The sequence below is a fragment of the Scyliorhinus torazame genome, chromosome 31 (genome assembly GCF_047496885.1).
Source record: "Scyliorhinus torazame isolate Kashiwa2021f chromosome 31, sScyTor2.1, whole genome shotgun sequence".
In the NCBI taxonomy this organism is placed as follows: Eukaryota; Metazoa; Chordata; class Chondrichthyes; order Carcharhiniformes; family Scyliorhinidae; genus Scyliorhinus; species Scyliorhinus torazame.
In genome coordinates, this window is record NC_092737.1 from 6075517 (window position 1) to 6146878 (window position 71362).

General features: G+C 54.6%; 2 protein-coding genes and 1 long non-coding RNA gene across 3 annotated transcripts in view; 1 reads left to right on the plus strand and 2 right to left on the minus strand.

Moving 5' to 3' along the window:
• Positions 1-30199: 30199 nt before the first annotated feature.
• On the minus strand, positions 30200-32295 carry LOC140404628 (probable G-protein coupled receptor 148). The gene has a single exon (XM_072493235.1). The coding sequence runs from the start codon at positions 32193-32195 to the stop codon at positions 31158-31160; it is 1038 nt and encodes a 345-aa protein (XP_072349336.1). The 5' UTR covers positions 32196-32295; the 3' UTR covers positions 30200-31157.
• On the plus strand, positions 30306-39392 carry LOC140404629 (uncharacterized). Its single transcript, XR_011938542.1, has 3 exons — positions 30306-30891; positions 36350-36620; positions 37844-39392. It is a non-coding gene; the product is annotated as an uncharacterized lncRNA (long non-coding RNA).
• Positions 39393-65266: 25874 nt separating this feature from the next.
• The window catches only part of LOC140404630 (aurora kinase A- and ninein-interacting protein), a 10662-nt gene continuing 4566 nt past the window's right edge, over positions 65267-71362 (minus strand). Inside the window, exons 2-3 of the mRNA XM_072493237.1 lie at positions 70168-70312; positions 65267-66296 (exon numbers count right to left, since the gene is read on the minus strand). Coding sequence (XP_072349338.1) covers positions 65383-66296; positions 70168-70312 — 1059 coding nt within the window. The 3' untranslated portion in view covers positions 65267-65382. The remainder of the gene's footprint in view (positions 66297-70167; positions 70313-71362) is intronic.

Genomic DNA, 71362 nt, shown 5'->3' on the forward strand with positions numbered 1-71362 from the left:
GGTACCAGGAGCAATGCCGGTCCCCAGCAACCCGGCCACAATTAACCAATCCCACCTCCGCCTGCCCCTGTATTCGATCTTGTTTTAATAGGTATCAAGAAGACAAGAGAGAGATCCAAGTAGAGGAAGCCTCGAGCTCGGGGGTGAGACGGAACCCAGGGCCATCGAAGGACAAAGGCACTCATTCTTAAATGTATACCCTGTAAAATTTAAAGAAAGATTTGAATCCTCTGACAGTGCGGCACTCCCTCAGTACTGACCCTCTGACAGTGCGGCACTCCCTCAGTACTGACCCTCTGACAGTGCAGCACTCCCTCAGTACTGACCCTCTGACAGTGTGGCACTCCCTCAGTACTGACCCTCTGACAGTGCGGCACTCCCTCAGTACTGACCCTCTGACAGTGCGGCACTCCCTCAGTACTGACCCTCTGACAGTGCGGCACTCCCTCAGTACTGACCCTCTGACAGTGCGGCACTCCCTCAGTACTGACCCTCTGACAGTGCGGCACTCCCTCAGTACTGACCCTCTGACAGTGCGGCGCTCCCTCAGTACTGACCCTCTGACAGTGCGGTACTCCCTCAGTACTCACCCTCTGACAGTGCGGCACTCCCTCAGTACTGACCCTCTGACAGTGCGGCACTCCCTCAGTACTGACCCTCTGACAGTGCGGCACTCCCTCAGTACTGACCCTCTGACAGTGCGGCACTCCCTCAGTACTGACCCTCTGACAGTGCGGTACTCCCTCAGTACTGACCCTCTGACAGTGCGGCACTCCCTCAGTACTGACCCTCTGACAGTGCGGCACTCCCTCAGTACTGACCCTCTGACAGTGCGGCACTCCCTCAGTACTGACCCTCTGACAGTGCGGCACTCCCTCAGTACTGACCCTCTGACAGTGCGGCACTCCCTCAGTACTGACCCTCTGACAGTGCGGCACTCCCTCAGTACTGACCCTCTGACAGTGCGGCACTCCCTCAGTACTGACCCTCTGACAGTGCGGCACTCCCTCAGTACTGACCCTCTGACAGTGCGGCACTCCCTCAGTACTGACCCTCTGACAGTGCGGCACTCCTTCAGTACTGACCCTCTGACAGTGTGGCACTCCCTCAGTACTGACTCTCTGACAGTGCGGCACTCTCTCAGTACTGACCCTCTGACAGTGCGGCACTCCCTCAGTACTGACCCTCTGACAGTGCGGCACTCCCTCAGTACTGACCCTCTGACAGTGCGGCACTCCCTCAGTACTGACCCTCTGACAGTGCGGCACTCCCTCAGTACTGACCCTCTGACAGTGCGGCACTCCCTCAGTACTGACCCTCTGACAGTGCAGCACTCCCTCAGTACTGACCCTCTGACAGTGCAGCACTCCCTCAGTACTGACCCTCTGACAGTGCGGCACTCCCTCAGTACTGACCCTCTGACAGTGCAGCGCTCCCTCAGTACTGACCCTCTGACAGTGCAGCGCTCCCTCAGTACTGACCCTCTGACAGTGCGGCACTCCTTCAGTACTGACCCTCTGACAGTGCGGCACTCCCTCAGTACTGACTCTCTGACAGTGCGGCACTCTCTCAGTACTGACCCTCTGACAGTGCGGCACTCCCTCAGTACTGACCCTCTGACAGTGCGGCACTCCCTCAGTACTGACCCTCTGACAGTGCGGCACTCCCTCTGTACTGACCCTCTGACAGTGCGGCACTCCCTCAGTACTGACCCTCTGACAGTGCGGCACTCCCTCAGTACTGACCCTCTGACAGTGCGGCACTCCCTCAGTACTGACCCTCTGACAGTGCGGCACTCCCTCAGTACTGACCCTCTGACAGTGCGGCAGTCCCCGAGTACTGACCCTCTGACAGTGCGACACTCCCTCAGTACTGACTCTCTGACAGTGTGGCACTCCCTCAGTACTGACCCTCCGACAGTGCGGCACTCCCTCAGTACTGACCCTCTGACAGTGCAACACTCCCTCAGTACTGACCCTCTGACAGTGCAGCACTCCCTCAGTACTGACCCTCTGACAGTGCGGCACTCCCTCAGTACTGACTCTCTGACAGTGCGGCACTCCCTCAGTACTGACCCTCTGACAGTGCGGCACTCCCTCAGTACTGACCCTCTGACAGTGCAGCACTCCCTCAGTACTGACCCTCTGACAGTGCGGCACTCCCTCAGCACTGACCCTCTGACAGTGCTGCACTCCCTCAGTACTGACCCTCTGACAGTGCGGCACTCCCTCAGTACTGACCCTCTGACAGTGCGGCACTCCCTCTGTACTGACCCTCTGACAGTGCGGCACTCCCTCAGTACTGACCCTCTGACAGTGCGGCACTCCCTCAGTACTGACCCTCTGACAGTGCGGCACTCCCTCAGTACTGACCCTCTGACAGTGCAGCAGTCCCCGAGTACTGACCCTCTGACAGTGCGACACTCCCTCAGTACTGACTCTCTGACAGTGTGGCACTCCCTCAGTACTGACCCTCCGACAGTGCGGCACTCCCTCAATACTGACCCTCTTGACAGTGCGGCACTCCCTCAGTACTGACCCTCTGACAGTGCGGCACTCCCTCAGTACTGACCCTCTGACAGTGCAGCACTCCCTCAGTACTGACCCTCTGACAGTGCAGCACTCCCTCGGTACTGACCCTCTGACAGTGCGACACTCCCTCAGTACTGACCCTCTGACAGTGCAGCACTCCCTCAGTACTGACCCTCTGACAGTGCAGCACTCCCTCAGTACTGACCCTCTGACAGTGCAGCACTCCCTCAGTACTGACCCTCTGACAGTGCAGCACTCCCTCAGTACTGACCCTCTGACAGTGCGACACTCCCTCAGCACTGACCCTCTGACAGTGCAGCACTCCCTCAGTACTGACCCTCTGACAGTGCGGCACTCCCTCAGTACTGACCCTCTGACAGTGCGGCACTCCCTCAGTACTGACCCTCTGACAGTGCGGCACTCCCTCAGTACTGACCCTCTGACAGTGCGGCACTCCCTCAGTACTGACCCTCTGACAGTGCGGCACTCCCTCAGTACTGACCCTCTGACAGTGCGGCAGTCCCCGAGTACTGACCCTCTGACAGTGCGACACTCCCTCAGTACTGACTCTCTGACAGTGTGGCACTCCCTCAGTACTGACCCTCCGACAGTGCGGCACTCCCTCAGTACTGACCCTCTGACAGTGCGACACTCCCTCAGTACTGACCCTCTGACAGTGCAGCACTCCCTCAGTACTGACCCTCTGACAGTGCGGCACTCCCTCAGTACTGACTCTCTGACAGTGCGGCACTCCCTCAGTACTGACCCTCTGACAATGCGGCACTCCCTCAGTACTGACCCTCTGACAGTGCAGCACTCCCTCAGTACTGACCCTCTGACAGTGCGGCACTCCCTCAGCACTGACCCTCTGACAGTGCTGCACTCCCTCAGTACTGACCCTCTGACAGTGCGGCACTCCCTCAGTACTGACCCTCTGACAGTGCGGCACTCCCTCTGTACTGACCCTCTGACAGTGCGGCACTCCCTCAGTACTGACCCTCTGACAGTGCGGCACTCCCTCAGTACTGACCCTCTGACAGTGCAGCAGTCCCCGAGTACTGACCCTCTGACAGTGCGACACTCCCTCAGTACTGACTCTCTGACAGTGTGGCACTCCCTCAGTACTGACCCTCCGACAGTGCGGCGCTCCCTCAGTACTGACCCTCTTGACAGTGCGGCACTCCCTCAGTACTGACCCTCTGACAGTGCGGCACTCCCTCAGTACTGACCCTCTGACAGTGCAGCACTCCCTCAGTACTGACCCTCTGACAGTGCAGCACTCCCTCAGTACTGACCCTCTGACAGTGCGACACTCCCTCAGTACTGACCCTCTGACAGTGCAGCACTCCCTCAGTACTGACCCTCTGACAGTGCAGCACTCCCTCAGTACTGACCCTCTGACAGTGCAGCACTCCCTCAGTACTGACCCTCTGACAGTGCGGCGCTCCCTCAGTACTGACCCTCTGACTGTGCGGCCTCCCTCAGTACTGACCCTCTGACAGTGCGGCACTCCCTCAGTACTGACCCTCTGACAGGGCGGCACTCCCTCAGTACTGACCCTCTGACAGTGCGGCACTCCCTCAGTACTGACCCTCTGACAGTGCGGCGCTCCCTCAGTACTGCACTGGGAGAGTTGATCAGATTATTGGATTATGGGCTGGAGTGGGGCTGAAGCTGCCAATTTCCTGCCTCTTTCCCTATATTCCAGCAGTGACTGCCCATCGGATAGAAATCCCAGTCAGTGCGGCGTTTCGGGAATAGCTGAGGTACTGAAAGGTGCTACACAGAGGCAAGCGCTCTTATTTATTGATTACACTGAACCCATTTTCGCTCCCATTCGATAAGAATGTGAAGCACAACCTTAGAGGGTCCAGAATGTGGATCTTGGTGACAGTGACAGACTGGACACGTCAGAATTAGTGGGCAGTGTCAAGGAAAGAACATGGAGAGGCCCGCAGACTCTTTGAAGTGGCTTGCTCGGTATTTCTGTGCTCGTACTAAGTATGGAAGTTTGCTGACGATACGACCATAGTGGGCCGGATCTCGAATAACGATGAGTCCGAATACAGGAAGGAGATAGAGAACCTAGTAGAGTGGTGTAGCGACAACAATCTCTCCCTCAATGCCTGCAAAACTAAAGAGCTGGTCATTGACTTCAGGAAGCAAAGTACTGTCCACACCCCTGTCAGCATCAACGGGGCCGAGGTGGAGATGGTTAGCAGTTTCAAATTCCATGGGGTGCACATCTCTACCACCAAGAAAGCACAACAGCGCCTATACTTCCTCAGGAAACTAAGGAAATTCGGCATGTCCACATTAACCCTTACCAACTTTTACAGATGCACCATAGAAAGCATCCTATCTGGCTGCATCACAGCCTGGTATGGCAACTGCTCGGCCCAGGACCGCAAGAAACTTCAGAGAGTCGTGAACACCGCCCAGTCCATCACACAAACCTGCCTCCCATCCATTGACTCCATCTACACCTCCCGCTGCCTGGGGAAAGCGGGCAGCATAATCAAAGATCCCTCCCACCCGGCTTACTCACTCTTCCAACTTCTTCCATCGGGCAGGAGATACAGAAGTCTGAGAACACGCACGAACAGATTCAAAAACAGCTTCTTCCCCACTGTTACCAGACTCCTAAATGACCCTCTTATGGACTGACCTCATTAACACTACACCCTGTATGCTTCATCCGATGCCAGTGCTTATGTAGTTACATTGTATATGTTGTGTTGCCCTACTATGTATTTTCTTTTATTCCCTTTTCTTCCCATGTACTTAATGATCTGTTGAGCTGCTCGCAGAAAAATACTTTTCACTGTACCTCGGTACACGTGACAATAAACAAATCCAATCCAAGAAGGAGGCAGTTGCAACCGCCTCGACCACCAGTGGGAACTGTAACCGCCCACGCAGATACACGAGTGATGTTTATGTCCGATAGGTGCTCGGCCTTGAACGCAGAATACTGGGTTCCGCAATGGCCCTGTTATCTCCCAGGGCCTCTCGTGATCCAACTCAATTGAACACATTGCCCCATCTACGTACGTAATCTTAATTTATTTTATCTGTTAACTTTTGTTGACCTACAAACGTTTGAAATGCAGTTCAATCTGCCCAGAGACCATATCTAGGAAGTGCGTGGGGCCGTGGAAGATATGATACCGATTAACATCTCGGCAAGAGTTTGAAATCATTATCGACCTGCTACCTCTTGTATTTTATTCGATATGTATCTAACTTCCTGTTGCCTCGCACAAGTCTGAAACTGCACACACCACAAGGGAACAGCACACGGGATGATTGCGCCAGGGCGAGCACATTATGTTTAAATTTCGCGTGTCAGCATTTTGAATGGGATTTGTCTATGTAAACACGTCACGCTGTCATTACGTCCTCCTCCCTGGGGCGGCGCTATGGTTTCCATTGTACGGGGAGGAGGTGCAAACTCCAGTCTTCCAGAGGCCAGAATCGAACCCGGGTCACTGGCGCCGTGAGGCAGCAGTGCTAACCCACCGTCAGATCAGAGGCAAGAGCGCTTGTGCCGACAGACATTAAACCGAGGGTCTGGTGACTTGCCTGAATGGATGCTGGAAGATCCTAACGGCACTGCTCAAAGAGCAGCGAATTACCCTGCTGCGATTTAACAAATTCATCCCAACGTTGCCCATTATGGTCACCCCGACGGGAACTCTGCGGATGTGAGTGCCCTTCCAGGATGGGGCTGAAGGGGAGGCCTTTTTGCTGCTGTACACACGTCTGCTCCTGACCAGACGCCGTATCTGACGGATGGAGGTCAGAGTGCACTGGGAGGGAGGAACGGATCCGAGTGGCTCTCCCGGTGCGGAGCGCCGCCAATTTATCTTTGCAATCATCTGAGTTTAGTTTCTCTCGCTCGACGCTTGCACTCCCCAGCTTCCCTTTTCGTTGTCAGTCAGCCGTTGTGTGGCCAGCGATTGGCCCCTTTCACTTCCCTCTTTCAGCCTCAGGCGGCAGGCCGGACTAAGCTGCAAGGATGGATGAACAGGCACCCGACGGGCAGGGTTGAGGTTCCAACAACAAAGCATTGCATTTACATAGCGCCCATCGCGAACGGAGGTTCTCTCCCACCCCCCCCCCCACACCCAAGCAGCTGCAGGCACGGCCGCCAATAGCGGAGCGATAGGAATCGGGGGATGCTCGAGAGGCCGGGATTGGAGGAGAGCAGAGATCTCGGAGGGTTGTAGAGGCTGGAGGAGGTTACAGAGATAGGGAGGGTTGTAGAGGCTGGAGGAGGTTACAGATAAAGGGAGGGGTGTAGGGGCTGGAGGAGGTTACAGAGATAGGGAGGGTTGTCGGGGCTGGAGGAGGTTACAGAGATAGGGAGGGTGTCGGGGCTGGAGGAGGTTACAGGGATAGGGAGGGTTGTAGGGTCTGGAGGAGGTTACAGAGCTAGGGAGGGCTGTAGGGGGCTGGAGGAGGTTACAGAGATAGGGAGGGTTGTAGGGGGCTGGAGGAGGTTACAGAGATAGGGAGGGTTGTAGGGGGCTGGAGGTGGTTACAGAGATAGGGAGGGTTGTGGGGGAGGTTGCAGAGATAGGGAGGGTTGTAGGGGCTGGAGGAGGTTACAGAGATTAGGAGGGTTGGGGCTGGAGGAGGTTACAGAGATTAGGAGGGTTGGGGCTGGAGGAGGTTACAGAGATGAGGGTTTTAGGGGCTGGAGGAGGTTACAGAGATAGGGAGCGTTGTAGGGACTGGAGGAGGTTCCAGAGATAGGGAGCTGGAGGAGGTTACAGAGATAGGGAGGGTTGTAGGGGCTGGAGGAGGTTACAGAGATAGGGAGGGTTGTAGGGGCTGGAGGAGGTTACAGAGATAGGGGGGGTGTAGGGGCTGGAGGAGGTTACAGAGATAGGAGGGTTGTAGGGGCTGGAGGAGGTTACAGAGATAGGGAGGGTTGTAGGGGCTGGAGGAGGTTATAGAGATAGGGGGGGTTGTAGGGGCTGGAGGAGGTTACAGAGATAGGGAGGGTTATCGGGCTGGAGGAGATTACAGAGATAGGGAGGGTTGTAGAGGCTGGAGGAGGTTACAGAGATAGGGAGGGTTGTAGGGGCTGGAGGAGGTTACAGAGATAGGGAGCGTTGTAGGGACGGGAGGAGGTTACAGAGATAGGGAGGGGTGTAGGGGCTGGAGGAGGTTACAGAGATAGGGGGGGGGGGGTGTAGGGGCTAGAGGAGGTTACAGAGATAGGGAGGGTTGTAGGGGCTGGAGGAGGTTACAGAGATAGGGTTGTAGGGGCTGGAGGAGGTTACAGAGATAGGGAGAGTTGTGGGGGAGGTTGCAGAGATAGGGAGGGTTGTAGGGGCTGGAGGAGGTTACAGAGATAAGGAGGGTTGGGGCTGGAGGAGGTTACAGAGATAGGGAGAGTTGTAGGGGCTGGAGGAGGTTACAGAGATTGGGAGGGGTGTAGGGGCTGGAGGATGTTACAGAGATAGAGAGGGTTGTAGGGGCTGGAGGAAGTTACAGAGATCGGGAGGGTTGTAGGGGCTGGAGGAGGTTACAGATATAGGGAGGGTTGTAGGGGCTGGAGGAAGTTACAGAGATAGGGAGGGTTGTAGGGGAAGGAGGAGGTTACAGAGATAGGGAGGGTTGTAGGGGGCTGGAGGTGGTTACAGAGATAGGGAGGGTTGTGGGGGAGGTTGCAGAGATAGGGAGGGTTGTAGGGGCTGGAGGAGGTTACAGATGATTAGGAGGGTTGGGGCTGGAGGAGGTTACAGAGATTAGGAGGGTTGGGGCTGGAGGAGGTTACAGAGATGAGGGTTTTAGGGGCTGGAGGAGGTTACAGAGATAGGGAGCGTTGTAGGGACTGGAGGAGGTTCCAGAGATAGGGAGCTGGAGGAGGTTACAGAGATAGGGAGGGTTGTAGGGGCTGGAGGAGGTTACAGAGATAGGGAGGGTTGTAGGGGCTGGAGGAGGTTACAGAGATAGTGGGGGTGTAGGGGCTGGAGGAGGTTACAGAGATAGGAGGGTTGTAGGGGCTGGAGGAGGTTACAGAGATAGGGAGGGTTGTAGGGGCTGGAGGAGGTTATAGAGATAGGGGGGGTTGTAGGGGCTGGAGGAGGTTACAGAGATAGGGAGGGTTATCGGGCTGGAGGAGATTACAGAGATAGGGAGGGTTGTAGAGGCTGGAGGAGGTTACAGAGATAGGGAGGGTTGTAGGGGCTGGAGGAGGTTACAGAGATAGGGAGCGTTGTAGGGACGGGAGGAGGTTACAGAGATAGGGAGGGGTGTAGGGGCTGGAGGAGGTTACAGAGATAGGGGGGGGTGTAGGGGCTAGAGGAGGTTACAGAGATAGGGAGGGTTGTAGGGGCTGGAGGAGGTTACAGAGATAGGGTTGTAGGGGCTGGAGGAGGTTACAGAGATAGGGAGAGTTGTGGGGGAGGTTGCAGAGATAGGGAGGGTTGTAGGGGCTGGAGGAGGTTACAGAGATGAGGGTTGGGGCTGGAGGAGGTTACAGAGATAGGGAGAGTTGTAGGGGCTGGAGGAGGTTACAGAGATTGGGAGGGGTGTAGGGGCTGGAGGATGTTACAGAGATAGAGAGGGTTGTAGGGGCTGGAGGAAGTTACAGAGATCGGGAGGGTTGTAGGGGCTGGAGGAGGTTACAGATATAGGGAGGGTTGTAGGGGCTGGAGGAAGTTACAGAGATAGGGAGGGTTGTAGGGGAAGGAGGAGGTTACAGAGACAGGGAGGGTTGCTGTGGTTGGAGGAGGTTACAGAGATTGGGAGGGTTGTAGGGGAAGGAGGAGGTTACAGAGATAGGGAGGGGTGTAGGGGCTGGAGGAGGTTACAGAGATTGGGAGGGTTGTAGGGGTTGGAGGAAGTTACAGAGATTGGGAGGGTTGTAGGAGCTGGAGGAGGTTACAGAGATAGGGAGGGTTGTAGGGGCTGGAGGAGGTTACAGAGATTGGGAGAGTTGTAGGGGCTGGAGGAAGTTACAGAGAGAGGGAGGGTTGCTGTGGTTGGAGGAGGTTACAGGGATACGGAGGGATGTCGGTGCAGGAGGAGGTTACAGCAATAGGAGGGTTGCTGTGGTTTGAGGAGGTGACAGAGGCAAAGTGGGTCAGTGAGCACAGCGGGTGCAGGCTGAGGGTGCAGTCCTCAAACCGATGGGGGTTTTATAAGCGAAGTGAGCATCCGTTAGGACTGGAATCTGAATCTCGCCCTTGTTTCCCGGAAATGACACTGCCTCACTTTCGGCCTGTCGAAGCCTGAGAAAAACTAACACTAAAAATATTGCTGATAAAACGATAAAAACAAAGAATCGCAGAAATGCTCATTCAGCAAATCTCACATCCTGCTTGGCAAATATTCAAACACCTTTTTCAATATTTGATATTGCCACATATTCCTTTACATTTTTAGGTGTGAGGAACGGGCTCTACCCTGTCTCCTGTCTCTCTGATCATCGCCTTTCACCTCAACATTGGGACTCGCATTCCATACTGCCCAGGCTCCCAACCCTCAGCTTGTCTCAAACCCTCAGTACTGAGCCTCTGACAGTGCGGCGCTCCCTCAGTACTGACCCTCTGACAGTGCAGCACTCCCTCAGTACTGACCCTCTGACAGTGCGGCACTACCTCAGTACTGACCCTCTGACAGTGCAGCACTCCCTCAGTACTGACCCTATGACAGTGCAGCACTTCCTCAGTACTGACCCTCTGACAGTGCGGCACTCACTCAGTACTGACCCTCTCACAGTGCGGCACTCCCTCAGTACGACCCTCTGACAGTGCGGCACTCCCTCAGTACTGACCCTCTGACAGTGCGGCACTCCCTCAGTACTGACCCTCTGACAGTGCGGCACTCCCTCAGTACTGACCCTCTGACAGTGCGGCACTGCCTCAGTACTGACCCTCTGACAGTGCGGCACTCCCTCAGTACTGACGCCCCTCTGACAGTGCGGCACTGCCTCAGTACTGACCCTCTGACAGTGCGGCACTCCCTCAGTACTGACCCTCTGACAGTGCGGCACTCCCTCAGTACTGACCCTCTGACAGTGCGGCACTCCCTCAGTACTGACGCTCTGACAGTGCGGCACTACATCAGTACTGACCCTCTGACAGTGCGGCACTCCCTCAGTACTGACCCTCTGACAGTGCGGCACTCCCTCAGTACTGACCTTCTGACAGTGCGGCACTCCCTCAGTACTGACCCTCTGACAGTGCGGCACTCCCTCAGTACTGACCCTCTGACAATGCGGCACTCCCTCAGTACTGACCCTCTGACAGTGCGGCACTCCCTCAGTACTGACCCTCTGACAGCGCGGCACTCCCTCAGCACTGACCCTGTGACAGTGCGGCACTCCCTCAGTACTGACCCTCTGACAGTGCGGCACATCCTCAGTACTGACCCTCTGACAGTGCAGCACTCCCTCAGTACTGACCCTCTGACAGCGCGGCACTCCCTCAGCACTGACCCTGTGACAGTGCGGCACTCCCTCAGTACTGACCCTCTGACAGTGCGGCACATCCTCAGTACTGACCGTCTGACAGTGCGGCACTCCCTCAGCACTGACCCTCTGACAGTGCGGGACTCCCTCAGCACTGACCCTCTGACAGTGCGGCACTCCCTCAGTACTGACCCTCTGACAGTGCGGCACTCCCTCAGTACTGACCCTCTGACAGTGCAGCACTCCCTCAGTACTGACCCTCTGACAGTGCGGCACTCCCTCAGTACTGACCCTCTGACAGTGCGGCACTCCCTCAGTACTGATCCTCTGACAGTGCTGCACTCCCTCAGTACTGACTCTCTGACAGTGCGGCACTCCCTCAGTACTGACCCTCTGACAGTGCAGCACTCCCTCAGTACTGACCCTCTGACAGTGCGGCACTCCCTCAGTACTGACCCTCTGACAGTGCGGCACTCCCTCAGTACTGACCCTCTGACAGTGCGGCACTCCCTCAGTACCGACCCTCTGACAGTGCGGCACTCCCTCCGTACTGACCCTCTGACAGTGCGGCACTCCCTCAGTACCGACCCTCTGACAGTGCGGTACTCCCTCAGTACTGACCCTCTGACAGTGCGGCACTCCCTCAGTACCGACCCTCTGACAGTGCGGCACTCCCTCAGTACTGACCCTCTGACAGTGCGGCACTCCCTCAGTACTGACCCTCTGACAGTGCGGCACTCCCTCAGTACTGACCCTCTGACAGTGCGGCACTCCCTCAGTACTGACCCTCTGACAGTGCGGCACGCCCTCAGTACTGACCCTCTGACAGTGCAGCACTCCCTCAGTACTGACCCTCTGACAGTGCGGCACTCCCTCAGTACTGACCCTCTGACAGTGCGGCACTCCCTCAGTACTGACCCTGTGACAGTGCGGCACTCCCTCAGTACTGACCCTCTGACAGTGTGGCACTCCCTCAGTGCTGACCCTCTGACAGTGCGGCACTCCCTCAGTACTGACCCTCTGACAGTGCGGCACTCACTCAGTACTGACCCTCTGACAGTGCGGCACTCCCTCAGTACTGACCCTCTGACAGTGCGGCACTCCCTCAGTACTGACCCTCTGACAGTGCGGCACTCCCTCAGTACTGACCCTCTGACAGTGCGGCACTCCCTCAGTACTAACCCTCTGACAGTGCGGCACTCCCTCAGCACTGACCCTCTGACAGTGCAGCACGCCCTCAGTACTGACCCTCTGACAGTACGGCACTCCCTCAGTACTGACCCTCTGACAGTGCAGCACTCCCTCAGTACTGACCCTCTGACAGTTTGGCACTCCCTCAGCACTGACCCTGTGACAGTGCGGCACTCCCTCAGTACTGACCCTCTGACAGTGCGGCACTCCCTCAGTACTAACCCTCTGACAGTGCGGCACTCCCTCAGTACTGACCCTCTGACAGTGCGGCACTCCCTCAGTACTGACCCTCTGACAGTGCGGCACTCCCTCAGTACTGACCCTCTGACAGTGCGGCACTCCGGACTGTCCCTGTCTCTGCTGTGAATCTCATACCCACACTGTTCTCGACTCCTCGCTGAGGGTGACGTTCTCTGGGCGACGGGAGACTCGAGGGAGCAGGGGAGAGTTAGGTAGCGGAGAGTGCGAACAGGCGAGAGAGTGGAAAGAGGCGGGCGAGGTGAGGAAAGCGAGTAGGATAGGCAGCTCGAGACAGAGGAAGACATACGGAGTAGCGAACCGTGAGAGAAACACCTAACAGGAAACAATGAGATGAGAGAGGAGTGAGCGAAACACGGAAAGATAAAGAGTGAGTCAGGGATCATGGAGAGAGCAACAAGGGGCGAGAGTGGCGAGGTGACGAATCCCGGAGGGGAGCAGTGCGAGGTACAGCAATCAGCGTGCGGGGACAATCCAGTCATCAATTCTCCCGCGGTCAGGTTCCCTGGCAACCCAGACAGCATTTTCCCAGGCCATTGAGTGCGAATTAAAAATAACAGTCATCGTTAAATGGAAAACCACAGCAATCATGGCTGCTCAACCTCAGAGTCCAGCTTTCCCAGGGAATCGCCTGCTATCTCGCTGTCTGTCTGTCTCGCTCTCTCTGTCTTTCTATGTCCCTCTCGCTGTCTCCCTCTCTGTCCCTCTGTCTCTGTCTCACTCTGTCTTTCTATGTCTCTCACTGTCTGTCCCTCTGTTTCTCTCTCTGTCTTTCTATGTCTCTCTCTCTGTCTGTCTCTCTCTCTCTGTCTCTCTCTCTGTCTGTCTCTCTGTCTCTCTCTCTCTCTCTCTATCTCTGTCTCCGTCTCTCTATCTCCCTGTCTCTCTGTCTGTCTCTCTCTCTCTTTCTCCCTCTCTGTCTGTCTCTCTCTCTCTCTGTCTGCCTCTCTTTGTCTCTCTCCCTGCCCCCCCCCCCCCCCCCCCCACACACACAGCAGCCCCGGGCTGTATAAACGGTTGTGATGATAACAGTGGGTAAACTAAGCCAAGGTCACGTGATCCACAAATCCCAGGCCTCCGAAACCCTGGGAGACCTGGAACCGCCCCTGCCACAACTCCTAAAATAGTGGGCCAGAAATGACAGGGTTGTGGCTCTGAGTCCCTGCGAGGCACTGGGTCCCACGGGGACTCGGTTTTAATCCGAAGCGCCCCTCAGCTGCCATCGAGGAGGCCTCCGCGTCGCGGGGCCTCTGTCGCGTTTTCGGGTCAATAAATAATTTCCCCTTACGTTCCACGTCCGATTCTGATCTCTATTTCTTGCGACAGCCACTTAGAGCTCCACAAATTACTTTAACCGGTGTTTCGGGATGCCGGGCGGGTGGGGGGGGGGGGAGACAGGAGGTGGTCCCGACCCAGGCCCCTCTTCAGCATTTCCCGGAAGATTCGCTCGTTCTTCGTTCCAAATTTCTCTGCTCGACTGGGGGTCGAGCCAGCCATCAGGCAACATCCGTCATCGCGCCAGTCTCGTCTCGTTGAAGCAACTGTCCACTGTCCAACTCACCACACTTGCCCGCTCGTTCCCCACAACCCCGTCAGTCGCAGGAGCAGGTGCAGGCCATTTGGCCCAGAGAGTCTATCCCGCCACTTATTTAGATCCTGGCAGATCATCCACCTTCACGCTGCTTTCCCGCACTGTCCATAGAATCCCTACTGTGCAGAAGGAGGCCATTCGGCCCTTGAATGTGCACCCACCCTCTGAAAGAGCACCCTATCCAGGCCCACTCCCCCCAGCCTATCCCCGTAACCCCACCTAACCTACACATCCTTGGACACTAAGGGCAATTTATCACGGCCAATCCACCCAACCCGCACATCTTTGGACTGTGGGAGGAAACCGGAGCACCCGGAGGAAACCCACGCAGACACGGGGAGGACGTGCAGACTCCGCACAGACAGTGACCCAAGCTGGAATCGAACCCCGGACCCTGGAGCTGTGAGGCAGCGGTGCTAACCACTGTGCCACCATCTCCAGATCCCTCAATGTCTAGAGTCTCCGCAAATATGTACCTGCTGAATGAGCGAGCTGCCTACCAGCAGATTCACCAACGGCGAAGCAAAGATATTCCTCCTCATCCCAGACTTAGAAGGTTGCCTTGATCTGAGGGATGATAAGAGGTGAGGCCGGACAGGCGGCGTGTGTACCCGAGGGGGTTCAGAAGAGTAAGAGGCGACTTGATTGAGGTGTAGAAGATCCTGAGGGGGGTTTGCTACGGCGGAGGAGTGGTATAGCCTCAATATGTTGAGTCTATACTCTCCTGTCTCCACAGATGCTGCCAAGGACTGTTTGGGTTTCCCCCGGAATTTCCTGTTTCTGTCTGGGTGTGAGGCAATCTAGAACTAGGGGGTCACTTTAAAAATAAGGGGGACGCCCCCTCAAGATGAGGAGAAGTTATTTTCTCCCAGAGGGTCGTGACACATTGGAACCTCAAATAGTGTGGTTTTTAAAAATTGTTTATGGGATGTGGGCCTCGTTGGCTGGGCAGCATTCAGTGCCCGTTCCTGATAGCCCTTCAACATAGAACATACAGTGCAGAAGGAGGCCATTCGGCCCATCGAGTCTGCACCGACCCACTTCAGCCCTCACTTCCACCCTATCCCCATAACCCAATAACCCCCCCCCCCTAACCTTTTTGGTCCCTAAGGGCAATTTATCACGGCCAATCCACCTAACCTGCACGTCTTTGGACTGTGGGAGGAAACCGGAGCGCCCGGAGGAAACCCATGCACACACGGGGAGGATGTGCAGACTCCGCACAGACAGTGACCCAAGCCGGTATCGAACCTGGGACCCTGGAGCTGTGAAGCCACTGTGCTAACCACTGTGCTACCGTGCTGCCCAAAGGGGGAAGTTAAGAGTGAACCCCATTGCTCTGTGGGTCTGGAGTCACGTGTAGGCCAGGCCGGGTAAGGACGGCAGATTTCCTTCCCTGAAGGACATTAGTGAACCAGATGGGTTTTTATGACAATCGGCAACGGTTTCATGGTCATCATTAGACTTTTAATTCCAGATTTCACCATCTTCCGTGGTGGATTTGAACCCCGGGTCCCCAGAGAGCATTATAATCTTTATTAGTGTCACAAGTAGGCTTACTTTAACACTGCAATGAAGTTACTGTGAAAAGCCCCTAGTCGCCACATTCCGGCGCCTGTTCGGGTACACAGAGGGAGAATTCAGAATGTCCAATTCAGCTAACGGCACGTCTTTCGGGACTTGTGGGAGGAAACCGGAGCACCCGGAGGAAACCCACGCAGACACGAGGAGGACGTGCAGACTCCGCACAGACAGTGACCCAAGCCGGGAATCGAACCTGGGACCCTGGAGCTGTGAAGCAGCAGTGCTAACCGCTGTGCTACCGTGCTGGCCTGGGTCTCTGGATTGTTAGCCCAGCCTGTTTAGCACAGGTCTAAATCGCTGGCTGTTAAAGCAGACCAAGGCAGGCCAGCAGCACGGTTCAATTCCCGTAACAGCCTCCCCGAACAGGCGCCAGAATGTGGCGACTAGGGGCTTTTCACAGTAACTTCATTGAAGCCTACTTGTGACAATAAGCGATTTTCATTCATTTCATTTCATTGCCCTGAACGTTTGAGGCAGGGGTAGATAGGATACTCAATGAGCAAGGTTAGGGGGGAGCGCGCAGTGAAAGGTTATCGCGGGGGGGGGGGGGGGGGATTCAAATCAGATCGGCCAGGAGCTCATTGAATGGCCGGGCAGAGCTCGAGGGGCCGAGTGGCCTGCCTCCCGATTGATGGGTTAACGTGTATAAAGCAGAGGCAGCGAATGAGGACTTAGCAAACTAGGCGCTGAAACTATAGGTGGAAAATAAACACTTTCTGAAGTTTCGGAAGCGCTGTGTCAGATTGAGAGTTTGCTACTGTTATGGGCGGTTCACAGGCCCCAAGATAGGTTCAGGGTGGTATTGTTCTGACTGTGTGATCAGCCTCTCCGAGATGGAGTTGGAACGTTAGCTGCACCCAGCATGAAACTGCACTGAGGTAGCGCCTACCACATCCTCCAAATGCCTCACCGACAGATCACTCTCTAGGGGACCGGGGTGAGGCAATGGAACAGGTAACTGAGGTTGTCACCACTAGCAGTATTATATGTATTACGGTAAGACACGTATAATAGAGGTACATGGGTAAATCCCTGCCTGCTGGCTCCGCCCAGTAGGCGGGGTATAAATGTGTGTGCAGCCGGTGCTGCAGCCATTCTGGTTCCAGCTACAGGAGGCACAACATCTTTGCTCAATAAAGCCTCGATTGTTCCACTACTCTCGTGTTTGTGGTAATTGATAGTGCATCCGGACCACCCTGTCCATACCCCTCGTGATTCCGTACACCTCCATCATGTCCCCTCTGCTCCCAGGAATTCCAGCACCACGGTCGGTTCAAGGAGGGTTGCAGCGGGGACGATGCGACGGATTCAGTGTCCCGAGACACCTCCGAGATCTCCAGAGCTTAGGGCCCCAGGCAGCAGGGTAACAAGCCCTCCTGGATCGGCCTGGGAGCCGACAGGAATTGGAGGTCCAATCTCAACGACACTGCGGCCGTCGCTATGAAAAATCATGTTGTTTGAATGTTCCTCCTGAACTGGAAAATGGGAGGCATCGTCCAGCTGTGGGTTCCGGCTATTCCCTGTTTCCCACTTCGCGGGGGGAAGGCCTTGGATGGGCATGTTGGCTTTACTCTGTATCTAACCCCGTGCTGTACCTGTCCTGGGAGTGTTTGATGGGGACAGTGTAGAGGGAGCTTTACTCTGTATCTAACCCCGTGCTGTACCTGTCCTGGGAGTGTTTGATGGGGACAGTGTAGAGGGAGCTTTACTCTGTATCGAACCCCGTGCTGTACCTGTCCTGGGAGTGTTTGATGGGGACAGTGTCGAGGAAGCTTTACTCTGTATCTAACCCCGTGCTGTACCTGTCCTGGGAGTGTTTGATGGGGACAGTGTAGAGGGAGCTTTACTCTGTATCTAACCCCGTGCTGTACCTGTCCTGGGAGTGTTTGATGGGGACAGTGTACAGGGAGCTTTACTCTGTATCTAACCCCGTGCTGTACCTGTCCTGGGAGTGTTTGTTGGGAACAGTGTAGAGGGAGCTTTACTCTGAATCTAACCCCGTGCTGTACCTGTCCTGGGAGTGTTTGATGGGGACAGTGTAGAGGGAGCTTTACTCTGCATCTCACTCCGTGCTGTACCTGTCCTGGGAATGTTTGATGGGGACAGTGTAGAGGGAGCTTTGCTCTGTATCTTACCCCGTGCTGTACCTGTCCTGGGAGTGTTTGATGGGGACAGTGTAGAGGGAGCTTTACTCTGTATCTAACCCCGTGCTGTACCTGTCCTGGGAGTGTTTGATGGGGACAGTGTAGAGGGAGCTTTACTCTGTATCTAACCCCATGCTGTACCTGTCCTGGGAGTGTTTGATGGGGACAGTGTAGTGGGAGATTTACTCTGTATCTAACCCCGTGCTGTACCTGTCCTAGGAGTGTTTGATGGGGACAGTGTAGAGGGAGCTTTACTCTGTATCTAACCCCGTGCTGTACCTGTCCTGGGAGTGTTTGATGGGGACAGTGTCGAGGGAGCTTTACTCTGTATTTAACCCCATTTTAGGATGTACGCATCGCTGGTAAGGACAATATTTATTGCCTTTCCCTAGTTGCCTCTGAGGGTTAGTACAGTTGAGTCTACGTTACTTAGTCACTAAGGGTAATTGAAAGTTAACCACATTACTGAAACTTTACAGAACAACAGAAGGCCAATCGGTCATTCTGCCCTGTGCAGGTGTCCCTGGCGCCACACGAGCCTCCCCCACCCCCACCCCCCTCTCCATCTCACCCTCTCAACATCTCCACTTACTCTTCCCTCTCTCATGTGTTTATCCAGTTTCCCCCTGTAAATCTCTCGACACTATTCACCTCAATCACTCCCCGTGGGAGCGAGTCCCACATTCTCCCCACTCCCCGTGGGAGCGGGTCCCACATTCTCCCCACTCCCCGTGGGAGCGAGTCGCACATTCTCCCCACTCCCCGTGGGAGCGAGTCCCACATTCTCCCCACTCCCCGTGGGAGCGAGTCCCACATTCTTCCCACTCCCCGTGGGAGCGAGTCCCACATTCTTCCCACTCCCCGCGGGAGCGAGTCCCACATTCTCCCCACTCCCCGTAGGAGCGAGTCCCACATTCTCCCCACTCCCCGTGGGAGCGAGCCCCCATTCTCCCCACTCCCCGTGGGAGCGAGTCCCACATTCTCCCCACTCCAAACGGAGCGAGTCCCACATTCTCCCCACTCCCCGTGGGAGCGAGTCCCACATTCTCCCCACTCCCCGTGGGAGCGAGTCCCACATTCTCCCCACTCCCCGTGGGAGCGAGCCCCCATTCTCCCCACTCCCCGTGGGAGCGAGTCCCACATTCTCCCCACTCCCCGTGGGAGCGAGTCCCACACTCTCCCCACTCCCCGTGGGAGCGAGTCCCACATTCTCCCCACTCCCCGTGGGAGCGAGTCCCACATTCTCCCCACTCCCCGTGGGAGCGAGTCCCACATTCACCCCACTCCCCGTGGGAGCGAGTCCCACATTCACCCCACTCCCCGTGGGAGCGAGTCCCACATTCTCCCCGTGGGAGCGAGTCCCACATTCTCCCCGTGGGAGCGAGTCCCACACTCTCCCCACTCCCCGTGGGAGCGAGTCCCACATTCTCCCCACTCCCCGTGGGAGCGAGTCCCACATTCTCCCCACTCCCCGTGGGAGCGAGTCCCACATTCACCCCACTCCCCGTGGGAGCGAGTCCCACATTCTCCCCGTGGGAGCGAGTCCCACATTCACCCCACTCCCCGTGGGAGCGAGTCCCACATTCTCCCCACTCCCCGTGGGAGCGAGTCCCACATTCTCCCCACTCCCCGTGGGAGCGAGTCCCACATTAGCCCCACTCCCGTGGGAGTGAGTCCCACATTAGCCCCACTCCCGTGGGAGCGAGTCCCACATTCACCCCACTCCCCGTGGGAGCGAGCCCCACATTCTCCCCACTCCCCGTGGGAGCGAGTCCCACATTCTCCCCACTCCCCGTGGGAGCGAGTCCCACATTCTCCCCACTCCCCGTGGGAGCGAGTCCCACATTCTCCTCACTCCCCGTGGGAGCGAGTCCCACATTCTCCCCTCTCCCTGTGGGAGCGAGTCCCACATTCTCCCCACTCCCCGTGGGAGCGAGCCCCACATTCGCCCCACTCCACCTAGTCCACATTCACCCCGACTGGACCAACACACCACCATCGCCGGGGGGGGGGCGGCGTGTGGGATCTTGCTGTGCAGGTGCAGAGCTGCTCCGCTTCCGGCGGCGACTGTTCCGAGATTGTGGATGGACGCGTATTGGGGCGATTTCCTTCTTGCTCCGTTTTGAAAAAGCTCCTTGGGAAGGGTTAACGGATTGGAGAGAGTGGGAAAGTATCTGTGAGTTTCCCACTCTCTGTCTGTCTGCACGAGGCGGTCCAGAGGAAGTGTAAGAGTATATTTAGAGCGCGATAAAAATAGACAAATTTGCATCTGTTTTATATTTCCTCCACGAGTAATTGCAAGGTCTCAGCAATTACTGGCAGCTGCCTCCAACGGTAAGATTATAAAAAGCACATCTCAGATTCACCGAGTTTAGACAGAGGCGATTCAGCCCGCCGTCCCTATCCAGGGGCGTCATTCTCTGACCCCCCGCCGGGTCGGAGAATGGCCGTTGGCCGCCGTGAATCCCGCCCCCGCCCCCGCCGAAGTCTCCGGTACCGGAGATTGGGCAGGGGCGGGAATCGGGCCGCGCCGGTTGGCGGGACCCACCACTGGATTCTCCGGCCCGGATGGGCCAAAGTCCCGCCCAGAAATTGCCTGTCCCGCCGGCGTAAATCAAAGCTGGTATTTACCGGCGGGACCAGGCGGCGTGGGCGGGCTCCGGGGTCCTGGGGGGGGGGGCGCGGGGCGATCTGGCCCCGGGGGGGTGCGCCCGCGGTGGCCTGGCCCGCGATTGGGGCCCACCGATCCGCGGGCGGGCCAGTGCCGTGGGGGCACTCTTTCCCTTCCGCCTCCGCCACGGCCTCCACCATGGCGGAGGCGGAAGAGACTCTCCCCACTGCACATGCGCGGGAAACTTTCAGCAGCCGCTGTCGCTCCCGCGCATGCGCCGGGAAACTGTCAGCGGCCGCTGACGCTCCCGCGCATGCGCCGCAATTCCGCGCCAGCTGGTGGGGATACAAATGCCATTTCCGCCAGCTGGCGGGGCGGAAATCCCTCCGGCGTCGGCCTAGCCCCTCAATGTTGGCAGAATTCCGCACCTTTGGCGCCAGTCGGTGGACATCGCGCCGTTGGCGGAGAATTTCGCCCCTGAATTCAACAAAGAGCTAGCAGCACTCCCTCAGTACTGACCCTCTGACAGTGCGGCACTCCCTCAGTACTGACCCTCTGACAGTGCAGAGCTCCCTCAGTACTGACCCTCTGACAGTGCGGCACTCCCTCAGTACTGACCCTCTGACAGTGCGGCACTCCCTCAGTACTGACCCTCTGACAGTGCGGCACTCCCTCAGTACTGACCCTCTGACAGTGCGGCACTCCCTCAGTACTGACCCTCTGACAGTGCGGCACTCCCTCAGTACTGACCCTCTGACAGTGCAGCACTCCCTCAGTACTGACCCTCTGACAGTGCGGCACTCCCTCAGTACTGACCCTCTGACAGTGCGGCACACCCTCAGTACTGACCCTCTGACAGTGCGGGACTCCCTCAGTACTGACCCTCTGACAGTGCGGCACTCCCTCAGTACTGACCCTCTGACAGTGCGGCACTCCCTCAGTACTGACACTCTGACAGTGCGGCACTCCCTCAGTACTGACCCTCTGACAGTGCGGCACTCCCTCAGTACTGACTCTCTGACAGTGCGGCACTCCCTCAGTACTGACCCTCTGACAGTGCGGCACTCCCTCAGTACTGACCCTCTGACAGTGCGGCACTCCCTCAGTACTGACCCTCTGACAGTGCGGCACTCCCTCAGTACTGACTCTCTGACAGTGCGGCACTCCCTCAGTACTGACGCTCTGACAGTGCGGCACTCCCTCAGTACTGACCCTGTGACAGTGCGGCACTCCCTCAGTACTGACACTCTGACAGTGCGGCACTCCCTCAGTACTGACCCTCTGACAGTGCGGCACTCCCTCAGTACTGACCCTCTGACAGTGCGGCACTCCCTCAGTACTGACCCTCTGACAGTGCAGAGCTCCCTCAGTACTGACCCTCTGACAGTGCGGCACTCCCTCAGTACTGACCCTCTGACAGTGCTGCACTCCCTCAGTACTGACCCTCTGACAGTGCGACACTCCCTCAGTACTGACTCTCTGACAGTGCGGCACTCCCTCAGTACTGACCCTCTGACAGTGCGGCACTCCGTCAGTACTGACCCTGTGACAGTGCGGCACTCCCTCAGTACTGACACTCTGACAGTGCGGCACTCCCTCAGTACTGACCCTCTGACAGTGCGGCACTCCCTCAGTACGGACCCTCTGACAGTGCGGCACTCCCTCAGTACTGACCCTCTGACAGTGCGGCACTCCCTCAGTACTGACCCTCTGACAGTGCGGCACTCCCTCAGTACTGACCCTCTGACAGTGCGGCACTCCCTCAGTACTGACCCTCTGACAGTGCGGCACTCCCTCAGTACTGACCCTCTGACAGTGCGGCACTCCCTCAGTACTGACCCTGTGACAGTGCGGCACTCCCTCAGTACTGACACTCTGACAGTGCGGCACTCCCTCAGTACTGACCCTCTGACAGTGCGGCACTCCCTCAGTACTGACCCTCTGACAGTGCGGCACTCCCTCAGTACTGACCCTCTGACAGTGCGGCACTCCCTCAGTACTGACCCTCTGGCAGTGCGGCACTCCCGCAGTACTGACACTTTGACAGTGCGGCACTCCCTGAGTACTGACCCTCGGACAGTGCAGCACTCCCTCAGTACTGACCCAATAACATTGCGGCACTCCCTCAGTACTGACCCTCTGAAAGTGCGGCACTCCTTCAGTAGTGACCCTCTGACAGTGCACCACTCCGTCAGTACTGACCCTCTGACAGTGCGGCACTCCTTCAGTAGTGACCCTCTGACAGTGCGGCACTCCCTCAATACTGACCCTCTGACAGGGCGGCACTCCCTCAATACTGACCCTCTGACAGTGCGGCACTCCCTCAGTACTGACCCTCTGACAGTGCAGCACTCCCTCAGTACTGACCCTCTGACAATGCGACACTCCCTCAGTACTGACCCTTTGACAGTGTGGCACTCCCTCAGTACGACCCTCTGGCAGTGCAGCACTCCCTCAGTACTGACCCTCTGACAATGCGACACTCCCTCAGTACTGACCCTCTGACAGTGTGGCACTCCCTCAGTACGACCCTCTGGCAGTGCAGCGCTCCCTCAGTACTGACCCTCTGACAGTGCGGCACTCCCTCAGTACTGACCCTCTGACAGTGCGGCACTCCCTCAGTACTGACCCTCTGGCAGTGCAGCGCTCCTTCAGTACTGACACTCTGACAGTGCAGCACTCCCTCAGTACTGACGCTCTGACAGTGCGGCACTCCCTCTGTACTGACCCTCTGACAGTGCGGCACTCCCTCAGTACTGACCCTCTGACAGTGCGGCACTCCCTCAGTACTGACCCTCTGACAGTGCAGCACTCCCTCAGTACTGACCCTCTGACAGTGCGGCACTCCCTCAGTACTGACCCTCTGACAGTGAGGCACTCCCTCAGTACTGACCCTCTGACAGTGCGGCACTCCCTCAGTACTGACCCTGTGACAGTGCAGCACTCCCCCAGTGCTGACCCTCTGACAGTGCGGCACTCCCTCAGTTCTGACCCTCTGACAGTGAGTCGCTCCCTCAGTACTGACCCTCTGACAGTGCGGCTCTCCCTCGGTACTGACCCTCTGACAGTGCAGCACTCCAACAGTACTGACTCTCTGACAGTGCGGCACTCCCTCAGTACTGACCCTCTGACAGTGCGGCACTCCCTCAGTACTGACCCTCTGACAGTGCGGCATTCCCTCAGTACTGACCCTCTAACAGTGCGGCACTCCCTCAGTACTGACCCGGTGACAGTGCGGCACTCCCTTAGTACTGACCCTCTGACAATGCGGCACTCCCTCAGTACTGACCCTCCGACAGTGCGGCACTCCCTCAGTACTGACCCTCTAACAGTGCGGCACTCCCTCAGTACTGACCCGGTGACAGTGCGGCACTCCCTCAGTACTGACCCTCTAACAGTGCGGCACTCCCTCAGTACTGACCCGGTGACAGTGCGGCACTGCCTCAGTACTGACCCTCTGACAATGCGGCACTCCCTCACTACTGACCCTCTGACAGGGCGGCACTCCCTCAGTACTGACCCTCTGAAAGTGCGGCACTCCCTCAGTACTGACCCTCTGACAGTGCGGCACTCCCTCAGTACTGACCCTCTGACAGTGCGGCACTCCCTCACTACTGACCCTCTGACAGGGCGGCACTGCCTCAGTACTGACCCTCTGAAAGTGCGGCACTCCCTCAGTACTGACCCTCTGACAGTGCGGCACTCCCTCAGTACTGACCCTCTGACAGTGCTGCACTCCCTCAGTAATGACCCTCTGACAGTGCAGCACTCCCTCAGTACCGACCCTCTGACAGTGCGGCACTCCCTCAGTACTGACCCTCTGACAGTGCGGCACTCCCTCAGTACTGACCCTCTGACAGTGCAGCACTCCCTCAGTACTGACCCTCTGACAGTGCGGCACTCCCTCAGTACTGACCCTCTGACAGTGCGGCACTACCTCAATACTGACCCTCTGACAGGGCGGCACTCCCTCAGTACTGACCCTCTGACAGGGCGGCACTCCCTCAGTACTGACCCTCTGACAGTGCGGCACTCCCTCAGTACTGACCCTCTGACAGTGCGGCACTCCCTCAGTACTGACGCTCTGACAGTGCGGCACTCCCTCAGTACTGACCCTCTGACAGTGCGGCACTACCTCAATACTGACCCTCTGACAGTGCGGCACTCCCTCAGTACTGACCCTCTGACAGTGCGGCACTCCCTCAGTACTGACCCTCTGACAGTGCACCACTCCCTCAGTACTGACCCTCTGACAGTGCGGCACTCCTTCAGTAGTGACCCTCTGACAGTGCGGCACTCCCTCAATACTGACCCTCTGACAGGGCGGCACTCCCTCAATACTGACCCTCTGACAGTGCGGCACTCCCTCAGTACTGACCCTCTGACAGTGCGGCACTCCCTCAGTACTGACCCTCTGACAGTGCAGCACTCCCTCAGTACTGACCCTCTGACAGTGCGGCACTCCCTCAGTACTGACCCTTTGACAGTGTGGCACTCCCTCAGTACGACCCTCTGGCAGTGCAGCACTCCCTCAGTACTGACCCTCTGACAATGCGACACTCCCTCAGTACTGACCCTCTGACAGTGTGGCACTCCCTCAGTACGACCCTCTGGCAGTGCAGCGCTCCCTCAGTACTGACCCTCTGACAGTGCGGCACTCCCTCAGTACTGACCCTCTGACAGTGCGGCACTCCCTCAGTACTGACCCTCTGGCAGTGCAGCGCTCCTTCAGTACTGACACTCTGACAGTGCAGCACTCCCTCAGTACTGACGCTCTGACAGTGCGGCACTCCCTCTGTACTGACCCTCTGACAGTGCGGCACTCCCTCAGTACTGACCCTCTGACAGTGCGGCACTCCCTCAGTACTGACCCTCTGACAGTGCAGCACTCCCTCAGTACTGACCCTCTGACAGTGCGGCACTCCCTCAGTACTGACCCTCTGACAGTGAGGCACTCCCTCAGTACTGACCCTCTGACAGTGCGGCACTCCCTCAGTACTGACCCTGTGACAGTGCAGCACTCCCCCAGTGCTGACCCTCTGACAGTGCGGCACTCCCTCAGTTCTGACCCTCTGACAGTGAGTCGCTCCCTCAGTACTGACCCTCTGACAGTGCGGCTCTCCCTCGGTACTGACCCTCTGACAGTGCAGCACTCCAACAGTACTGACTCTCTGACAGTGCGGCACTCCCTCAGTACTGACCCTCTGACAGTGCGGCACTCCCTCAGTACTGACCCTCTGACAGTGCGGCATTCCCTCAGTACTGACCCTCTAACAGTGCGGCACTCCCTCAGTACTGACCCGGTGACAGTGCGGCACTCCCTTAGTACTGACCCTCTGACAATGCGGCACTCCCTCAGTACTGACCCTCCGACAGTGCGGCACTCCCTCAGTACTGACCCTCTAACAGTGCGGCACTCCCTCAGTACTGACCCGGTGACAGTGCGGCACTCCCTCAGTACTGACCCTCTAACAGTGCGGCACTCCCTCAGTACTGACCCGGTGACAGTGCGGCACTGCCTCAGTACTGACCCTCTGACAATGCGGCACTCCCTCACTACTGACCCTCTGACAGGGCGGCACTCCCTCAGTACTGACCCTCTGAAAGTGCGGCACTCCCTCAGTACTGACCCTCTGACAGTGCGGCACTCCCTCAGTACTGACCCTCTGACAGTGCGGCACTCCCTCACTACTGACCCTCTGACAGGGCGGCACTGCCTCAGTACTGACCCTCTGAAAGTGCGGCACTCCCTCAGTACTGACCCTCTGACAGTGCGGCACTCCCTCAGTACTGACCCTCTGACAGTGCTGCACTCCCTCAGTAATGACCCTCTGACAGTGCAGCACTCCCTCAGTACCGACCCTCTGACAGTGCGGCACTCCCTCAGTACTGACCCTCTGACAGTGCGGCACTCCCTCAGTACTGACCCTCTGACAGTGCAGCACTCCCTCAGTACTGACCCTCTGACAGTGCGGCACTCCCTCAGTACTGACCCTCTGACAGTGCGGCACTACCTCAATACTGACCCTCTGACAGGGCGGCACTCCCTCAGTACTGACCCTCTGACAGGGCGGCACTCCCTCAGTACTGACCCTCTGACAGTGCGGCACTCCCTCAGTACTGACCCTCTGACAGTGCGGCACTCCCTCAGTACTGACGCTCTGACAGTGCGGCACTCCCTCAGTACTGACCCTCTGACAGTGCGGCACTACCTCAATACTGACCCTCTGACAGTGCGGCACTCCCTCAGTACTGACCCTCTGACAGTGCGGCACTCCCTCAGTACTGACCCTCTGACAGTGCACCACTCCCTCAGTACTGACCCTCTGACAGTGCGGCACTCCTTCAGTAGTGACCCTCTGACAGTGCGGCACTCCCTCAATACTGACCCTCTGACAGGGCGGCACTCCCTCAATACTGACCCTCTGACAGTGCGGCACTCCCTCAGTACTGACCCTCTGACAGTGCGGCACTCCCTCAGTACTGACCCTCTGACAGTGCAGCACTCCCTCAGTACTGACCCTCTGACAGTGCGGCACTCCCTCAGTACTGACCCTCTGACAGTGTGGCACTCCCTCAGTACGACCCTCTGGAAGTGCAGCGCTCCCTCAGTACTGACCCTCTGGCAGTGCAGCGCTCCTTCAGTACTGACCCTCTGACAGTGCAGCACTCCCTCAGTACTGACGCTCTGACAGTGCGGCACTCCCTCTGTACTGACCCTCTGACAGTGCGGCACTCCCTCAGTACTGACCCTCTGACAGTGCGGCACTCCCTCAGTACTGACCCTCTGACAGTGCAGCACTCCCTCAGTACTGACCCTGTGACAGTGCAGCACTCCCTCAGTGCTGACCATCTGACAGTGCAGCACTCCCTCAGTACTGACCCTCTGACAGTGCGGCTCTCCCTCGGTACTGACCCTCTGACAGTGCAGCACTCCCTCAGTACTGACTCTCTGACAGTGCGGCACTCCCTCAGTACTGACCCTGTGACAGTGCGGCACTCCCTCAGTACTGACCCTGTGACAGTGCGGCACTCCCTCAGTACTGACCCTCTGACAGTGCAGCACTCCCTCAGTACTGACTCTCTGACAGTGCGGCACTCCCTCAGTACTGACCCTGTGACAGTGCGGCACTCCCTCAGTACTGACCCTGTGACAGTGCGGCACTCCCTCAGTACTGACCCTCTGACAGTGCAGCACTCCCTCAGCACTGACCCTCTGACAGTGCGGCACTCCCTCAGTGCTGACCATCTGACAGTGCGGCACTCCCTCAGTTCTGACCCTCTGACAGTGAGTCGCTCCCTCAGTACTGACCCTCAGACAGTGCGGCTCTCCCTCGGTACTGACCCTCTGACAGTGCAGCACTCCCTCAGTACTGACTCTCTGACAGTGTGGCACTCCCTCAGTACTGACCCTCTGACAGTGCGGCACTCCCTCAGTACTGACCCTCTGACAGTGCGGCACTCCCTCAGTACTGACCCTCTAACAGTGCGGCACTCCCTCAGTACTGACCCGGTGACAGTGCGGCACTGCCTCAGTACTGACCCTCTGACAATGCGGCACTCCCTCAGTACTGACCCTCTGACAGTGCGGCACTCCCTCAGTACTGACCCTCTAACAGTGCGGCACTCCCTCAGTACTGACCCTCTAACAGTGCGGCACTCCCTCAGTACTGACCCAGTGACAGTGCGGCACTGCCTCAGTACTGACCCTCTGACAATGCGGCACTCCATCAGTACTGACCCTCTGACAGTGCGGCACTCCCTCAGTACTGACCCTCTGACAGGGCGGCACTCCCTCAGTACTGACCCTCTGAAAGTGCGGCACTCCTTCAGTAGTGACCCTCTGACAGTGCGGCACTCCCTCAGTTCTGACCCTCTGACAGTGCAGCGCTCCCTCAGTTCTGACCCTCTGACAGTGCGGCACTCCCTCAGTACTGACCCTCTAACAGTGCGGCACTCCCTCAGTCAGTACTGACCCTGTGACAGTGCGGCACCGCCTCAGTTCTGACCCTCTGACAATGCGACACGCCCTCAGTACTGACCCTCTGACAGTGCAGCACTCCCTCAGTAGTGACCCTCTGACAGTACAGCACTTCCTCAGTGCTGACCCTCTGACAGTGCGGCACTCCCTCAGTACTGACCCTCTGACAGTGCAGCACTCCCTCAGTGCTGACCCTCTGACAGTGCGGCACTCCCTCAGTACTGACCCTCTGACAGTGCGGCACTCCCTCAGTACTGACCCTCTGACAGCGCGGCACTCCCTCAGTACTGACCCTCTGACAGTGCGGCACTCCCTCAGTACTGACCATCTGACAATGCGGCACTCCCTCAGTACTGACCCTCTGACAGTGCGGCACTCCCTCAGTAGTGACCCTCTGACAGTGCAGCACTCCATCAGTGCTGACCCTCTGACAGTGCAGCACTCCCTCAGTACTGACCCTCTGACAGTGCAGCACTCCCTCAATACTGACCCTCTGACAGTGCGGTACTCCCTCAGTACTGACCCTCTGACAGTGCTGCACTCCCTCAGTACTGACCCTCTGACAGTGCGGCACTCCCTCAGTACTGACCATCTGACAATGCGGCACTCCCTCAGTACTGACCCTCTGACAGTGCGGCACTCCCTCAGTAGTGACCCTCTGACAGTGCAGCACTCCATCAGTGCTGACCCTCTGACAGTGCAGCACTCCCTCAGTACTGACCCTCTGACAGTGCAGCACTCCCTCAATACTGACCCTCTGACAGTGCGGTACTCCCTCAGTACTGACCCTCTGACAGTGCAGCACTCCCTCAGTACTGACCCTCTGACAGTGCGGCACTCCCTCAGTACTGACCCTCTGACAGTGTGGCACTCCCTCATTACTCACCTCTGCCAATGCGGCACTCCCTCAGTACTGACCCTCTGACAGTGCGGCACTCCCTCAGTACTGACCCTCTGACAGTGCGGCACTCCCTCAGTACTGACCCTCTGACAGTGCGGCACTCCCTCAGTACTGACCCTCTGACAGTGCGGCACTCCCTCAGTACTGACCCTCTGACAGTGCGGCACTCCCTCAGTACTGACCCTCTGACAGTGCGGCACTCCCTCAGTACTGACCCTCTGACAGTGCGGCACTCCCTCAGTACTGACCATCTGACAGTGCGGCACTCCCTCAGTACTGACCCTCTGACAGTGCGGCACTCCTTCAGTACTGACCCTCTGACAGTGCAGCACTCCCTCAGTACTGACCCTCTGACAGTGCGGCACTCCCTCAGTACTGACCCTCTGACAGTGCAGCTCTCCCTCAGTACTGACCCTTCAACAGTGCGGCACTCCCTTTCGTACCCCACTGGAATATCTATAGTGATTCAGGTCTTTGGAGTTGGATTATGAAGAGGCCACAACTTTCCGAGTCAGAGGTGAGTATCCTGACCCCCTGATCCGTGGCCGTTTCGGACAGCGCCCTTCAAAACCCAACATCCCGTTGCACGCAATCGCCTCAGGAATTCTGTGTCAGGTTTTAATTGGCCAGATGACGTGAATCAGTTCCAATTCACAGGTTAGTGTAATCAGTCTCTGAAAAACACATAATCATACCTGACACACACAAACCCTATTGCACAAGAAGCCAACGCTTAGCAATATTGGGATTGGCCATTTAAAAAAAAAAAACAAGATCTTTCATTATGACTTTAGGTTTAAGCCCCCAAACCAAAGGTTTTTTTTTTCCTGCCAGTAATTCTGTTGCTCGTTTTCCTAATCGGCAGTTTTGAATCCAGGAATTGTACCTCTTGTTTCCTCAGGTGCTGAGGGGAGGGGGATTGTTGACCCACGCTGCCCCTCCGACACGGACCACAGAGGATTCCACACAGAAGGCGTAACAGAATTGGTCATTTATTCAACAAGAAACTATTTACACTTTGTACACAGGTCCCAGTCGGGTGCTCTCCTCCTGGCTTGCGCAGGGGCCGAGCTTTTATACACAGTGTGTGTCCTTGGCTCCACTGACGGGGGCCCGTGCCCCTCAGCGGGGAAGCTCCCCCTCGACGAGACTCGGGGAGACTAATTGTCCCGGGTCCCTCAGCCTCCTGAGGGCTGTACCATTTTGGCTCTCGTTTTACTGCATCTTCCCCCAAAGACTGAGTCGGTGCAGAGGCAACAAGGTCCTGGTAAAAATATCCAAATGCATGAACATTGTTGCCCCGATTAACCTCACCAGCATTCCTCTCTGTGGCCGAGTCCCAGCTCTTGGCAATTCCTCTCCGCTTTTCCTCTCTGAATCGCCCACGTTAACGCCCACCTCCCGATCCAGCGTCCAAAACCAAACCAAACCAACAAGCTGTCTCTTCACGCCAATCCCCGTTCGTTACCTCCGGGGTCTTTTCTTTCCCTGTTCAAAGTTGCTGGAAGTTGGAACAGTGGCCTCCCGGCCTGCCGCCTCCCGTGCTAGCCCTGTCGGAAGAGCTGAAGTTGAGAGTGTTCCCTCACCGATTGTCCCTCGTGCCACCTCAGACCATCATTCCGACTTCTGGTGCAGCGTTCGAAACGAGAGTCGGAGGCATTTTTCGAGGTGGGTGGTTGGGGAGGGGGCTGAGGAGTGGGGGGGGGGGGGGGGGGGGGGGGGGGGGAGCTGGGAAGAGGTTCACCGTCCAACATTCAGTAGACAAACATATCCAGCAGTAAAATTCACAGAGGCCTTGTAGCCCGTCTCCCAAAGGTCCCAGGGCCTTGTGCGCTGGACATGCACAGACTAGGCAAGGGGGGGAAATTTCAAGTTAATCCCATGGTGAGGGTGGGGAGGGACGAACATGTCGAAGTGGGTCAGGGCGGCCTGGTTTACTTGGTGCACCCTCCTGTGGTCTCCCCGCTGACCAGGGCAATCCCCTCGGGGCCGGGCAGGCCCTGGACGGCAGCGGGCGGGCTGGATTTGGTGGGCAGGAGCAGGGTAGTCCTCACTAGCCACTCCAGTGTCCCCTTCAGGTCCCAGAGGAAGCAGGGGAACCGTCGCGAGGTGCGCTCCCACAGCTCCTCCTTGCGCAGGCCGTAGATGACGGGGCTGATGCACTGGGCCAGGCTGAAGAAGGCGAAGTTGAGCACCTCGAAGCGGGACTTGGTGCCCGGGTGGAGCTTGCCCGCTCGAGCCACCAGGTGGAGGATGAAGTTGATGAAGGTGGGGATGATGTAGACCGCCAGTTGCACCCCGTGCATCAGGATGGTGCTGCGCGCCCTCTTGTTGCGCCGGTTCATCACTCCGATCCGCCTGCCCTCCGCCAGAATCTTGTAGTAACTGTACAGAATGAGCACGGTGCAGATACAGATCAGGAGGATCTTGGACGTCTGCTTCATGTTGTAGCTGGAATGCAGGTTGGAGGCTGAGCAGCTGCCGATTCCCCGCTGCTCCATCTCCGACGTCATGTGCTGGGACACAAGCACGAGCGGGATGACGGCCGAGACCACCCAGGCCAGGCTGCTGAGTGCCCAGACCCTGCACTGGGTGCAGAAGGCGCTGTACTTGAGGGGGTGGCAGATGGCCAGGTAGCGATCTACCGCCATCACCGTCAGCGTCAAGAGGATGGTAGAGCCGCTGATCATCAGGAACAAGAGGAGGGTCAGGCAGGAGGCTGCGGACATGGCTGCCCCCAGGTATATCAGCAGGTAGAAGGTGCTGCTCAGGCCAAAGTAGATCAGACCGGACACCAGAAGGTGGAAAAGCAAGACGAACCTGGCCTGGGAACGCAGGCGGTCCTCACTCAGGATAGTGCAGTCAATGACTAGGTTGAAGAAAGCCAACAAAACGAAGGAGGTAACAGAAGCAAAGACTCTGACTTCGATGAACTGCACCTCACTGGCCGTCTCGTTCCTTGATTCATTCATCCTCAAATGCTTAAGCGCACCCCAGTGTCTGACATAACAGTATCATCGATCGGAGCACCCTCAAAATTACAACGGATCTCTCCTCCCCTCGCTGACTGGCAAGTACTCTCTCTCTCTCTCACACACACAAACTCACAGTTTCCGTTCTCTAAACCACAGCGGAACAAACTGAAAGACAGAACTTAACTCTTTTGTTGACTCACCAGCACTTTTGCTGTGCGATGCCTGGTTAACTATTTGCCGCGCCGTTGATTTCAGGAACGGCGAGGAAAATGAGGCCTGAGGCACTTGTCCCTCACCACATCGCACGAGGCCACGCACCCGCGTGGCACGCGCCATCAGAGGTGCGGGCAACAGAAATGTTGTTCATTCTTTCATCAGGATGTGACTGGGCCATGTCCAGTTGCTCTTGAACAGGGTAGCTCGTTTGGCCAATTTGTCACGTGTAGGCCAGACCGGGCCAGGACGGCCGATTTCCTTCGCTAAAGGAACATCAGCGAACCCGATGAGTTTTTACAACAATTGCTGCTAGTTTCCCGGCCACCATTACTGAGGCTAACTTTACAATTCCAGATTTTGATTGGTTGAATATAAATTGCACCGGTTGCCATTGGTGGGATTTGAACCCACATCCCGGGATCCTTCGCCTGGGCCTCTGAGCTACTAGGCCGATGACGTTATCACTGCGCCTCTGGGACTGGAAGCAACGAGGAGATGGCTGAACCCGGGGCCTAACGTCAGGCGGAAGGCCTCCAACGTGGAACCTGACGTGGCCCATTTGCCGTCTCAACAAAAGCAGCTCCTGTGCATCCTGTCGAGGTCCTTTGCCTAGCGAAGCGAAAGAGGGCGGAGTCAGGCCGCTGGGGTCCACGGGATCTTTTTGCCCCATCGCAATGGTGCGTGGATAAATGCGATTGTGGTATTTGTGGCGGATAGGTCTGCAGGCCACGAAGGTACAAATAAGCAAGAGCTTTATTGGAAAGGTGTTTTCACACAGGCTGTTGGGATAGGATGCCTGTTTGCCCGCACAAACGGCCAATGACGTTATCGACATATCGGACTCTTCAAGTGACCTTGTTCCAACGAGGGAGAAACAGGTACAGTGCCCTCCCCCCTTTACACCAGATGTTGCTGCAATGAAACAAAACGTAACGTTAACAATCCTAATTTACAATATGAATAAGTAAAAACACAACCATGGTGTGGTGGTCAGCGAACGGCAGACGAGCCTCTCCGTCTTGGCTGCAGCCTCTGGTGTACTTTGGACGTCATCTGTGGTCGTCTCAACCAGAGTTGACATCGTGTTTGCAGGTTGGGTTGGTGTTGAACTGGGGCACTGTTCCCCTCAAGTAGGCTCTGGTATTGCCAGCTTCTCAGGAATGTCTACATCTTCCTTTGGCACAGTTTGTTCTGGACACTCGGTTGACTTTGCCCATGGCAAACTAATTCTAGTTGCTGGGATGAATTAAGTTGTTGTATATATTGTTTTTTATTCATTCAGGGGATGTGGGTGTCGCTGGCTAGGCTACCATTTATTGTCCATCCCGAATTGCCCTTGCTAGGCCATTGCAGCGGGCAATTAAGAATCAACCACATTGCTTGTGTCGTAATGTTATTAAAAATCCTGGGTTTGAATACATGCAGACAGTCTGTCTGCTAAAGTAGTGATTAAGGGGTCATAAAGGTGAGGTAATCACTGATTTGAACTGGTAAAGGGCAGCACGGTAGCATTGTGGATAGCACAATTGCTTCACAGCTCCAGAGTCCCAGGTTCGATTCCCGGCTTGGGTCACTATCTGTGCGGAGTCTGCACCTTCTCCCCGTGTGTGCGTGGGTTTCCTCCGGGTGCTCCGGTTTCCTCCCGCAGTCCAAAGATGTGCGGGTTAGGTGGATTGGCCATGCTAAATTGCCCATAGTGTCCAAAATTGCCCTTAGTGTTGGGTGGAGTTACTGGGTTATGGGGATAGGGTGGAGTGTGGACCTTGGGTGGGGTGCTCTTTCTAAGAGCCGGTGCAGACTCGATGGGCTGAATGGCCTCCTTCTGCACTGTAAATTCTATGAAATCTATGAACCATTTACTTGTTTGCCGAGAAATGGCTAATGAAACAGTGTTTCTGTTCAGGAGGTTCCAACGGGTGTCGATAATTATGGGATTGTGGTTAAGCATCTTAGTGGAAGGAGACTGGAGAATGCCTAATGCTTGGGATACAGGTGACGTAATTAATGTGAGGAGCCAGGTCTGTCTGTAGTTTTGTAATCTGCTATAAGATTTCAAGTTAAACAGTGTTTGACTGGGGTTGGTTTAGCACAGGGCTAAATAGCTGGCTTTGAAAGCAGACCAAGTCAGGCCAGCAGCGCAGGTTCAATCCCCATACCAGCCTCCCTGAAAAGGCACTGGAATGTGGCGACTAGGGGCTTTTCACAGTAACTTCATTTGAAGCCTACTTGTGACAATAAGCGATTCTCATTTTCATTTCATTTTCAAGTTTGCCATCGGACCTTAGCCTGACCAGACAGGAGGATTTTCAGCTGGTACCTGGTAGGGTCTCACTCCAAAGGTCTGCACAGAGAAACAAGTAACCCTGATTGTTAACTTTATTTCTAAGTGCCATTTGAACTGTATTGGGTTGCTTAATTAGAATATAGTGTGGCAGGGAAGTAAAGTTTTTTTCCCCATGAAAAGGTCACTCTGGTTTACAAAGGGTGGCTAAAGCAAAGCTTTTGGGTTGGGGGGGGGGTCAGCTGCCGTTGGGGGGGGGGCTAGGAAGGTGGGTATAATTGAAGTGGTAGCCCAGCATTTACATTTGGAAGCAAGGCAGTCTGAATCATTGGAATTAGCTAAGATCGAGTTACAAATTAAACCGTTGCAACATGATAAAGAACTGAGGCACGTGGGACGCGATTCTCCGACCCCCCCCCACCGGGTCGGAGAATCACCGGGGGCCGGCGTGAATCCCGCCCCCGCCGCGTCGTGAATTCTCCGCCACCAGTGATTCGGCGGGGGCGGGAATCACGCCGCACCAGTCGGCAGAAATCCCCCGCCGATTCTCCGGTCCGTGATGGGGGGGGGGGGAAAGGGGAGGCATGGAAGTGACGACTAAGGGCTAATAATCTAATGAATGGGTAGTTGGGGGTCTAGTGCTGGGGGGAGTTGGGTATGTCATTGTGGGGTTTTTGTGTGCGATGGATTTCTTCATTGTTTAAAATATTAAAATTATAAATGCCTCAATAAAATATTTTCTATTAAAAAAAGAAATTTGGAAGAATTCATATTTACTCGTAGTCTGGAATCTTTTCGTGTCTGGAGTGCAGCATCTGAAATTTGAAGATGTTCTTCTTCATTCTTTCCAATAACTAAGGTAATGGGCGAGATACTCCGACCCCCCACCGGGTCGGAGAATCGCCGGGGGCTGGCGTGAATCCCCCCACCGCCGGTTGCCGAATTCTCCGGCACCGGATACTCAGCGGGGGCGGGAATCGCGCCGCGCCAGTTGGCGGCCCTCCCCCCCCCGGCGATTCTACGGCCCGTATGGGCCGAAGTCCCGCTGCTAGAATGCCTGTCCCGCCGGCGTGGATTAAACCACCTCTCTTACCGGTGGGACAAGGCCGCGCGGGCGGGCACCGGGGTCCTGAGGGGGGCGCGGGGCGATCTGGCCCCGGGGGGTTCCCACACGGTGGCCTGGCCCGCGATCGGGGCCCACCGATCCGCGGGCGGGCCTGTGCCGTGGGGGCACTCTTTTTCTTCCACCTTCGCCACAGTCTCCTCCATGGCGGAGGCGGAAGAGACCCCCTCCACTGCGCATGCGCGGGGATGCCGTGAGCGGCCGCTGACGCTCCCGCGCATGCACCGCCCGGCGATGTCATTTCCGCGCCAGCTGGCGGGGCACCAAAGGCCTTTCCCGCGGATGGACATCGCGCCGATTACGGAGAATTTAGCCCACTGGGCGGGATTCCCCGCCGTCGGGATTGTCTGTTCTGCCAGCAACGCACCCACACCCGTGAATTTCCCGACGGTGTAGGGCTTCCCACATTGGGAAACCCCATTGGCCGGCTGGTGCGACAGAGAATCGTCTAAGTAGCACTGGAGTCCCTCTAGTCCGCTGAGAATGTGATCTAATAATAATAATAATAATCATCTTTATTGTCACAAGCAGGCTTACTGCGATGAAGTTACTGTGAAAAGCCCCTAGTCGCCACATTCCGGCGCCTGTTCGGGTCACAGAGGGAGAATTCAGAATGTCCAATCCACCTAACAGCACGTCTTTCGGGGCTTGTGGGAGGAAACCGGAAAACCCGGAGGAAACCCACGCAGACACGGGGAGGACGTGCAGACTCCGCACAGACAGTGACCTGGGACCCTGGAGCTGTGGAGCAACAGTGCTAACCACTGTGCCACCGTATCTGTGGCACCTTGGAAGAACGCAGGTGTGGTGTGATTCCAAATGGAACCCTTTTATATCTGAATAGCCCTTTGTGTGTCAGGATTGTCAAATATTGTTGTGAATCTGGATCCACATTTATCTGGCGATAAGCTTGACTAAGGTCACCTTTACGGAACTGCTGGCCTTCAGCCAACCCAGCAAATTAAATTGGTAGTGACTTTAAAATTGCCTTTTAAATTGGCAGGAGTGAAGGTTGTAGCTTCATCCATGATTACAGAGAGTCCGAGGGAAATACTGCAGACCGCACTTTCTTCCCGTGTCTGCGTGGGTTTCGCCCCCACAACCCAAAAAAAGACGTGCAGGGTAGGTGGATTGGCCGCGCGAAATTGTCCCTTCATTGGAAAAAAAATGAATTGGTCATTCTAAAATTTTAAATAAAAATGACAATGGCAGTGAATTGGAATCTGCGGACAGGTGAAATTCCTCCACGAGTGATTCCGCACGGGAGTTTGTCAAAGATAAAATCTGGAGAGAGCCAGGTTCGGAGAACTGCGAGACCGAAGGTGATCCGAAGAATATAGAATATACAGTGCAGAAGGAGGCCATTTGGCCCATCGAGTCTGCACCAGCTCTTGGAAAGAGCACCCTACCCAAGCCCACACCTCCACCTTATCCCCATAACCCAGTAACCCCACCCATCACTAAGGGCAATTTTGGACACTAAGGGGCAATTTATCATGGCCAATCCACCTAACCTGCACATCTTTGGACTGTGGGAGGAAACCGGAGCACCCGGAGGAAACCCAAGCACACACGGGGAGGACGTGCAGACTCCGCATGGACAGTGACCCAAGACGGGAATCGAACCCGGGACCCTGGAGCTGTGAAACAATTGTGCTATCCACAATGCTACCGTGCTGCCTAAGAGAGTGGTGAGCGAATCTGATAGTAATGACAGTGGTGAAGAGTCAGGCGAGAGTTCTGAATCCGATTTAGGTTCTGATTATGAAATAATGATGAAATTATGAAATTACTTATATAGAGACGGGGAAGGGAACTTGTATAATGGGGATGGATTGGGTCGTTATGTGTGAGTGATTTATGTCTTGCATACCTCATAATGACTGTCCAAAAAGGCCAAGCTCTGCCTGGTAACAGGCGGTGATTGATTTATGTCCCAGTGGAATGCTTTTCAGAGTCCCAGTGAGTTTCAGTTTTGATTCTTGCAGTGCAGAGGGAGAACCAACTATCTCTCTCTCTATCCAGGAAACCTGCCGTGGGGGGACATCGCTCTTCAGAAAACCTGTGAGTGCTGACTCTCCAGAAAACCTGCTGTGAGTGCTGACTCTCCAGAAAACCTGTGAGTGCTGTCTATCTTCAGAAAACCTGCTGTGAGTGCTCTATCTTCAGAAAACCTGCTGTGAGTGCTGTCTATCTTCAGAAAACCTGCTGTGAGTGCTGACTCTGTAGAAAACCTGTGAGTACTGTCTCGCTTCAGAAAACCTGTGCGTGTTGACTCTATAGAAAACCGGTGAGTGCTGTCTCTCTTCAGAAAGCCTATGAGTGCTGTCTCGCTTCAGAAAACCTGCAGTGCGTGCTGACTCTATAGAAAACCTGTGAGTGCTGTCTCCCTTCAGAAAGGCTGCGTGCTGTCTCTCTTCAGAAAGCCTGTGAGTGCCATCTCTCTTCAGAAAACCTGCAGTGCGTGCTGACTCTATAGAAAACCTGTGAGTGCTGTCTCCCTTCAGAAAGGCTGTGAGTGCTGTCTCTCTTCAGAAAGCCTGGAGTGCCGTCTCTCTTCAGAAAACCTGCAGTGCGTGCTGACTCTATAGAAAACCTGTGAGTGCTGTCTCTCTTCAGAAAGGCTGTGAGTGCTGTCTCTCTTCAGAAAGCCTATGAGTGCTGTCTCTCTTCAGAAAACCTGCTGTGCGTGCTGACTCTGTAGAAAACCTGTGAGTGCTGTCTCCCTTCAGAAAGGCTGTGAGTGCTGTCTCTCTTCAGAAAACCTGCAGTGCGTGCTGACTCTATAGAAAACCTGTGAGTGCTGTCTCTCTTCAGAAAGGCTGTGAGTGCTGTCTCTCTTCAGAAAGCCTATGAGTGCTGTCTCTCTTCAGAAAACCTGCTGTGCGTGCTGATTCTATAGAAAACCTGTGAGTGCTGTCTCCCTTCAGAAAGCCTGAGTGTGCCGTCTCTCTTCAGAAAACCTGCAGTGTGTGCTGACTCTATAGAAAACCTGTGAGTGCTGTCTCTCTTCAGAAAGGCTGTGAGTGCTGTCTCTCTTCAGAAAGCCTATGAGTGCTGTCTCTCTTCGGAAAACCTGCTGTGCGTGCTGACTCTATAGAAAACCTGTGAGTGCTGTCTCCCTTCAGAAAGGCTGTGAGTGCTGTCTCTCTTCAGAAAGCCTATGAGTGCTGTCTCTCTTCAGAAAGCCTGCAGTGCGTGCTGACTCTATAGAAAACCTGTGAGTGCTGTCTCCCTTCAGAAAGACTGTGAGTGCCGTCTCTCTTCAGAAAGCGTGCAGTGCGTGCTGACTCTATAGAAAACCTGTGAGTGCTGTCTCCCTTCAGAAAGGCTGTGAGTGCTGTCTCTCTTCAGAAAGCCTATGAGTGCTGTCTCTCTTCAGAAAACCTGCTGTGTGTGCTGACTCTATAGAAAACCTGTGAGTGCCGTCTCTCTTCAGAAAGCCTGTGAGTGCCAACTCTCTCCAGGTAAATTGTGAGTACTGTATTTCTAAACCACAAGGACCCTGAATAAATGAATCTGCCAAGAAGACCATTCCAGGCTGCAAATAAAGACTTTAATCTGCAGGCTTGTTGTGAAGAATGTGCTAAAAACCATCATCTTAAAGAAAGACTCTTTTTTTCCTAGACTTACGATCATTATCCTTTTCCATTGCCCTGTGTTTGTTTGTTTTGTGTGTGTATAGAGGGTGGCAGCAAGATAAAGTGGGGGAAATTAGTTGTCAGTTAATAGTTAACCTGTTGTTTTGCTGCACAGTTCATTATAGTCATTGTTATTAATAAACTGGGGCGAAATTCTCCCGAAACGGCGCGATGTCCGCCGACTGGCGCCCAAAACGGCGCCAATCAGATGGGCATCGCACCGCCCCAAAGGTGCGGAATGCTCCGCATCTTTGGGGGCCGAGCCCCAACATTGAGGGGCTAGGCCGGCGCCGGACGAATTTCCGCCCCGCCAGCTGGCGCGGAAATGACATCTCCGGGCGGCGCATGCGCGGGAGCGTCAGCGGCCGCTGTCAGTTTCCCGCGCATGCGCTGTGGAGGGGGTCTCTTCCGCCTCCGCCATGGTGGAGACCGTGGCGGAGGCGGCAGGGAAAGACTGCCCCCACGGCACAGGCTCGCCTGCGGATCGGTGGGCCCCGATCGCGGGCCAGGCCACCGTGGGGGCACCCCCCCGGGGTCAGAGCGCCCCCCGCCCCCCCCCAGGACCCCGGAGCCCGCCCACGCCGCCTTGTCCCGCCGTTCAAAAGGTGGTTTAATCCACGCCGGCGGGACAGGCAATTTATCGGCGGGACTTCGGCCCATCCGGGCCGGAGAATCGAGCGGGGGGGCCCGCCAACCGGCGCGGCCCGATACCCGCCCCTGCCGAATATCCGGTGCCGGAGACTTCGGCAACCGGCGGGGGCGGGATTCACGCCAGCCCCCGGCGATTCTCCAATCCGGCGGGGGGTCGGAGAATGACGCCACAGTTATTTAGTTTAAACTTACAATCCAGGTGAGTGTAATTATTGGGCAGCCAGGGGCCAAAGATTCTGGGCATTTTAATGAGAATTATTGGATAATTCACTTGTGTTTTGACACTGGGACGAGTGGGGTTGGAATTGACTGTGCACTGGCCCAGGGCATCGTAACAGGTCCGACAGACACTGGGTAACAGAGTCTGATAGACACTGGGTAACACAGAGTCTGATAGACACTGGGTAAGACACACAGTCTGACAGACAGTCTGATAGACACTGGGTAACACACACAGTCTGATAGACACTGGGTAAGACACACAGTCTGACAGACAGTCTGATAGACACTGGGTAACACACACAGTCTGATAGACACTGGGTAAGACACTGGGTAACACACACAGTCTGACAGACACTGGGTAAGACACACAGTCTGACAGACACTGGGTAACACACAGTCTGACAGACACTGGGTAACACAGACTGATAGACACTGGGTAACACAGACTGATAGACACTGGGTAAGACACACAGTCTGATAGACACTGGGTAAGACACTGGGTAACACACACAGTCTGACAGACACTAGGTAACACACACAGTCTGACAGACACTGGGTAAGACACACAGTCTGACAGACACAGTCTGACAGACACTGGGTAACACAGACTGATAGACACTGGGTAACACAGACTGATAGACACTGGGTAACACAGTCTGACAGACACTGGGTAAGATACACAGTCTGACAGACAGTCTGACAGACACTGGGTAACACAGAGTCTGATAGACACTGGGTAACACACACAGTCTGAAAGACACTGGGTAAGACACTGGGTAACACACACAGTCTGACAGACACTGGGTAACACACACAGTCTGACAGACACTGGGTAACACACAGTCTGACAGACACTGGGTAACACACACAGTCTGACAGACACTGGGTAACACACACAGTCTGACAGACACAGACTGACAGACACTGGGTAACACAGACTGACAGACACTGGGTAACACACACAGTCTGACAGACACTGGGTAACACAGTCTGACAGACACTGGGTAACACACACAGTCTGACAGACACTGGGTAACACACAGTCTGATAGACACTGGGTAACACACACAGTCTGATAGACACTGGGTAACACAGTCTGATAGACACTGGGTAACACACACAGTCTGACAGACTGGGTAACACACACAGTCTGACAGACACTGGGTAACACACACAGTCTGACAGACACTGGGTAACACACAGTCTGGCAGACACTGGGTAACACACAGTCTGACAGACACTGGGTAACACACAGTCTGACAGACACTGGGTAACACACAGTCTGATAGACACTGGGTAACACACAGTCTGATAGACACTGGGTAACACACACAGTCTGACAGACACTGGGTAACACACAGTCTGACAGACAATGGGTAAGACACAGAGTCTGACAGACACTGGGTAACACACAGTCTGATAGATACTGGGTAACACACACAGTCTGACAGACACTGGGTAACACACACAGTCTGACAGACACTGGGTAACACAGTCTGATAGACACTGGGTAACACACACAGTCTGATAGACACTGGGTAACACACAGAGTCTGAGAGACACTGGGTAACACACAGAGTCTGACAGACACTGGGTAACACAGAGACTGATAGACACTGGGTAACACACACAGTCTGACAGACACTGGGTAACACACACAGTCTGATAGACACTGGGTAACACACAGAGTCTGACAGACACTGGGTAACACACACAGAGTCTGATTTGTGTTTTTTGGGAAACGCTGTGGCCTGGGTTAAAGGTTTGTGTTTTTAACGGAAGGCACCATGATTTCAGTTTGTAAATAAATCGGAGTGAGGTTTGTAGCGCACAATGACTTACGAGTAGAGATGAAGTCAATGCAGCTTTATTAAGCGAGACTTGTCCCCAGCAGTTCAGCAACAGAATGAAGCAGCGGGGAGAAGCTCGGGTTCTTATACTCCGCCTTCAGGGCGGAGCCAGTAGTCAACAGCCAACCAGGACCCGGGATCTGTCAGCCAATACCATCACGGCTTCACAGTCCCACATGACCCCTAATACATACCGCCACAAGGTTTATGTAGGTTTGCCGGGTAGCGGCTGGGGAGGGGAGGTGCGTGAGGCCCGTGTCGATCTGATTCCTCTCAGATATATCTTAGCTCGCAGCTAATGCCAGCTTTCAGCCAAGGGCTCCGTGAGTGCTTCACCTCCTCCTGAGGCAGTGTCTCGGGCGACTCCATGACTCACAGTGTCAGTACTGAGGGAGTGCTGCACTGTCAGAGGGTCAGTACTGAGGGAGTGCCGCACTGTCAGAGGGCCAGTACTGAGGGAGCACCGCACTGTCAGAGGGTCAGTACTGAGGGAGTGCCGCACTGTCAGAGGGTCAGTACTGAGGGAGTGCTGCACTGTCAGAGGGTCAGTACTGAGGGGGTGCCGCACTGTCAGAGGGTCAGTACTGAGGGAGTGCCGCACTGTCATAGGGTCGTTACTGAGGGAGTGCCGCACTGTCAGAGGGTCAGTACTGAGGGAGTGCCGCACTGTCAGAGGGCCAGTACTGAGGGAGCACCGCACTGTCAGAGGGTCAGTACTGAGGGAGTGCCGCACTGTCAGAGGGTCAGTACTGAGGGAGTGCCGCACTGTCAGAGGGTCAGTACTGAGGGAGTGCCGCACTGTCAGAGGGTCAGTACCGAGGGACTGCTGCACTGTCAGAGGGTCAGTACTGAGGGAGTGCCGCACTGTCAGAGGGTCAGTACCGAGGGACTGCTGCACTGTCAGAGGGTCAGTACTGAGGGAGTGCTGCACTGTCAGAGGGTCAGTACTGCGGGAGTGCCGCACTGTCAGAGGGTCAGTATTGAGGGAGTGCCGCACTGTCCTAGGGTCAGTACTGAGGGAGTGCCGCACTGTCAGAGGGTCAGTATTGAGGGAGTGCCGCACTGTCCTAGGGTCAGTACTGAGGGAGTGCCGCACTGTCAGAGGGTCAGTACTGAGGGAGTGCCGCACTGTCAGAGGGTCAGTACTGAGGGAGTACCGCACTGTCAGAGGGTCAGTACTGAGGGAGTGCCGCACTGTCAGAGGGTCAGTACTGAGGGAGTGCCGCACTGCCAGAGGGTCAGTACTGAGGGAGTGCCGCACTGTCAGAGGGTCAGTACTGAGGGGGTGCCGCACTGTTAGAGGGTCAGTAGTGAGGGAGTGCCGCACTGTCAGAGGGTCAGTACTGAGGGAGTGCCGCACTGTCATAGGGTCAGTACTGAGGGAGTGCCGCACTGTCAGAGGGTCAGTACTGAGGGAGTGCCGCACTGTCAGAGGGTCAGTACTGAGGGAGTGCCGCACTGTCAGAGGGTCAGTACTGAGGGAGTGCCGCTCTGTCAGAGGGTCAGTACTGAGGGAGTGCCGCACTGTCAGAGGGCCAGTACTGAGGGAGTGCCGCACTGTCAGAGGGTCAGTACTGAGGGAGTGCTGCTCTGTCAGAGGGTCAGTACTGAGGGAGTGCCGCACTGTCAGAGGGCCAGTACTGAGGGAGTGCTGCACTGTCAGAGGGTCAGTACTGAGGGAGTGCCGCACTGTCAGAGGGTCAGTACTGAGGGAGTGCCGCACTGTCAGAGGGTCAGTACTGAGGGATGCCGCACTGTCAGAGGGTCAGTACTGAGGGAGTGCCGCACTGTCAGAGGGTCAGTACTGAGGGAGTGCCGCACTGTCAGAGGCTCAGTACTGAGGGAGTGCCGCTCTGTCAGAGGGTCAGTACTGAGGGAGTGCCGTACTGTCAGAGGGTCAGTACTGAGGGATGCCGCACTGTCTAGGGTCAGTACTGAGGGAGTGCCGCACTGTCAGAGGGTCAGTACTGAGGGAGTGCCGCGCTGTCAGAGGGTCAATACTGAGGGAGTGCCGCACTGTCAGAGGGTCAGTACTGTGGGAGTGCCGCACTGTCAGAGGGTCAGTACTGAGGGAGTGCCGCACTGTCAGAGGGTCAGTACCGAGGGAGTGCTGCACTGTCAGAGGGTCAGTACTGAGGGAGTGCCGCACTGTCAGAGGGTCAGTACTGAGGGAGTACCGCACTGTCAGAGGGTCAGTACTGAGAGAGTGCCGCACTGTCAGAGGGTCAGTACTGAGGGAGTGCCGCACTGTCAGAGGGTCAGTACTGAGGGAGTGCCGCACTGTCAGAGGGTCAGTACTGAGGGAGTGCCGCACTGTCAGAGGGTCAGTACTGAGGGAGTGCCGCACTGTCAGAGGGTCAGTACTGAGGGAGTGCCGCACTGTCAGAGGTTCTGTGTTTTCGAAAAGACATTGGGCGGGATTCTCCGCAATCGGCGCGATGTCCGCCGACCGGCGCCAAAAACGGCGCGAATCACTCCAGCATCGCGCCACCCCATTGGTGCAGATATCTCCGCATCTTGAGGCGCCGAGCCCTCACCTTGAGGGGCTAGGCCCGCGCGGGACTGATTTCCGCTCCGCCGTACGGCGGGAAAGGCCTTTGGTGCCCCGCCAGCTGGCGCGGAAATGACTTTGCCGGGCGCGCATGCGCGGGAGCGTCAGCGGCCGCTCACGGCATCCCCGCGCAGGCGCAGGGGAGGGGGTCTCTTCCGCCTCCGCCATGGTGGAGACCGTGGCGAAGGCGGAAGGGAAAGACTGCCCCCACGGCACAGGCCCACCCGCGGATCGGTGGGCCCCGATAGCGGGCCAGGCCACCGTGGGGGCACCCCCCCCCCCCCGGGTTCAGATCGCCCCGCCCCCCCCCCCCCCCCCAGGACCCCCGAGCCGGCCCGCGCCGCCGCGTCCCGCCGTCCCAAAGCCGGCGTGGGCCGATAGCGGCGGGACTTCGGCCCATCGCGGACCGGAGAATCGCCGGGGGATTCCCGGCCACCAGCGCGGCGCGATTCCCGCCCCCGCCGAATCTCCGGTGGCGGAGAATTCGCGACACGGTGGGGGGTCGGAGAATCGCGCCCATTATCTCTGGTTTAATAACCCACTGTAACTATTGCAAAGAAGCAGTGAGGGGATCTCTCTCCAGTATCCTGGGAACAATGTTTATACGTGAGGCAGCATCAATGCGACAGGTGACGTGGGTCACCATATTGCTGGTTATGGGAGCTTGCTGTGCCCCCCTACAATAGCGACTACACCTCAAAAGACGGCTTGATTGGCTGCGCCGCGGTTGGTGATGTTCCGCGGTTGTGACAGGCAAGGGGGAAATGCAAATCCTTCAAATGGTTCTGTCCTCAATGCCACGCAGCACAGCGGCGGCAACTGATGCCGACTGCAGCATGTTGGCAGGGGTGAATCAGAACACGACTGGCCCGTGGGCAGACGGTGTAGGAAAATGAGTCATCTCAGTCGGGCAGGCTCCTGTTACCGTGAATGTACAAAACGCCTGCACCTCCTTTTCCCGCCCACAGATCACATCTGCAGATTGGGCCTCTGGTTGAAAGGTGCGACCCGGTCGAATGTCGAGCCTCGCACAGGCGCTCATTCAGAAAAAGGTACATTTCCTCAGCTCAGAATGGAAGCGGCTGCACTACTGGAAGGGGGCCGGGGTGGGGTGGCAGGGGTGGGGTGACCACATTGGTTGTGGGTCTGGAGTCACATGTACATAGAACATACAGTGAAAAAGGAGGCCATTCGGCCCATCGAGTCTGCACCGACCCACTTAAGCCCTCACTTCCACCCTATTCCCGTAACCCAATAGCCCCTCCTATCCTTTTTGGTCACTAAGGGCAATTTATCGCGGCCAATCCACCTAACCTGCACATCTTTGGACTGTGGGAGGAAACCGGAGCACCCGGAGGAAACCCACGTGCACACGGGGAGGATGTGCAGACTCTGCACAGACAGTGACCCAGCGGGGAATCGAACCCGGGACCCTGGCGCTGTGAAGCCACAGTGCTCGCCACTTGTGCTACCGTTCTGCCCTATGGAGGCCAGACCGGAGTAAGGACGGCAGATTTCCTCCCCTAAAGGGGTACATTAGTGAACCAGATGGGTTTTTTATGTTGCGGAGATCGATGATAGCTCTGACGGACGCCATGGCCTCCAACCATTTGAATTCAAATGGCACCAGCTCCCTGGGCAGGCTCGGAACCCGTGAGCCACGGTAGCAGCAGCCTGGGCCGGCCGGTTACCAACACGGTGATATTACAGCAAGGCCACCGTCTGCCCATGGTGACGCAAACCTCGTAACGTTTCCTCGAGGCACTTCACGGGCGCTGCACAAAACACGACAGGTGCCTGAGGCGCGGGAGGGAGATATTCGGTCAGGCTCGAACATGGGGCTGAAGGAAAGGTGAGCCCGGTTCTGAGAGACAGCGACTTGCTCAGGGACTGCGGAGAGGGTAGGGAGGTGGGAGGCGTGGTGGGTGGGGGGTGGGGGAAGGGTTGTTGTTTTTTTTCTTGAGAGAGGGGGGGGATGTAGAAATTCCTCGCGCACCGTTTGCCGTTCTCGCAGTGTCCCGGCCCAATGCGACCCAGGCAGATTTCGGGGCCATTCATTCATCTGACTTGCTGTTCATGGGACCTGGCTGTGCCCAATATGACGATTCGACCAGCGGCATCCAAGAGGCGCCAATGAATTTTTCCTGTCGCCTTTACCAATTTGGCCGGCGGTGAGCTCCGGATTTATGGTGAGCTTCCTGCTGCCATTTTGGAGGCGGGCTAGGGGCCAGGGAAATGGATTGTGTGTGGCCCTCTGTCCCAGGCATCCCGCGTCATGGACGAGGCCAGGCTACGTGAGGCCTTGCCGAGGCCTGACATCTCTCTGCATTGCGCCATCTTCAACTTGGCTGACAATTCCAAAGGAAGATGTGCGTTCAGGGCGAATATTTTGCTGCGGGGTGGGGTTTGGGAGTTGGGGGGGGGGGGGGGGGGGGTGGAAAGCGGGTGCCGAGAAAGCAGATCTGAGCAATCTCACGATTACCAAATGATTGCAGATACGGGAAGAAGCATTGCTACGGGCTGAGGTGCAAAGATTCAGAACGTCCTTTGTGGTTTGTCGTTTCTTTTCTCTCGGCCTCGTGGCTGCTCGAGTTGCAAATGGGAAATTCGGGCGTGGTTTTTCTCAGCCCCCCCCCACACACACACACACACAGCTCCTCCCTCATAATACTGACCCTTGACAATGAGGACAACATCCCCTGATTCGAGGGTGGGGGGGGGGGGGGGGGGGGTTGCGGTTTATAAGTCGGTCCCCAGTGAATCCGATGGAACGAGCCAAGGTCCCCATTTCTGATCACTACCCGAGCGGCCCTCCGTGAGGGGGACTGGAGGGAGGGTCGGACTTGCCACTTGAGGGAAGACGGGGTGCCAGAGGAGCACCTTTTGGGAAGTCCAAGGACGAGATGGCAGAAACGGCCCACCATCCAGTTGGGTAATATAATAATAATCGCTTATTGTCACGAGTCGGCTTCAATGAAGTTACTGTGAAAAGCCCCTAGTCGCCACGTTCCGGCGCCTGTTCGGGGAGGCTGGTGCGGGAATTGAACTCGCGCTGCTGGCCTTGTTCTGCATTACAAGCCAGCGATTTAGCCCACTGTGCTAAACCAGTCCCGGGGCGCCCAGCAAATCACTGTAGCACGGCGGGTTAGCACTGTGGCTTCACAGCGCCGGGGTCCCGGGTTCGATTCCCGGCTCGGGTCACTGTCTGTACGGAGTCTGCACATTCTCCCCGTGTCTGCGTGGGTTTCCTCCGGGTGCTCCGGCTTCCTCCCACAATTCCCGAAAGGCTGTGCAGGTTACGCCAAAGGGCGGTGTGTGTGTGTGGGGGGGTGGGGGCCAACACGGGGAAATTGAAAATGAATCTTTGCTTGAGCAGGCAGGTTATGCAACACAGCCAGACATTTATAGCAAAAGCTGAACTCTCTGGTAAGCACCTTATGCAAATATATGGGTGCAGGGAGGAACAAAGTTGAAACTCCTTTCCATTTCTTTCAGTAAATGTCATGAACAGTTGAAAAGCAGAGAGGAATGAGAAAGAATTTGATGTTAGCGGCAACATTCAGATTAATGTTCGGAGGGCTGGGCCTGCCCACTCATACTGCCTGGATTAGGTTTTGAATAAGATTGGCTTATTCTAACCCAAATTCCGGATTTGGCTTTGAAATATTCGAGAGTGATCTATTTTTTTTGTTAATTCCTCCCGTCTCCTGACAGCTGTTTCGGTGAACGGTTCGCCTGAACCAGGCCTCTATCCGTCCCTCGGCCTGTTTTAAAATTGCATTTTTTTTCCTGTTTATTTACAGAACCCCAACAGTGCAGAAGGAGGCCATTCTGCCCATTAAGTCTGCACCGACCCTCTGAAAAAGCACCTTACCTAGGACCAGTCCACTCGCTCTATCCTCGTAAGCCCACGTATTGATCACAGCTAATCCACCCTGGCCCTCTGACAGTGCGGCACGCCCTCAGTACTGACCCTCTGACAGTGCGGCACTCCCTCAGTACTGACCCTCTGACAGTGCAGCACTCCCTCAGTACTGACCCTCTGACAGTGCGGCACTCCCTCAGTACTGACCCTCTGACAGTGCGGCACTCCCTCAGTACTGACCCTCTGACAGTGCGGCACTCCCTCAGTACTGACCCTCTGACAGTGCGGCACTCCCTCAGTACTGACCCTCTGACAGTGCGGCACTCCCTCAGTACTGACCCTCTGACAGTGCGGCACTCCCTCAGTACTGACCCTCTGACAGTGCGGCACTCCCTCAGTACTGACCCTCTGACAGTGCGGCACTCCCTCAATACTGACCCTCTGACAGTGCGGCACTCCCTCAGTACTGACCCTCTGACAGTGCGGCACTCCCTCAGTACTGACCCTCTGACAGTGCGGCACTCCCTCAGTACTGACCCTCTGACAGTGCAGCACTCCCTCAGTACTGACCCTCTGACAGCGCGGCACTCCCTCAGTACTGACCCTCTGACTGTGTAGCACTCCCTCAGTACTGACCCTCTGACAGTGCGGCACCCCCTCAGTACTGTCCCTCTGACAGTGCAGCACTCCCTCAGTACTGACCCTCTGACAGTGCGGCACTCCCTCAGTACTGTCCCTCTGACAGTGCAGCACTCCCTCAGTACTGACCCTCTGACAGTGCGTCACTCCCTCACTACTGACCCTCTGACAGTGCGGCACTCCTCAGTACTGACCCTCTGACAGTGCGGCACTCCCTCAGTACTGACCCTCTGACAGTGCGGCACTCCCTCAGTACTGACCCTCTGACAGTGCGGCACTCCCTCAGTACCGACCCTCTGACAGTGCGGCACTCCCTCAGTACTGACCCTCTGACAGTGCAGCACTCCCTCAGTACTGACCCTCTGACAGTGCAGCACTCCCTCAGTACTGACCCTCTGACAGTGCAGCACTCCCTCAGTACTGACCCTCTGACAGTGCGGCACTCCCTCAGTACTGAGCCTCTGACAGTGCGGCACTCCCTCAGTACTGACCCTCTGACAGTGCGGCACACCCTCAGTACTGACCCTCTGACAGTGCGGCACTCCCTCAGTACTGAGCCTCTGACAGTGCGGCACTCCCTCAGTACTGACCCTCTGACAGTGCGGCACTCCCTCAGTACTGACCCTCCGACAGTGCGACACTGCCCCATTGCTTGAAAACATGACCTAACTCAGAGGATGTGTCTGGGGGAAAACAATCTGGACACGATTTGGCTCATTCTGTGTGGGACTGTGTGTTTTGGGGGACATTTTGACTGTTGAATTTCTGGGGAATCCATGCTGTATCTACCTGCTGACAGAGTAGCAGTGAGGCGTGAGGCTGCAATGTTGTCAGCTGGGTTGCAAGTAAATATTAAAAAGAACAAGAAAAGTCCACACAGTCAGACGTGGCCATGTTGATGTTGAAAATCCACACCAGCCTCACTTCCCATTGTGCTCACATATTCCTCCATCTCCAAGTACCAGAACTCTCTGACCAGAGCACCAGGAGACATAGGAGCTGATGGAGGCAATTCGGCCCCATGCAGTCTGCTCCACTATTAGAATCATTGGATCCCTACAGTGCAGAAGGAGGCCATTCGGCCAATCGAGTCTGCACCGACCCTCCGAAAGACCTAGGCCCATACTCCATCCCCGTAATCCCACCTAATCATTTGGACACTAAGGGGCAATTTAGCATGGCCAATCCATCCGACCCGCACGTCTTTCGGGACTGTGGGAGGAAACCGGAGCACCCGGAGTAAACCCACTGTCATGCAAGAGTACCGTGGGCAGCACTGTAGCATTGTGGATAGCACAATTGCTTCACAGCTCCAGGGTCCCAGGTTCGATTCCCGGCTTAGGTCACTGTCTGTGCGGAGTCTGCACGTCCTCCCCGTGTCTGCGTGGGTTTCCTCCGGGTGCTCCGGTTTCCTCCCACAGTCCAAAGATGTGCGGGTTAGGTGGATTGGCCATGCTAAATTGGCCATAGTGTCCAAAATTGCCCTTAGTGTTGGGTGGGGTTACTGGGTTATGGGGATAGGGTGGAGGTGTGGACCATGGGTAGGGTGCTCGTTCTAAGAGCCAGTGCAGACTCGATGGGCCGAATGGCCTCCTTCTGCACTGTAAATTCTATGATAATCTATGATTAATTAATGGATGTGTAAGCAATGTACCTTGGATTAGCTTTTGTGAACTTAAAGACAGTGAAGGATTGTTGCTTTTCCGGTGTGGTATTTAAGTGGGGAGAGTGTTGTGAACAATGGCTCTTTCAGAGGCTCAGAAGTTTTTGGGGGTGGAGAATGTCACACGTAGTACATTACGGGCAGAAATGAAACGCAAACTGTTAGATTTGGCAAGAACATTGCAGTTAACCTGACCTGATAAAATGCAAAAAGATAAGGTAATTAGGGCAGTGGTTAAGCATTCAAAGTTGCCTGAGATAGGGGTTTGACTCATTGGAAGTGGCAAAAATTCAGTTGCAAATTAAACAAATGGAACATGAGAAAGAATTAAAGCGGCTGGAATATGAGAGTGAGAGAGAGGAAAAAGAGAGAGAGAGAGAGAGGAAAAAAGAAGAGAAAGAGAGCGGAAAAAGAAAAGGAGAAGAAAGGAGAAAATAAAGAATAGCCCTAGCAGAACAAAAAGATAAAGAGAGGGAGTTTGAACTTCAGAAAATGGCCATGAAACATGACAATCAGTTAAAATTGGCAGACGTAAAGGGAAACGTACAGTTGGAGGATAGTGATGAGGATAGTGAGAAAGAGCGTCAGAGTCGAAGGCTTGTTGGGAATCTATTTAAATATGTCCAAGCATTGCCAAGGTTTGACGAGAAGGAGGTGGAAGCCTTTTTCATTTCATTTGAGAAGGTAGCTGAACAAATGAAATGGCCACAGGACATGTGGGTGTTACTGATTCAAACAAAGCTGGTAGATAGGGCTAGTGAAGTGTTTGCATCACTACCGGAGGAGGTATCTGGAACGTATGAGGAGGTGAAAAAATCCATCTTCAGTGCATATGAGCTAGTGCCTGAAGCTTACAGACAAAAGTTTAGAAATTTAAGGAAAGAATTTGGTCAAACATACATGGAGTTTGAAAGGCTCAAACAGAGTAATTTTGATAGGTGGATAAGGGCTTTGAAAATAGACCAAACATATGAAGCTCTCAGAGAAATTATACTTTTGGAGGAGTTTAAAAATGTAATTCCTGATGTAGTGAGAACTCATGTGGAAGAACAGAGGGTTAAAACTGCAAGATTAGCAGCGGAAATGGCAGATGATTATGAATTAGTTCATAAATCAAAGATTAGTTTCCGACATCAGTTTCAGCCGGTGAGGGATAGAAACTGGGACATGAGAAATACTCAAGTGGTAAAGGTAAAGGTGATCTGATGGAAGACAATAAAGAGAGTGTACCTCAGATTAAAAAAGAAATTCATGAGGGTGGAAAAGGAATGAAAAGTTTCAGATGTTTTCACTGTAATAAACTAGGCCATGTAAAGTCACAGTGTTGGTGGTTGAAGAAAAGCACTGGGAAGGCTGGTGTGGTAAAACAGGATAAGACAGTGGGGTTTGTTAGAGTGGTAAAGGAAAGCCCAAGGGAAGCGAAGGAGGTGCAAACGATTGTACAGCCTGTTCAAGAAGTAATTGTCAAGAAGGTGCCAGATGTCTTTAAAGAATTTACTTGTGTGAGTAAAGTTTACTCATGTGTATCAGGAGGAGCAGGTAAAGAAGTCACAATTTTAAGAGAACAGGGGCTAGTCAATCTTTAATAAGAGATGAGGAATTATGTAGTTTGGGAAGAATGTTGCCAGAAAAGGTGGTGATATGTGGAATTCAGGGTGAGAGGAGTAGCATTCCATTATATAAGGTAAGGTTGGAAAGTCCAGTGAAGAGTGGTGGTAGGAGTAATAGATAAACTATCTTGTCCAGGAATACAGTTTATCTTGGTTAATGATAGAGCTGGATCGCAGGTGGGAGTGATGCCTACTGTGGTTGATAAGCCAGTGGAAAATCAGACAACTGAAGTGTTGAAGGACGAATATCCTGGGATTGTTCCGGATTGTGTAGTAACAAGGTCGCAAAGTCACAGGTTAAGACAAGAGGAGAAATCAAAGAGTGAAGATGAAGTTGAAGTGCAATTATCAGAAACGATTTTTGATCAGATGGTTGAAAAAGAACAAGAACAGGAGGAGGAGGAGGCGGATATTTTTAGTTCAGGAAAATTGGCGGAGTTACAACAGAAAGATGTAGAAATAAAACGGATATATCAGAAAGCATATACGGAGGAGGAATCTGAGAGTATACCAGAGTGTTATTACCGTAAAAATGATGTCTTGATGAGAAAATGGAGACCTGTACATATGCAGGCGGATGAAAAGTGGGCAGAAGTTCATCAAGTAGTATTGCCGGTAGGGTATAGAAAGGAGGTGTTGTGAGTTGTACATGAGGTACCAGTGGGAGGTCATTTGGGAATAAGGAAAACTCAAGCCAGAATACAAAAACATCTTTATTGGCCTGGACTACATAAAGATGTAGTTAAATTTTGTCAATCATGTCACACATGTCAAATGATAGGGAAACCTCAAGCAGTGATAAAACCAGTGCCCTTAATACCCATCCCAGCATTTGAGGAACCTTTTACAAGGGCCCTAATTGATTGTGTAGGACCGCTTCCTAAAACAAAAAGTGGGAATCAATATCTTTTGACTGTAATGGATCTGTCTACCAGGATTCCAGAGACCATTCCAGTCGTAATATTACAGCTAAAAGGATTGTGGAGGAGTTACTTAAATTCTTTACTAGATATGGACTACCCACAGAAATTCAATCAGATCAAGGAACGAATTTTACTTCAAAGTTATTCAAAGAAGTTATGGATAGCTTAGGAATAAAACAATTTAAATCAACTTTGTACCATCCAGAATCACAGGGAGCATTAGAAAGGTGGCATCAGACATTAAAGACAATGTTGAGGGCGTATTGTCACGATTATCCAGAGGATTGGGATAAAGGAATCCCATTCGTATTTTTTGCAATTAGGGATGCACCTAATGGGCGAGATTCTCTGACCCCCCGCCGGGTCGGAGAATCGCCGGGGGCTGGTGTGAATCCCGCCCCCGCCGGTTGCCGAATTCTCCACCACCAGATATTCGGCGGGGGCGGGAATCGCGGCGCGCCGGTTGGCGGGCCCCTCCCCTCGATTCTCCGGCCCGGATGGGCCGAAGTCCCGCCGCTAAAATGCCTGTCCCGCCGGCGTAAATTAAACCACCTACCTTACCGGCGGGACAAGGCAGCGTGGGTGGGCTCCGGGGTCCTGGGGGGGGCACGGGGTGATCTGGCCCCGGGGGGGTGCCCCCACGGTGGCCTGGCCCACGATCGGGGCCCACCAATCCGCGGGCGGGCCTGTGCCGTGGGGGCACTCTTTCCCTTCCGCCTTCGCCACGGTCTCCACCATGGCGGAGGCGGAAGAGACTCCCTCCACTGCGCATGCGCGGGAATACCGTCAGCGGCCGCTGACGCTCCCGCGCATGCGCCGCCCGGAGATGTCATTTCCGCGCCAGTTGGCGGGGCACCAAAGGCCTTTCCCGCCAGCTGGCGGGGCGGAAATTCGTCCGGCGCGGGCCTAGCCCCTTAAGGTTGGAGCTCGGCCCCCCCAAGATGCGGAGCATTCCGCACCTTTGAGGCGGCGCGATGCCCGACTGATTTGCTCCATTTTGGGCGCCAGTCGGCGGACATCGCGCCGATACCGGAGAATTTCGCCCGATGAGTCTACCAAATTTAGTCCTTTAGTCTGTGTGTTTCCAGAGAACTGCAAGTTTTTGCAGTCTGTGTTTTGCAGGTGTTTCGTTTCAGTTTTGGAAAGAACCTGGCTGGTTTTGCTGAGAGCAGTTTAAAAGTGCCTGGCTGGTTTGCTGGAGCTAAAGGCAACCAAGCTAATATGTCTCTGCCATTCTACAGAAACTATATATATCCTTTAACCTGATGTGATTCTGTTTAAAGATGTTAAGTCTCTTGGAAGTTTGAAGGAACATTTTGAAGAATTATTTACTGTTGCAATATTTTCTGAGTTATCTTTGAAGTAAGGGGTGTTAAGAGATCCAATGTTTATTTAAGATGTTGAGTTCATGGAATAACCAGTGTTTTGTGTTTAAAAACACACGTGTCCATAATTGTAATCCCACAGCTAGGGAACAAGCCGTGTGCTCGGAAAAGCAACAAATCTATTAAAGGGCGAGGTTGGTTGAACTCTCTGATACATTTTGGGGTTCTGAAAAGCCTCGCCCATAACACCACGCAGACAGGGGAGAACGTGCAGACTCCGCACAGACAGTGACCCAAGCCGGGAATCGAACCCGAGTCCCTGGCGCTGTGCAGCAGCAGTGCTAACCGCTGTGCCATGACAGATCTGATAATCCTTTTTCTTTTGCATAAATTTAGAGTACCCAATTCTTTTTCTTTTCCCATTAAGGGGCAATTTAGCGCGGCCAATCCACCTACCCTGCATAGCTTTGGGTTGTGGGGGCGAGACCCACGCAGACACGGGGAGAATGTGCAAACTCCACGCGGGCAGTGACCCAGGACCGGGATTCGAAACCGGGTCGTGATCTGATAATCCTCAACTCCCCTTTCCCGCCTTATCCCTCTGACCCTCGATTCCCTCCCTGATGAAAATTCTGTCTCTCTCAGCCTTGAACACGCTTATCGCCCCAGCCTCTACAGCTCTCTGCGGGTATGGAAGTCCACAGATACACTCCCATCTTAGAGAGGAAATTCCTCCTCATCTCTGCCTTACCCCTCCATCCCAAACATTCCATATGGCAGCCGGATCCACCATCCCACCTCTCCCTGCGCGTCAGGAAGCTCCTCCGGACCTCTTCATTCCGTCTGCTGGCGGCAGTTGTATTATGCTGAGATAGTCCCTCACCGGTGTTAAAATTAGCTGATGGGCGGGAATTTGGAAACATGGTGGGACATTTTTAGGGGAATTTCTTTGACTCTACGATACTCCCTCCTTCGCCGAGGCTTTCTGCAGCCACAAGGCCATGTAAACTGTGCATTTTCCCAAGCCCTGGCCTTGACCTTTAAAGAAAGCCTCTCGCCACAACTGCCTGGTGCGAACAGCCCCCACACACATACACAAAGTGGAATGAGGCTGTGATTGGAAACAGCTTTAGCCATGAAGAGCAACCCAGTGCCTCCTGGCAAACACACTACTTTGACGAACTGTCGGCAGCAGCTGATTTGAGGATGTCACAGTCTGTGCTGGAGTATTTTTAGCAAGCCGGCTGCTGAGATTGTGCGAAAGGAGTGCCATACCGTGTCTCACCCAAAAGGTCCGCTCTGCCGAGGCTGGGTGGGTGGGTAGACCCCGCCACTACCGGGTCGGAAAGGCCCAATCCAGGGCCCAGTATCGGGGAAATGCCCAGTGCCATAAGACCATAAGACATAGGGGCAGAATCAGACCACTCGGCCCATCAAGTCTGCTCCGCCATTCAATCATGGCTGATATTTTTCTCATCCCCATTCTCCTGCCTTCTCCCCATAACCCCTGATCCCCTTATTAATCCAGAACCTATCTATCTCTGTCTTAAAGACACTCAGTGATTTGGCCTCCACAGCCTTCTGCGGCAAAGAGTTCCACAGATTCCCCACCCTCTGGCTGGAGAAATTCCTCCTCATCTCTGTTTTAAAGGATCGTCCCTTTAGTCTGAGATGGTGTCCTCTGCTTCTAGTTTTTCCTAGAAGTGGAAACATCCTGTCCACGTCCACTCTATCCAGGCCTCGCAGTATCCTGTAAGTTTCAATAAGATCCCCCCTCATCCTTCTAAACTCCAACAGACCCAGAGTCCTCAACCGCTCCTCGTACGACAAGTTCCTCGATACCAGGGACATTCTTGTGAACCTCCTCTGGACCCTTTCCAAGGCCTGCACATCCTTCCTTAGATACGGGGGCCCAAAACAGCTCACAATACTCCAAACGGGGTCTGACCAGAGCCTTGTACAGCCTCAGAAGTGCATCCCTGGTCTTGTATTCTAGCCCTCTCGACATGAGCTCTCTCACTTACGGCTCTGCGGCTGAACTGGAGGCTGGTGCTTATAACAGGGTTGGGCCACCTGGGGTGACTGGGACCCCACAAGACATTTTCTTGACCATCGTTCTCGGGTAGGGCTGCCGCCTTCCCGCCGGTTACCGTCCACCTAACTTTTTTTCCCTACCGGTTTGACTGAAGTGATTCACACGTCAGGCGAGGGCGAGTGAAGTGAGGTGCGTTGCCGATCGCTCGCAACATTGACTGTTTATTCCGCAGTTTTGGTCCCCCTATTTGAGGAAAGGTGGAGTGGCGTTGGAGGCAGTTCAGAGGAGGTTCACTAGATTGATTCCCGAGATGAGGGGGTTTGTCGTTTGAGGAAAGATTGAACAGTTTAGGCCGATACTCTAGAGTTTAGAAGAATGAGGGGTGATCGAATTGAGGTAAACAAGATGCTAAAAGGTCTGGATGAAGTAGACGTGGAGCTGGCGCTTCCTCTTGTGGGGCATTCTAAAACGAGAGGTCATAATCTTCGAATAAGAGGCAGCAAATTTAAAACAGATTTGAGGAGAAACTACTTCTCCCAAAGGGTTGTGAATCTGTGGAATTCGCTCCCCCAGAGTGTGGTGCATGCTGGGACAGTGAGTCAATTTAAGGAGAAGTTAGACAGATTTTTAATTGGTAATGGGTTGAAGGGTTAGGGGGAATGGGCAGGACGGTGGAGTTGAGGCCGGGATGGGATCAGCCATGATCACGTTGAGGCACCGGGAGGCTAAATTGCCGACTCCCGGTCCTAGGTCATGTGTTCTAGGGAGGAGACGCTCTGGCTGATTTCGCAATCCAGCTCTTGGTCTGTAACATTGTAGGTAGCAGATGAGGAACATGTCAGCCGTGATAGAATGGCGGAGCGGACTTGATGGGCCGAATGGCCTAATTCTGCTCCTATATCTTATGAACCTTTGAGAGCCGCGTACTCCCTCGGTCTCCAAAGGATAAATATTGACTTTAGTGATCATTTGAAGTTGATAGTTCTATTAATATATAAATAATTTAGCATTTTCTATAACTCATTATGAAATATTCAGCGTGTATTAAATGTATTTAATCTTACTCATGGGGGTCATGGTTCGTGAACAAGCCCCAATTCTAATCTTGCCGACTCCTGAGGTGAAGGAGGGTCACTCGTGCGGCCCACTCGCTGGAGGAGGGTGCCCATTCCTGTGCGAAGAGGCTGCCTTGTCCTGCCCTTAGCATGTTTCTTCCTCCTTGGGATGAATTTCTGTTGTGCCTCCTGAATAACCTCCCCAAACTCCTGCCATTGCTGTTCCACTGTCTTCCGTGCTAGGCTCCTTTTCCAATTTTGTGCCGATATTTTGGTTGTAAAATACCACCGTTCCCACCCGGTCTCCAAATTGGAGAATCCAGTCCGCCATCTTTGCCACTGAGCAAAGTTAGAGTTTCTGCTCCAGGTTTCCTGCTTTCTTTTCCCTTCCTTTGGGCAAAATTCAGCATTGGGGGGGGGGCCTGTTTTCCAACAAAGATCACCTGAATAAACGGGCAAAAATACCTAATAGAAAATGCAGATCCCGGCCGGGGATACCAAAAGTGGGGCCTCCCTCTTACACGTCTTCACCCGGTGAATCCATTTATAACACGCGCCGATTAATGTTACGTATCTTCTCACAGTTAATAGGTAAGGAGGGGGGTCACGGCTCTACTGTTCCAGGTTGGGTCTTATCCTGCTACATAAATCGATAGTGTAACAGCTGATTTTTGTGATGGCCACGAAGAATCTAGCAGGGGTTTGCCGAATCAAACAGAAAGTAACTTTGTTTACAGTTGTTATATACACAGCAGCAGAAGTAATTCACCACTGCTTCCTTCTCTAGCCGGTACCACACTGGCCAGCTCTATTTATACACCTGCAACTACTGAAGATTTCCTTCATTGGGGGAACTCATACTTTCCACATGGGATAACCAATAGTCCCCAGCCGACAGGATTCAGGCAGGTTATAACACTGACCCTGGCTGCTCTAACCGGTACAATCAACATTCTGGGGGTTACCATTGATCACAAACTGAACTGGATTAGCGGCTGGGAATCCCGCGGAGAGTAACTCACCTCCTGACCCCCCCAAAGCCTGTCCACCATCCCCAAGGCACAAGTCAGGAGTGTGATGGAGTGTGATGAGTGCAGCTCCAACAACACTCAAGAAGCTCGACACCATCCAGGACAAATAGCCTGTTTGATTGCTCCCCCCTTCCACAAACATTCACTCTTTCCACCACCGACGCACAGTGGCAGCCGTGTGAACCGTCTACAAGATGCACAGCAGCAACTCACCGAGGTTCCTGAGGCAGCACCTTCCAAACCCACGACCTCTACCATCTAGAAGGACAAGAGCAGCAGATACCTGGGACCCCCACCACCTGGAGGTTCCCCTCCGAGTCACTCACCGTCCCGACTTGGAAATATATCGGCCGTTCCTTCACTGTCGCTGGGTCAAAAGCTGGAACTCCCTCCCTAACAGCACAGGGACTGCAGCGGCTCAAGAAGGCAGCTCACCACCACCTTCTGAAGGGCAACTAGGGATGAGCAATAAATGCTCGGCCTAACCAGCGATGCCCCACATCCCGGGAATGACTTTTTAAAACCCCTGCACACTCCAGGCTGGAGGATACGTTCAGGATCTATCTCCTGACCCTCTGCGCTCGTTGATCAGTGCTGGCTTCCGGTCCGGCAATGCCTCCGTTTTAAAATACTCGTGTTCGAATTCCCCCGTGGCTTGGTACCCCCAATACCACCCCCCCCCCCCCCCACAATCTCTGCAAACCCCTCAAGCCAACATTCCCTCCAATTCCCCATCGCTGCGCACTGCCTGACTGCCGCGCAAAGCAGTTCCTCATAAGTTTGTTGAGCGGTCGCAGGCCCTGAAGGGACCGTTGCTTGTGCGCGGCCTGTTCACCATTCTGCCCAGCAGAGCTCCCGGGCAACGCAAGAGGGGGCTCTCCGAGGACTCCGACATCCTCCGAATCTGGCCTCCGCACATCTCATCTCCGATTTCCATGACTGGTGTCTGCAGCGGTCTTGGCCCTGGACTCCGGACGTTAAGATGTTCTCTGATTAAAACTTGCCTCTTTGACCAAGTTTCCCTCAGGTAGTTTGCCGTTGAATTTCGTCTGATAATTCGCCTGTGGAGCAACGCCTTGCGGTCTATTTACATCTGAGTTTACAGGCTATTTACTGCCACTGAATGGGGAACCATTAACAATCGGTAGCTCGCTGAGGCTCCCTGCTGGTCGCACCCGGGAGGTACAGCATCGCATCACAGATGAGCCGGCCACAGCAGTCACGGGTAAACATAGACCTGCCTGGGCCATTCGGCCTTAATAGACCAGGCTGTTTATACTCCCATTCCTCATCTTACTCCATCGGCAAACCCATCTTCTCCGTATCTCCCTCGCATGTCTATCTGGATTCCTATCAAACGCATCCACACAAATTCCCCTTTCTCACCAATCTCTGCGTAAAGGTGCTTCTCCTGAATTTCCGATTGGACGTTTTCGCTAAAGAACGGTGTGCGTGGTTTATTTTAACATCGCGATTGTCGATCGGGAAGGCGCCGCCTCAAAGGGCGGTGGAAGCAGATTCGATAGTAACTTTCAAGGACCGATTGGACACGCGAGGGGGTCAGGTTTGCATGAGGGCGGAGACCTCAGAGATTCGTGGGCAACGGCCTCTCTGGTAACCGGGAACGCGCCAGGCAAGAGACTACAGAGCCCTGAGGTGCAGAGGGACGAGGGTGGCCAGGCGCGTGAACTATAAAATGCCAGTAAACAGGTACAGCAAGTAATTAGATTCCTAATAGAATATGAGGGGAATTGATTCCAAAGTAGGGTGATTATGCTTCAGTTGTACAGGACAATAGTGAGGCCACATTTGATTTATTGCGTACAGTATTTGGCTCTGTGATGGTACAGAGCCAGACCCCAATTTATATTAAAAACTGGATGAGAAACCCTGAACATAAACGGAAACCCCTTTAAGTACGAACTTACACCTTCTCTATCTCCAATTACAAAATGCCCATTACAGGTCAAATGCCACTTGTAAATAAAGTTAGCAAACACAGGGATGTTTGCTGTACTCGTGTGCAGGGATTTCCTTTCAGGAAAGAAGAGAAAGACCTTTTCAGGCACAACCTGAAAATCCTGTTGCCTTTGTCAGACTAGTAAATCCTGCAGCTAAGGACCCAGAACAATGTGGGTCATACAGACCATTCAACGGTTTTTCCTTGCCTCCTCGCCGCAGCTCAATGAATTAGGGGTCGATTTATTTTCATCTTAAATTAGCATTTTCACAGCAGGACATAGATTGCTCACGCCGCTATGATGTATTGCCTTGGCTTCTCGCTGTGACTTGCTTTCGATTTTGTCACTCACAGGGACTTGCACGGTGATTCACTCCGACATCGAGGTTCTCCGACAACCCGGCCATTTCTCCCCAAGAGATCTGAAATGCCCGACTCTCCCGGTGTTGCTGAGTGGGAGGGATGTTAGTGCCAGGTGGAAGGGTCCTTTCACAATTTTTCCCTCATTTCCCCTTTCTTTTATTTTTGATTTTACCACTTTGATCTGTGGACGGGCAATGGAGTTGTGACTTTAATGCAGGCTGTATCTGTAACCCAATCAAAGCGACGGCCTGTATCTTTAAATCAAGCAGGAAGAATCCCGGAAGGTATCGGTGATGACTCACTTTGATTGACCTGCTTGGTGGCCAACGAATTGGCCCAAATGACTGTGCCCTGCCCGGTGGCCAGTGGGGACTGGCGTTGGTCCCGCTGACATGCTTCTCGTTGTCACAGGGCTGAAGTCCGTTTCTCTTTCCATTCTGCAGGCTGGGTGGAGCAATCTAACCAGCACACACCAGAAATACCCCGTTAATTCTTACCCGAAAGCCGGTGTGAGAATCTGAAAACTCTCTCTCTCCCTGCAGAAAAGGTTGATGTGAAGCGGGATCCAGAACCTGATCCATTCACTCTGCAACACAGGCTGTTGTGAAGCCATAGAATTTACAGTGCAGAAGGAGGCCATTCGGCCCATCGAGTCTGCACCGGCTCTTTGAAAGAGCACCCTACCCAAGCCCACACCTCCACCCTATCCCCATAACCCAGTAACCCGACCCAACACTAAGGCCAATTTTGGACACTAAGAGCAATTTTAGCATGACCAATCCATGTAACCTGCACATCTTTTGACTGTGGGAGGAAACCGGAGCACCCGGACGAAACCCACGCACACACGGGGAGGACGTGCAGACTCCGCAGTGAACCAAGCCGGGAATCAAACTGGAACCTTGGAGCTGTGAAGCAATTGTACTAACCACCATGCTACAGAGGCCTTTCCTGGTAAAGCTGTAAGACGTACTGAACTGCAAAGATGATCAGAGGTCGGGGACGTTAAACCACACTCATACTGTGAAGGTGCACTGAAGAACCCATCATCTGAAGCAAGGACTCTGATCTTTTGACCCTAATCCTTGTTATTTTACCCCTTTCCACCCCTTTGTGTTTGTCTGCCTTGTGTGTGTGGGTAGAGGGTGGTACAGTTAAAGGGGGTACAAAAAACAAAGAAAAGTACAGCACAAGAACAGGCCCTTCGGCCCTCCAAGCCTGTGCCGACCATGCTGCCCGTCTAAACTAAAATCTTCTACACTTCCGGGGTCCGTAACCCTCTATTCCCATCCTATTCATGTATTTGTCAAGATGCCCCTTAAACGTCACTATCGTCCCTGCTTCCACCACCTCCTCCAGCAGCGAGTTCCAGGCACCCACTACCCTCTGTGTAAAAAAACTTGCCTCGTACATCTCCTCTAAACCTTGCCCCTCGCACCTTAAACCTATGCCCCCTAGTAATTGACCCCTCTACCCTGGGGAAAAGCCTCTGACTATCCACTCTGTCCCTGCCCCTCATAGTTTTGTAGACCTCTATCAGGTCGCCCCTCAACCTCCGTCGTTCCGGTGAGAACAAACCAAGTTTATTCAACCTCTTGATTTCAAGGTGAGAGGGGGAAAGTTTAAGGGAGATGTGTGTGGAAAGTTTTTTACGCAGAGGGCGGTGGGTGCCTGGAAAGCTTTGCCAGGGGAGGTGGTAGAGGCGGGCACGATAGCATCATTTAAAATGCATCCAGACAGATATATGAACGGGCGGGGAACAGCGGGAAGTAGATCCTTGGAAAATAGGAGACAGGTTTAGATAAAGGATCTGGATCGGCGCAGGCTGGGAGGGCCGAAGGGCCTGTTCCTGTGCTGTAATTTTCTTTGTTCTTTCCTCAGAGCTAATGTCCTCCATACCAGGCAACATTCTGGTAAATCTCTTCTGCACCCTCTCTCAAGCCTCCACATCCTTCTGGTAGTGTGGCGACCAGAATTGAACACTATACTCCAAGTGTGGCCTAACTAAGGTTCTATACAGCTGCAACATGACTTGCCAATTCTTATACTCAACGCCCTGGCCAATGAAGGCAAGCATGCCGTATGCCTTCTTGACGACCTTCTCCACCTGTGTTGCCCCTTTCAGTGTCTTGTGGACCTGTACTCCTAGATCTCTCTAACTGTCAATACTCTTGAGGGTTCGACCATTCACTGCACATTCACTACCCCGCCACACTGGTAGTAGGTTAGCTTGCTGTCATCCATCTGTAATCGCTGCATGTTTCATCTTTATTCCTGTTATAAATAAACAATAATTGTGTTTCAACTTACAAACTTGGTGACTGCAATCGCTGGACAGCCAAGGGCCAAAGATTGCGGGAATTGTTTGAAAGAATTATTGGTCAATTCACTTGTGTTGTGACTCTGGGGCTTGTGGGACTGGCAGTAGCCAAGGTGTCATAATATCGGAAATTCAACACCTTGTTTCATGGACCACCACCCTCCCCGTCACACTGGGCAGAGTCTGTTCACCGTCGCCAGGGGATTATGCCAGCTTGGGGGGGGGGGGGGAAGAGGCGAAGAGGATTGATTGTGATCAGACAGTGGATACAGTCTTTCGTGCCTCTGCAATTCGCCCAATTCTCTTTTGATTAAACCAAGCAGAACAAATGAACAAACTGAGGAACAAATCAAAGGGCGGCCCTTTAAAGGGGTACTGCATTAAAATTAAAATAGATAAAAAATCTCAAAGGAAACTTGCAACGTTCAAACTAGGCTGTGATTGAGGGGCGGGGGGGGGGGGGGGGGGGGGGGTCAATGACAACTGTGCGAGCAGTCTGTGACAACTTACATACGTGTGGTCCACGGACTCCACACCACCGCTGAAAACGCAGGCGTCTTGGGAGTCCGTGGGCCGGCACATTCTACGATTGCGTGGGACTGCTGGGTGCACCCTCCTTCGTCCTGGGTCCCCGATGGCCGAGAGCCCGCCACTGGAAACGTCCGCCACCGGGCGGCAACAGACAGGTGTGCCCAGACAGGGGGTGAGAACAAGGAGAGGACGGGTGTGCAGCTGCCTCCCACCTACGGGAAGCCCCTCCGCGCCGCACTAAAGGGCATTTCCGCGAGACAGATCAGGCCGTGGGGTCTCCAGCTCCCGACAGAGGGTTCGGGGCCTGGGGTCCGATTTGAAATGCCACCCGATCAAGGGGGTACGCTCAGGCGGTAGTTCACCGCACACCTGTGCCTCCCCGAGACGTCCCCTGGCATCGGAGCCGAGCACAACCACTTTAAGATCACAGACGGCGTCGGCTGTGAGGTAGACATACACCACCTCTTCCCTTTAACCCTGCAAATATTACCGTTTCGGATAATGATCTGATTCTGTTTTGAAAACCTCAACGGGACCTGCCTCCGCCACACTCTCAGGCAGCGCATTCCAGATCCTAACGTGGTTAGCACTGTTGCTTCACAGCTCCAGGGTCCCGGGTTCGATTCCCGGCTTGGGGCACTGTCTGTGCGGAGTCTGCACGTCCTCCCCGTGTCTGCGTGGGTTTCCTCCGGTTTCCTCCCACAGTCCAAAGATGTGCAGGTGAGGTGGACTGGCCGTGCTAAAGTGCCCCTTAGTGTCCAGAAATGTGTAGATTAGGTGGGATTATGTGGATAAAGGCGGGGATGTGGAGCTTGGGGAGGGTACTCATTCACTGGGTCGGTGCAGACTCCAGGTAGCCTTTAACATTGACATTGGTGGAGGGGTAGATATTGATCGGGACGCAGGGGCTGGGGGAGACCCCCTCACCCCAAAGGGGCCTCGGCTTAACAACTGACTAGGAAGAAGGTGTTCCCCGACTGTACAGCACTCCCTCAGTACCGACACCGGGAGCACCAGCCCGACTCCCTCTCGAGAGGGAGGGAAGTGGAGTTAAGCAGGGGTCCCTGCGTTGCTGCACCCCGGAACCTGGTTACTGGTCGCGTTAGAACCCCCAGTTTAAAACTGGAGCACCTGTGAAAGGGGCGGGCGGGTAGCAAGCCACCCAGGTTGCTGTTTTGTTGAATTTTCAGCGCAATTCACGCAAGAAGCAGACTTTCGTTTGGTTTGGTTAGAAAAATCTTTATTCCTTTTGTCTTTAAATGTGCCCAGGGCGCAGGCGTGGGAAAGCAGTAAGAGCGGAACAACGGCGAGAGTGGGTTCGACTGATCGTCAAAGGTGCCGGATCACCACATTGCCGTCGGAATCTTGTGTGAACAGTAAACGTTCGGGCGGACAGACATCGGCCTGGCGTTCGGACGCTACCGCGAGGTCCGACTCAGGAACACCGCTGAGGGCATCAATGCAGTGTTCCGATGGAAGGTTCCGGCCACCGGGGACGCCCGCCCCAAACCGGCTGTCCGGGTATCGGTGGGAGATAACCCGGTTCCCCTGTGAATCCTGGCTGAATAAAAGGGACAGCGTGTTCTGGTCGCTGCGCGGTGCGTTTGGTCGTTTAGAAGGCGGAGATTCAGTGCCGCGGGGACCATTCCGACAGTGCAGGGGCAGGTTGGTTCCCCGAGACCCCAGGGGTCTTTTCGAAGGCGCAGGATTCAGGTTTGTCCGCTGCCCAAAGACATTTTCCTTGTTCTCGGGAAGGCAGTCCTCGCCCCGGGCCGGGTTTAGCTTCTTGGGCGAATGTGGCGCCTCCTGGCGTCTCGACCGCCCCCTTTCCCGGTTCACGGTTCGTTGGGAGGTGGAGGGGAGAGGGCCAGGGACGGATGCTCCGGAAGGCTGCGCCCGCGGAGGCCGGTCATCGTGCTGCCCCTCCGCAGCCCCGTTGCCCCCGCCCGACGTGCAGTCCCCTGCCGGCGGCCTGGCCGCCTTCCTGTGCGAGGTGGCTCGGCTCGCTTGTGAATCTGGAGTGAAATGCAGCTGGGTGAAGTCGGCAGGTGGCAGGCTCGGGACGCCACTGGGCGCTTTGCCCTCACTGCCCAGAGCGGGACAGCCACTGACTCTGCGGAAATCACCGTCAGTGACCAGCTCAGCCTGGCTTGCAGGCGGTTCCCTACCGATGGTGGTGCTTGGGCCAGAATCTGGTGAGGCGACACCCAGGGTTGACGTATTTGGCAATTTCTCTGTTTTACCTGCGGAGAATAAATGGGAAAGAAAAACTGGGGTTTTCATTGTTATTTTAATTATTACTCTTCACCGCCTAATCAGCATATACTTACAGAGCTGCACAGAAACAGGCCACTTGACCCATCGGCTCCGTGCTGGTGTCCCTGCTCCACACCAACCCCACCCCCCCCTCCGTCTCAACCTATCAGCATCTCCATCCATTCCTCTCTCCCTCATCTGTTTACCCAGCTTCCTCCTCCATTGTCTTGACACTATTCACCTCGATCACTCCCCGTGGGAGCGAGTCCCACATTCTCCCCACTGCCCGTGGGAGCGAGTCCCACATTCTCCCCACTCCCCGTGGGATCGAGTCCCACATTCTCCCCACCCCCCTGTGGGAGCGAGTCCCACATTCTCCCCACGGGAGCGAGTCCCACATTCTCCCCCACTCCCCATGGGAGCGAGTCCCACATTCTCCCCACTCCCTGTGGGAGCGAGTCCCACATTCCCCCCACTCCCCGTGGGAGCGAGTCCTACATTCTCCCCACTCCCCGTGGGAGCGAGTCCCACATTCTCCCTACTCCCCATGGGAGCGAGTCCCACATTCTCCCCACTCCCTGTGGGAGCGAGTCCCACATTCTCCCCACTCCCCGTGGGAGCAAGTCCCACATTCTCCCCACTCCCCGTGGGAGCGAGTCCTACATTCTCCCCACTCCCCGTGGGAGCGAGTCCCACATTCTCCCCACTCCCCGTGGGAGCGAGTCCCACATTCTCCCCCCAATCCCTGTGGGAGCGAGTCCCACATTCTCCCCACTCCCCGTGGGAGCGAGTCCCACATTCTCCCCACTCCCCCTGGGAGCGAGTCCCACATTCTCCCCACTCCCTGTGAGAGTGAATCCCACATTCTACCCACAAGCCCCACCCCTTGACTATGCACACAGCCGCTCACTGCGAAACAGAAAATGAAAGCAATCCTTTAATCGTTTGGCTGATTTAGCTGAGCACCTGTTTTACTAATTTACCTTGGAGCAACGAGGAGTGGAAGCTGTAGAGAGGAGGGGTGAGTGCTAGGCACGAGCAAACCATACAGATCTGAGATAATACAGTCTCACCGCAACATGGTCGAGGTATGAACCCTGTGGACCACGTTACAACGGGAACCCAGTATATTGATGCTTATCTTCTATTTGAGGCCCCTAGTTTTGGATTCCTCTCCAAGTGGAATCGCTCCCTGCACATCTACCCCATCAAGCCCCTTTGGAAATGAGAACGTTTTCTGTCAGGCAGTTCCTCAGTGCTTAATAATCGTGAAGAGAGCGCACACTGACACATGCACATAAATTAGTTTCAGACGAATGCTTCACACTTCAGACGTCACATTTCAAAGTATCGGAGATGGAGAGGGGGAGGGGGAAAAAAAGCCCTTTGCTCTTAGAAACTATGAACGTGATAACTCGGCCTCACCCGTAAGAGGTAGGAGCCATTCGGCCCATCGAGTCTGCTTCGCCATTCAATGAGATCACGTCTGGTCTGATATGACGATCCCCAACTCCACTTCCCCGCCTTATCCCCATGACCCTTGATTCCCTCCCTGATTAAAAACCTGTCTCTCTCTCTCAGCCTTAACGACCCAGCCTCTACAGCTCTCCGCAGGAAGGAATTCCACAGATTCACTCCCCTCTGAGAGAAGAAATTCCTCCTCATCTCTGTCTGAAATGGTGACCCCTCACTCTGAGATTCTGCCCTCTGCTCCCAGACTCTCCCACAAGGGGAAATGTCCTCTCAGCATCGACCCTGTCAAACCCCCTGACAATCCGATGTATCGTTCTCCCTAAACTCCAGTGAGTTCAGGCCCGACCCACTCAACCTCTCCTCATTTCCCTCCCTACCTGGGATCAACCGAGTGAACCTCCTCTGGACCGCCTCCAATGTCTTTTTTTTTTAAATTTAGAGTACCCAATTCTTTTTCTCCAATTCAGGGCCAATTTAGCCTGGCCAATCCACCTACCCTGCACATCTTTGGGTTGTGGGGGCGAGACCCACGCAGACACGGGGGAGAATGTGCAAACTCCACACGGAGAGTGACCCGGGGCCGGGATCGAACCCGGGACCTCGGCGCCGTGAGGCAGCAGTGCTAACCACTGCGTCCCCGTGCCGCGCCAGACTGCCTCCGATGTCAGTACATCTTTCCTTAGATAAGGGGACCAAAACTGTTCACAGTAAGGGCAGCACGGCGGCGCAGTGGTTAGCACTGCTGCTGCACGGCGCCGAGGTCCCGGGTTCGATCCCGGCTCTGGGTCTCTTGTCCGTGTGGAGTTTGCACATTCTCCCCGTGTCTGCGTGGGTAAATTTGGGATTCTCTGGAGTCTGGAAGAATGAGGGGCAATCCCATTGAATGAGGGACAATCCCACTGAAACATACAAAATTCTGAAGGGGGTTCTATAGGGTGGACACAGAGAGATTGTTTCCGATGGGCGAGGAATCTAAAACACAGGGGTGGAGGGTTTGGAATTTCTTCACTCAACGGGTAGTGAATCCTTGGAATTCTCATCCCAGAGGGTTGTGGGTGCTCCATTGTTGAATACAGTTAAGACTGGGATAGGTAGATTTTTGGGAAATTAAGGGATATGGGGAGCGAGTGGGAAAGTGGAGTCAAGGCCCAAGGTCAGCCAAGATAGTATTGAATGGCGGAGCAGGATTGATGGGCCGAATGGTCCACTCCTGCCGCTTTTAAGACCATAAGGCATAGGAGCAGAATTAGGCCACTCGGCCCATCGAGTCTGCTCCGCCATTCAATCATGGCTGATATTTTTCTCATCCCCATTCTCCTGCCTTCTCCCCATAACCTCGGAATCCCCTTGTTAATCAAGAACCTATCTATCTCTGTCTTAAAGACACTCAGTGATTTGGCCTCCACAGCCTTCTGCGGCAAAGTGTTCCACAGATTCCCCACCCTCTGGCTGGAGAAATTCCTCCTCATCTCTGTTTTAAAGGATCGTCCCTTTAGTCTGAGATGGTGTCCTCTGGTTCCAGTTTTTCCTACAAGTGGAAACATTCTCTCCACGTCCACTCTATCCAGGCCTCGCAGTATCCTGTAAGTTTCAATAAAATCCCCCATCATCCTTCTAAACTCAAACGAGCACAGACCCAGAGCCCTCTGGTCTGGGGCCGTAAAAATGGTCTCAGAGGGGCTTCTTGAGTTTTCTGCCCTAAGGAACATCTGTCGCACAACATCATGATCTCTACCACGTGTAGGCAGGTGCCAAATTCACCCTTGCCAGAACAGGGATTGAACCCCGTGCTGTTGGCAGCAATCTGTTCCACACCGGCCTGGATAGAGTGTACATGGAGAGAATGTTTCCACTTGTAGGAAAAACTAGAAGTAGAGGACACAATCTCAGACTAAAGGGACGATCCTTTAAAACAGGGATGAGGAGGAATTTCTCCAGCCAGAGGGTGGCGAATCTGTGGAACTCTTTGCCGCAGGAGACTGTGGAGGCCGAATCACTGAGTGTCTTTAAGACAGAGATAGATAGGTTCTGGATTAATAAGGGGATCAGGGGTTATGGGGAGAAGGCAGGAGAATGGAGATGAGAAAATATCAGCCATGATTGAATGGCGGAGCAGACTCGATGGGCCGAGTGGCCTAATTCTGCTCCGATGTCTTATGGCCGTCTGGTGGCTGAGCCGACCAGCCACCCAAGGGGTGGCAGTCGCCGTGGCCTGCCGTAGCCTGGAGCTGTGACAGGAGGCTCCAATTTACTTCCATTACATGCTTGACCAGCAATCCCTCCCCTCTCACCACTGACGCGCAGAGCAAGGATTCACAGGTCGGTGCGTTATCCCACGGCTGCGCGCGCACGCGCGCGACTTGGAGCGGAGGAAGGTGACGGTACCTTTGGGCGTGGGGAGGAAGAAGGAAGAGACGGTTGTCTGCCTGACGCACCGCGGAGGAGCTCTCGTCTGTGTGAAATTCACAGCCACTTCAACGTTGCAGTGCCTTCTGGACAGGAGGCTCAGCAGCTTCGAAACGGAACGGGGCTGAAAACAATATTTTTGAAAAGTTAGGAATAACCTATCGCCGGCACGAACTGGAAGGAACGGCAGAATTGGAATGTACTCCAACGTTTTAATTGACATCACTGGTCAGTGTTAGCTTCTGGTTGTAGTGAAGAGCCAAGAGTTCTGCTGCTTTACCAAGACGCCTTTATTTTCCTTGAACACACGCTGTATCAAACTCTATCACCGCACCACAAGGGCCACCTGCAGCCCCTTTACATATCAGCGTCAATTATTGGATACTTGACATCAATTTTGCATGTAATTGGAATGTCTCTTAACCCATTCCTTAACAGTTAGGCCTCGGCCGGTCTATTGTGGTCAATTCTAGGCACTGCGGCTGGAATTCTCCAGCCGTAGAACCGGCGGGATTTTCTGGTCCTGCCAAGGCAACCCCCCCCCACCCCCCCCCGCGCCGTGGGTTCCCCGACGGCAGAGGGTCAGAACAACAGGGAAACCCGTCAACAGCAGCAAAGCCGTAAGATTCCGCCCACACTTCAAGAAAGACGTAAAGGCCTTAGAAACATTACCATGGGGTTTTATCCAGATATGAGGGACTTCAGTGATGAGGAGCGGTTGGGAAAATCGGAACCGTTCCCCTCGGAGCAGAGGTTCCCAAGATAATGAGAGACTCCGAGAGTAGACAGGAGAAAAATCACTCCCTTTGGCAATAACCATACGTTCAAAACCTTGGTGAAAGGTCCGAGGTGGGGAAGGCGAGGAGAAATCGTTCGTGCAGAGAGCTGACGGGATCTGAAGGTTTCACCTTCAGATGGAACGTGAGGCCACAAATATTTTTATAAAGAACATAAGAACTAGGAGCAGGAGTCGGCCATCTGGCCCCTCGAGCCTGCTCCGCCATTCAGTGAGATCATGGCTGATCTTTGTGGACTCAGCTCCACTCTCCGGCCCGAACACCATAACCCTTAATCCCTTTATTCTTCAAAAAACTATCTATCTTTATCTTAAAAACATTGAATGAAGGAGCCTCTACTGCTTCACTGGGCAAGGAATTCCATAGATTCACAACCC

Excerpts from the sequence above, each read along its gene's own strand:
- LOC140404628 (XM_072493235.1), bottom strand. The coding sequence starts at position 32,195 with ATGAATGAATCAAGGAACGAGACGGCCAGTGAGGTGCAGTTCATCGAA.